The sequence below is a fragment of the Nicotiana tabacum genome, chromosome 20 (assembly GCF_000715075.1).
Source record: "Nicotiana tabacum cultivar K326 chromosome 20, ASM71507v2, whole genome shotgun sequence".
Taxonomy (NCBI): Eukaryota; Viridiplantae; Streptophyta; class Magnoliopsida; order Solanales; family Solanaceae; genus Nicotiana; species Nicotiana tabacum.
Window position 1 is genome coordinate 140,119,594 of NC_134099.1, and position 72,089 is coordinate 140,191,682.

At 38.9% G+C, this 72,089-nt stretch overlaps 3 protein-coding genes across 6 annotated transcripts; 2 read left to right on the forward strand and 1 right to left on the reverse strand.

The window, feature by feature from the left end:
- Positions 1–6,164: 6,164 nt before the first annotated feature.
- Positions 6,165–14,998, forward strand: LOC107776791 (serine/threonine protein phosphatase 2A 55 kDa regulatory subunit B beta isoform). 3 transcript variants are annotated; one of them, XM_075241050.1, is made up of 14 exons: positions 6,165–6,836; positions 9,969–10,072; positions 10,164–10,262; positions 10,583–10,702; positions 11,217–11,429; positions 12,074–12,165; positions 12,264–12,382; positions 12,511–12,634; positions 12,865–12,988; positions 13,575–13,643; positions 13,735–13,826; positions 13,909–13,986; positions 14,076–14,146; positions 14,274–14,998. In XM_075241050.1, exons 1-14 carry the CDS (start codon positions 6,713–6,715, stop codon positions 14,408–14,410), a joined length of 1,566 nt encoding a protein of 521 aa, XP_075097151.1. In that variant the 5' UTR covers positions 6,165–6,712; the 3' UTR covers positions 14,411–14,998. The 3 variants fall into 3 exon arrangements, with proteins under 3 accessions (XP_075097151.1, XP_075097152.1, XP_075097153.1); XM_075241051.1 differs by having other exon boundaries at positions 11,217–11,423; XM_075241052.1 differs by having other exon boundaries at positions 11,217–11,420.
- A 1,923-nt stretch (positions 14,999–16,921) lies between these two features.
- LOC107776790 (putative pectate lyase 2) lies at positions 16,922–19,856 on the forward strand. Its single transcript, XM_016596715.2, has 4 exons — positions 16,922–17,299; positions 17,865–18,220; positions 18,901–19,036; positions 19,554–19,856. The coding sequence occupies exons 1-4, from the start codon at positions 17,060–17,062 to the stop codon at positions 19,779–19,781; spliced, it is 960 nt and encodes a 319-aa protein (XP_016452201.1). The 5' UTR covers positions 16,922–17,059; the 3' UTR covers positions 19,782–19,856.
- Positions 19,857–21,212: 1,356 nt separating this feature from the next.
- Positions 21,213–36,819, reverse strand: LOC107776789 (ubiquitin carboxyl-terminal hydrolase 6). 2 transcript variants are annotated; one of them, XM_016596714.2, is made up of 18 exons: positions 36,681–36,819; positions 35,516–35,661; positions 35,320–35,355; positions 35,126–35,233; positions 34,453–34,553; positions 33,679–33,805; positions 33,141–33,200; positions 32,959–33,026; positions 32,702–32,752; positions 31,819–31,927; positions 31,174–31,262; positions 30,792–30,861; positions 23,369–23,449; positions 23,156–23,251; positions 22,948–22,993; positions 21,825–21,944; positions 21,656–21,730; positions 21,213–21,486 (listed from the first exon to the last, which is right to left on the reverse strand). In XM_016596714.2, exons 1-18 carry the CDS (start codon positions 36,688–36,690, stop codon positions 21,431–21,433), a joined length of 1,449 nt encoding a protein of 482 aa, XP_016452200.2. In that variant the 5' UTR covers positions 36,691–36,819; the 3' UTR covers positions 21,213–21,430. The 2 variants fall into 2 exon arrangements, with proteins under 2 accessions (XP_016452200.2, XP_016452199.2); XM_016596713.2 differs by having other exon boundaries at positions 21,825–21,959.
- Positions 36,820–72,089: the final 35,270 nt, after the last annotated feature.

Consider the following 72,089-nt stretch of genomic DNA (forward strand, 5'->3'; position numbering starts at 1 on the left):
CCCTAAATAAGACTTCCCGTACTTGCTTTTACTAATTTATGACTTGCGGGGATGGTTGTTTCGGGATTTGGAAGAGTTTGAGTTGAAATCGGGACACTTGGTTCCTTAAGGTTGGCTTAAAAGGCCAAGTTTGACTTTGGTCAACATTTTGAGTAAACGACCTCAGAATCGGGATTTGGAGGTTCCAACAGGTCCATATGATTATTTCGGACTTGGACATATGTCTTGATCGGGTTTTGAATGACCCGGGAGCATTTTGGCGCCTAATAGTGAAAGTTGATTCCTTAAGGATTTTTGAAGTTCTTTAAATTTGGTTTGGAGTGAGTTTTTGTGATATCGAGATCCAAATGGAATTCCGAGACCTTGAATAGTTCCATAATATTATTTAAGACTTGCACGCAAAATTTGGTATCATTCCGAGTAGTATAAGTACGTTTCGACACATTGGAAGTAGAATGAAGAACTTGAAGTTCATAAGTTTGATTCAATTGGTTTTAGGGTGTGATTTTTAGTTTTAATGTTGCTTCGGGCATTCCGAGGGTTCGAGCGAGTCCTTTTTATGATTCCAAACTTGTTATTATTATGTTGGATCGGGCCGTACGACCTCGGCATTATTTGCGCATGTTATTCGTTTGGTGTACTCTGTGACTTGAAGTGCTTTAAATGCCTTGAAATATAAATTGCTAACTGAAATGTCGGAAACCGAAATACTATTTATGAAAGAATCTGTCACTTTCTATTATTCACTGTTATGTATTCATGACACCCATGCTCAACATACACTTAGATTATATTATTATTGACCCTAGTAAGCGTCAAGTCGACCCCTCATCACTACTTCTTCGAGGTTAGACTGGATACTTACTGGGTACATATTGTTTATGTACTCATACTACGCTTCTGTACTTAAATGTACATAATCTGAGGCAGGTGCATCTAGCTACCAGCCCGGTGCTTGTTCCTGATACTTTACCGAGATTCCACGGTGATTTGCCCCTTCTGAGCCGTTCAGCAGCATGTCGGAGTCTCTCATTTTGTTATTACTGTCTATTCTGTTTCAGGCAGTAGGATAGTTATATTCTTTCGTATATTTTACTAGTTGCCCTCGTACTTGTGACACTAATTCCTGGCACACACATTGGTAGACTATTACTTTTGGGTTGTACTTCTATTATTATGAATTTATTAATTATCGACTGTTTTAAATTTAAGCTAAGTAAATGTCGGGATTGTTTAATAAAATAATTGGGAACTCACTAGTTGATTAGGGTTGGCTTGCCTAACAACGGTGTTGGGCGCCATCACGACCTATAATAGAATTTGGGTCGTGAGGCTTTCCTTTTGACTTCAAGCATTATTTTTGCACTGAAGTCGGCGACAAAATTGACGAACACCTGCGACTTTATTGTCGTTCACAGTTGGTATGTGATATCACGCTTTCTTAGCTCGATGGCCCACTTGGCTAGCCTCCGCGATAGCTCGGGTTTATGCAAAATGATCCTTAGAGAAAAGGTTGTGACGACCGAGAAAGGGTGGCACTGGAAATATGGTCTAAGCTTTCGTGACGCTACGACCAAGGCCAGAGTCAATTTTTTGAGGTGCGGGTACCTCATCTCTGCGTCGACGAGTGTTTTGCTAATTTGATAGATAGGAGATTATGTACCTTTGTTTTCACGGATCAAGACTGCTCTTATCACTACTTCGGAGATGGTTAGATGACGAGGAGCTGCTCTTTAGGTTCGGGTTTTGAAAGTAGAGGTGGTGATGATAGGTATAACTTCAGTTCTCACAGAGCCTGGATGCAATCGGGAGTCCATTCGAGGCCATTGTCCTTTTTGAGTACGCCAAAAAATTTGTGGCATCTATCAGACAACCGCGATATGAATCTTGATAGGGAGATGATTCGTCCAGTCATCCTTTGGACTTGCTTTTTGGTGGTCAAGAGCTCAAGTATCCCTTCGATAGCTTTGATTTGGTCTGGGTTGACCTCGATCCCTCGTTGTGAAACCAAAAAACCCAAGAACCTTCCCGAGGCTACACCAAACGCACATTTTTCCGGGTTCAGCTTCATTCTGTACCCCTTAGTATGTCGAAAGTTTCTTTCAAATGATAGATGTGATTCTCTGCCTTTTCGGACTTGACCACCATGTCATCTATATATACCTTCATGGTCTTGCCGAGCTGGTCTTTAACCATCTTTGTCATCTTTTATATGTAGTCCCCGCGTTCTTCAGCCCAAATAGCATGGCCCTATAATAATGCATTCCTTGGTGGGTGATGAACGTGGTCTTCTCCTGGTCTTCTTCCTCCACAAGCATTTGGCTATAGCCTAAGTAAGCGTCCAAGAAACTCAATAGTTCATGCCCGGCGGTTGCATCGATGAGTTGATCGATATAGGGTAATGGGAACGAATCCTTCAAACATGCTTTGTTCAAGTCTGTGAAATCCACAGACATCCGCCATTTCCTGTTTTTCATTTTGACCATCACACCGTTGGCGATCCACTTAGGTACTTCGACTCCTTGATAAAGCCATTCTCTAACAGTTTTTCCACCTCTTCGCGGACTACAGCGTTAATGGCGGAGTTGAATTTACGCCTGACCTGTCTTACTGGGGATGAAACTGGTCAATGTTTAATTTGAGCGTGGCGATTTCCCTTGGGATGCCCGACATATCTGCATGGCTGAAGGCAAACAAATCTGCATTAATTATTAAGAATTGGCTGAATTTACCTGGTTCCCAGAGTTTACGGCCGATATAGGCCTTTTTTCTACGATCATTGAGGTCCAACTGAACATAGTCGAGGTCTTCTATGTTCAAATATGCAGCCTCGACCATTTCGGGATCCATGATGGTGTTCCTGGTTTCTCCTTGTGTCGACCTCGGCCCGGTTGATTGCTTTGCCTTTTGTCCTTGTCTTTTTTCTATTGGGTTTTCGTGATGTCTAAGGCAATGCGGTAGCATTCCCGAGACGTGCGATGTTCTTCATGAATGATGAATATTCCCCATGGTGTTGGGAATTTAATTACTTGGTATAGGCTGGAGGGGATGTCTCTCATGGGATGTATCCGTGGTCGTCCCACTATGGTGTAGTATGCAATGACCTGGTCCATGATGTGGAATGCGGTCTCCAGAGTCACTCCACCGGCAAAGACGAGGAGTGTAATTTCCCCCGAACGTCCACTCAACTGCATTATTAAAATCGGTTAGCGTGATGCAGCGCGACACTATCTTATCCTCGAGTTTCATTTGGGTGAGGACTCGGGGATAAATAATGCATGCTCCACTTCCATCGTCCATCATGATGCATTTGACATCAGTATCTAAAATGCGTAAAGTAATAACGAGGGCATCATTACGAGAAAAAGTCAAACCGTCGGCATCTGAATCATCGAAGATGATACTTTCTTCGAGTCTGTTGTGCCATTCGCGGGGTGATAAACCGCTTGAGCTTGTGTGGTAGTGAACTTCAAGGCATTGATAGAAGCATCGTCGTTGCCACCGATGATCATGTTTATAGTACGAGCTGATGATGGCAGCTTCGGCGGGCCTTGGTGTTCACGTCCTCTAGCGAAGTTGTTTATCCCCTTGTCGATTAACAGCTCTTTAAGGTGTCCCTGGCGTAACATGTTTACGACTTCTTGTCTGAAGGAGATGCAATCTTCTATTTTGTGTCCACGTTCCTTGTGGAACCCACAAACGGCGTCAGATTTTCTGGTATTCGGGTCTGATCTCATCTTAGGCGGCCACTTCACCTTTTGTTTCGAGTTTCTCAAGAGTGTAGACTATTTCTGTAGGTGACACACAAAAGTTGTGAGCAGATAATAAAAGGGGGCATATCTCCTTCATTCTGGTGAATGCCTGTCCTTGTCCTAGATGGGCCTTCTTCATGGGGGGGGGGGTGCGGCTACCCTGACATATGGTTGGTGTCGTTCCCTCTTGGATCACGAAATCCATAACTCTTTGTTCCTTTCTGGATTCGATTTGCATCGATGTTAGCCGGTGAGTTGGTCCATTGAGGTCGACTTCGTCTATTCAGACCTCAACGCAATAAGCATTATGGATTTCGTCCCAAGTGGTTGGAGGATATTTCATCAATCGGCTCAAGCGTTTTCTAGTCTCTCTTGAGCCATCTCTACTCAATTCGTTTTGGAAAGCTGCGACCGCTATCCCTTCAAATATGTTCGGCAGAGTCATCCTTACTTTGTTGAACCGGGCGAGGAAGTCTCTTTCTCCCTCCCAAGGACTGTTTGATAGCGAATATGTCGTTTACTCTTGCTTCTTGGCTCCGGCATGGGCAGTTACGAACTTATCTGCCATTTCCTCGAAAGTTTCTATAGAGCGGGCTGGTAGCTGTGAATACCATGTTAACGCCCTTCCCGTAAGGGTTACGCCAAATTTCTTAAGCAAAATAGAGGACACTTGCTCCTTGGCGAGGTCGTTGCCTTTCACGGCGGTGACATAATGAATCACATGATCCTCGGGATCGGTTGTTTCGTCGTATATCCTGAGGTAGGGCGGCATTTTGAAGGTCTTTGGTATAACATGCAGGGCTGCGCCATTGCTATACGACTGCTTTACGAACCTGCCGGCGTCCCTTTTTGGCAACAACTTAGGAGCGCCCAGTAGCTTGTTGACTCGTTCTTGGTGTTCTTTCATCTAGTCTCGGAGTGCTTTGTTTTTATTCTCCATTTCTTCCATCCTCTTTAAAACATCAAAGGCATTGTCACCTGCACTTTTAGTAATATTGTGAGTTATATTTGTCGTCGGAGGGCTTGATCAGTTGCACTGCTCGCCTGTTTGTTGTATCATGCAAGCTCTTGCAATTTCTGCATTTATGCCTGGAGCAGATTTATTGAGAATTACTAGTGTGTCGGTCAGCCAAGCTTCGAGGAGTTTTTTCACAGCTGGGGGTGTCCCTTCTTTTGCAGACGTGGAGGCCCCTTTTCCAATAGGTTTTATTATGTTGTAGTGGGGGGGAGGGGAGGTGACCTCTCGCGCCTAGGGAAAGCGTTAGGCGTCACAACCTTGCCTACTGTTTCACAGCTCTCATTGATAGCGTTCATGAGGTTGCTAGGGAAATCACTTGTTATTTTTATCCTTTCTCCTTGGTTAACTGCAATGTAGGTTTTTGTACGCACAAAGAAAGAAGATCTCGGGGTTTGTGAGATTAGTGACTTGCGTTAGTTGTTGATCTAGGGGAAACTAAAAATTTAACTAAGAAATTCCCACAGACGGAGCCAAATTGTTTGACCAAAAATATAGCTCTTGGTTCAATTAATTAAATTTATACAAATGATGGTTAATCTTAGTTCACGATAATATTCCCAAGATGAAGTTCTCGGGATTGCAATAAATAACATGCAGATCTACTTTCAATAGCAACGGCGATACACAATCAATATTTAAGAAGTCAAAGGAAGTAATGTAGCATTAAATAGTGATGAACAACAATAAATGACATTTATATAAATAGAACGAATGAGTCACCCAAAGAGAGGATGAAATCAGTGAATGTTCCTTCTGACAATGATGAGTGATGGATAAGCCTTTAAATATCCGAGTTATTCTCGGAGCCAACATAAAAGTGTGGACAAGAATCTTAGTGTAAATGTTGTTTTTGTATGCTTGTAATAAGATCTGATTCTCCCTTTTCAAGTCAAAGTGTGTTTTATAAATGAATCTCACACGTCCCCTATCATTATGTATCTTTCTATTTATATGGAGCATGTTCTTAAAAATCTTAACAGTACAAGTGCAGAGAATATCCACTAGAATATTTTCTTTTATGTCATATCTTGAAACTAGCCTTTATAACTCTGTCAAGGGTGCTCGACCTCGGCCTTGATCCTTGATGACTCCTCGGCTTCAGCCCTTGTTGACTCTTCGACCACGGACTTCACCGTTTCTTAGATTACTTCGATAAGCGACAACTGGGAACGTTCCACCAATACTATTTCAACTTACGTATTGTAAAGATAGATTTTGACCCATATAGTTTCATCTCTCACGTTCAACTCATATTAGTAGTAATAAAGAATTGCATAGTAATACAAAAATATATTTATATATAGATAAAATTAAATAATCTAGAGAATTAAAGATCTAAAGAAGAGATCAAAGACAAGAACATAAACGTACATACAACCTTACCTTCGTGTCCTCCCGCAACAACGCCCGGTCGTGTACTGAAACTTCAATAACATAATTTCCCCCGATTACCTTTTTCACTATTCTCACCCTCCATTCACCGTCACACATTCGATCGATAAACTTTCAACCAATCAAACTTACTGTTTCATAAAATAATATAACCAACATGTAAGCGTAACAAGCCTTGTACAAAAAATATAAAAATGAAGAGAGAGAAACAGAAGAATGTATTATAGTATAGATAGAACTTAGAAAAAATTAAAATAAAATAACAGTGCCTTTGTTTTTCCGATGGCAAAAACGGTTCACTACTCCATTAGAGAGAGAATCTGAATCTGTATTGAAAGGTTATACGTCGTCGTTTTTGATTTGGAACTTCGTAATGATTGAATCTGAATCCAAAATGTTTTTCTGCTATGAAGTTTTTACGATCTTCTTCTGACGATCGCTTTTTGATGAAGTGACTGTTTTGTCCTTCCGATTCTAGAACCTTTCATTTGATTCAGAGATATTTGATTGTTTTTATTTCTGGCTGTTGATTTTTTTGGGGGAAAATATAATGAAAGGTGGTGTTGGTGGAGATGTCGCGGCAGCTCCGGCGGGTCCACCACCGTCGCCGTCCCTGGAATGGAAATTTTCTCAGGTTTTCGGTGAACGTACGGCTGGAGAAGAAGTGCAGGAAGGTAATTCTGTTATTGCCGCCCTTGAGTTTTTACTCTTGCTGGATCCGTGCTCATTTTTGGTATCAGTATACATTTTAGGGTTTGCTTATAGGATTTTGATCTGTTATTTGGTCGTCAATTGCGTGAAATATAGTCTGTTAAATGTGTGAGTAGAGCGAATCTGATAGATTCTGATCGTGGATCTGATTGATTGATTTGAATGTTGATTTTGATCAATCGAATTTATGAACAGTATTGTAGTGAACTCAACCAAATTTATGGAACTGTAGTGTGCTGGTAATTTTTTTCTTTTTTATTTTTTGAACTTTGCTTGCAAGCATCAGCAGTAAATTTGTAGTGTGAGCTTCTTAATTGTTAATTTGGGTCATGTATTGCCATAGAGTGTACGTGTTGAAGAATGTATACTTGAATGTAAATCATAAGGGTGCAAATCCCTATGGAAGATTAGATTTGCAATGTGCATATGTATGTGGTGCTTCTACTTCTGTCTTGGAAAAGGTTATTATTGTCATAAACTGGACGTTCTATTTACCAATTTGTATTGACTGAGGTGGGAGTTGGAGTCAGGCGAATAATGGTGAAGGTAGGACTAGCACTTTCTGTAAATTGTGGAAAGGCTCGAGATCTCCATGGGGATTTAGGCTTGGATTAGGCCAAGTGATTCATCAGAAGCTTACTGAGTTCTGTAATGTGTTATATAGGCTCTCACATAGGTACTTCATATCGCGCTAGAGTGCTAAAGTCAAGGTTGTCCAACTGTTAAATTGGTTGAAGAAGGGTCCCAGGCTAAGTAGGTAAAGGCCAAATACGTGTTACTCTCTACAGATACTAGATTATGCTTTGATACCCTTGTGTAGAAATTTTCTGATTTTATTGCCTAAGGATGAGTATCAATGTGAGAGTATGACCTGAAGTATACGGCTAAAATAGGGCGCAGGGTAAATATAATTCGAATACGTATTAGCATTAAAACCATATGAATTACATCTCTTTGGAAGCTGGTTTTAATTGATGCGTTTTTCTAAGAGACGAGAATTGAATTATAGTCTGTCATAGCATGAAATTGACTTTAGGAGTTTACTTGTGAACTAATTGATTCTCTTCATAGGGTATGGAGTGTCATCAGTCCATCTAAAATTAAACCACACTTAAAGATGTTTAATTGGCTTGCATTTTTTGCTTCTCTTTTGCCACATGGTTTAGTGGTTACAAGCATGGAGATTGTGGGCACTGGAACTAAAGAAGGTATGAATTCTAGACAGATAGTTGAAGTTTTTCAAAGAGGGTTAAATATCAACAGCGCTAATCAGAGAAGTCCTTGTACATGAAATTAGTTTTCTTGACTCACGGTTGTCTTCTTATTGCGTCGGCACCATGTTCATCTACAATGGCTGCTCATAGTATCTCTAGCTCTCTGGATAGCCCTGTCTATGGAAACACCAAAGTCAGATTAGCTTTATTTTTTACTAGCATTTATGCCCTAAATTAAATTCATGAGTCACATCCCATCAGTAGCAACCTTATTTATATATAGAGTTTCGGGAGAGATTTTTGTATATGTTTGAAATAAAATCTGTTCAATATTACCTCAGGCAACTCAAGATTTTATTTTACGCATTATTCCAGAGCTATTTCTGAATGCTACCATGTTATGATGGTTGAAGATACTTAAAGGACACGAGATAGCAATCATATTATCCATATGGCAGTGTTGTTTCAAACGACCTACAATCTCCACGTGGAAGCTAAAAGTAGAATCCAGTGGGAGAATCCATATAGGTATTACCAACTAGTTGGGATTAAAGCTTAGTTGTTTTTGCACGTACATAAAGCTTTCGGTTGGTGTTTGTCAAGGACAGAATCTTCTTAGTCTTGTTAGATACTTGCATATCAATATAGGGGTAAGTGAGATTTTATATGTTGGTGTTTGACTAGGCATGGAGTTTAAGAAAGAAAGAAGACTTTTGGACTAAAATAGTACCCTTGGAACTTGTGTTCTTAAACATGACACAGCACATGACACACTGTAAAGAAGACTTGTGTTCCTTTACATGACACATTGTAAAGGAAATGCTATATAGCTGGGCCGGTTTCCGTAGAAGAAGAAAGCAAAAGGCGTGGAAGTTCGCCTCGTTAGCTCTCATGTGGATAGTTTGGGGGAAGAGAAATAGGAGAGCTTTTGAGGGGATTGAGTCTCCTTTTTCACATCTTAAGAATAGTCTTTTATCTTTGATCGTTTTTTGGTGCACTCATATAGCCCCTATTTGTATAGAAGATTTGGCGTCTTTTATAGAGATTCATGTTCTGATGTAAATTCTCTACTTTTTGGTATACTTCTTGTATACGGGATTTTCTCTCCCTTTTGATTAATACAATTTACCTTATCAAGAAAAACATGACACATCACTTCTATGCCTATAAGAACATCTAAACATGTCATTAAAGATAAAATGGGAAGTCTATAGTTGAAGAGTGTACAAAAATAGAAAGATACTATCTTTTAGAAGAAACTAAAAAGAAAAGATATTTAAAATGGAACAGAGCGCGTAACAGAAAGGAATGGGTTCAAGTAGAAGCGGAATGGATATAGAGCATTCATATAGGATGCCAATTAGCTTGAATCGTTGTTTGAATGATTGACTCTATAGCTATTTTTATGGGTGCCAATATTCATTTTCTCAGGCATTTAATCATGAAGGCTTTTAGTGAGTTCATTTAATAGACTTTATATTTTCCGGGTAATTAGTAATTTATGCTGATATAGAGAAATCCAGAATGAAAAAGCAAGGAAATGAGAATGTGTTACTCAAAACTGTGCAATGATTCATCTTCATAATTTGGTGCCCTGCATTGTATAACATAGTTTGACTACTAATAATAGGTACTTCATGTTATCAGAAAGTACTTGTTGAGCCTTTTGTTTCAAGCTATAATATAGTGATATGTAGATGGGCCTAATATTATAAAATAGCATCCTTAGATTAAAATGCATTAGAAATGCAGCTAATGTGCCTGAACTTATGCAAGTTCCACAAATAGTGGAGAACTTCTATTAGGCTCACTATGTTTGATTGTTTAATGAACGCCTTTCTTTGACTCTTATGATGTATGTATTTGTCTTTGTGATTGCAGTTGATATCATTTCAGCAATTGAGTTTGATAAAACTGGTGACCATCTTGCCACCGGGGATCGTGGGGGTAGGGTGGTATTATTTGAAAGGACCGATACCAAGGAGGTGGGTTTCTTCTCTTTAGTTTTAGAATGTTTAGTTACTGTAGAATTGATTGTTTTGATGATCATTCTTCTGCGTGCATTGTTTTCTTTAGCATGTTGGAAGTCGACGAGAGTTAGAGAGAGTGGATTATCCAGTCAGTCGGCATCCTGAGTTTCGATACAAGACAGAATTTCAAAGCCATGAGCCTGAGGTACACCCCTCTTCTCTGTTCTTTGCCGTTCCTTTTTTCGCCGTATTTGTTGGTGTAATTTCTCTATAGGAAACTCATGAATGCTGAACTTTCCTGGAAACAATCATACAAAAGAACTTCAGGATGATGTTATTATTCTATTTCATGACTTTGGTAAGAAGGGGTCCTTCGAGCTGCCTGATTCCTCTGTCAAGATGCAACTGTAGACTTGGCTGAATGCCTCCTCTATGCTATGTCGCATTCCTCCATCTGCTGTGTTTTCTTTCTTTTTTATTGCTCCAGTAGAATTATAATTTCTTCTGCCGCATCTTTCCATTCAGTTTGATTATCTGAAGAGTTTGGAGATTGAGGAGAAAATCAACAAGATCCGATGGTGCCAAACAGCAAATGGTGCCCTCTTTCTTCTTTCTACTAATGACAAAACTATTAAGTATTGGAAGGTAAAATTATTTTATTGACTCGCTTCTCTCTGATTATTGGGTATTAATGCATTGTAGAGTTTTGGTTGCTTGCTCAGTTTATCTAGTTAAATGAAAATGAGTTCTTAATATTTTGTAAATTATTTTCTAGCTTAAGATACATAATTGGGGAATGATATTAATAGTTAATTTTAAGGTTGTAGTTTGACATTATCTCTTTCAACTCCGTTGTTGTACTAAAACATTGTTGTGGTAAATGGAATGTTGATACATGATATGAATTTGTTTGTTGGTGTAATGCCTTTGAACGGTGAGATTTGGCTGAACAGTTTGCTCGAATTGTTTGTAAAATATCTTTCTGCTCATAGTTTTGTATCAGCGATGAAACAACTCCTTCGTTCGTGATATAAATGTAAAATAATCAAGATATGATGTATTTCTTAAACCATCTACTTCTGAATGTGGCTATCTTATGTCACGGCTGTGTATCACTTTGCTAATTTCCTTTCAAATTGCTTTTTCCTGAATATTTCAGATCCAAGAGAAGAAAGTTAAGAAAATATCTGAAATGAATATTGACTCTTCCAAAGCTGCTGGAAATGGCAGTGTAGCCAGTTCGAGCGTATGTTCCAGCCCAAAACAGTGTCTTGCAAATGGGGGCTATGGAGATAAAGTGTACAGTTCTTTGGGCAATGATTTGTCCTTCCCACCTGGGGGCATCCCCTCACTACGTTTGCCGGTGGTTGTTGTACTTGCTTAACCTTACCTTTTATATTATGTTTTTTTTATGATGCTGATGACATGTCAAGTTTGTTAATATTTAGCCTATCAATTATGTGCATTTTTCTTTGGTGTCCTTAGACTTTGTCTAATCATAATGTTCAGTTTTATAAAATATATGTTCGAACTAAGGTATTTTAGATTAAAAAAAATTCCATGGAGCTGTAGTTTTACTGGATTGATGTATATGATCGTTTTACACTCTAGGTTATTTGAAGGATGCTTTATACTATGTCTGCAACTTCTTTTAACTATGATGGAGAGTATAACAGAAAGATTAGGGTATTTATGTATGTCTATTTATTAAAGTTGGAATCAAATATACAAGCTAGCCTTTATATGCATAGGCCCTTTACATCACTTTTAATTGTCCGTATGTGCTTGCACGAATATTGGCCCACACACAAGTGCTATTGTCCTTGAAATGCCAGGCATGGATTATCTTAACATTCACCTCCCTTGTGCCTTGAATCTCTTCTTGTGGGTATTAGGAATTTCCAATGAATGTAGCCTACCTCCTCCCTAGGATAGGCGTTGTTTTTTATGAAATTGTCTTGAATATCTTTTTAACTCTTGCATCTGCATCTAAAAACTTTGTATGTGAACTTGTAGGTTACAAGCAACGAGGCCAGCCTTGTTGCGAGGTGTAGAAGAGTGTATGCACATGCTCATGACTATCATATCAATTCTATATCAAATAACAGGTGAAGATCCTGTTTACAATAGTAAATCTGCTTCACCTTCTTCTGAGTCTAGTCTATCAGAGCTTATGAAAATTTCTGTCCTTTTCCTCTCCATTTAGTGATGGCGAAACATTCATATCAGCCGATGATCTCCGAATAAACCTTTGGAACTTGGAAATAAGTAATCAAAGTTTCAATATTGTCGATGTCAAGCCAACAAATATGGAAGATCTTACTGGTACATTTTTCATGTGTTGATTTCGACTTAGGTCATCCCCCCCCGCGCGAGACTTTCACTACAATAGAATATGCTTGTTTTTTTCGGCAGGTACTTAGGCTTTAATTAAATGTTTTTTGCTATTGCAGAGGTGATAACTTCAGCAGAATTCCATCCTACACATTGTAACATGTTAGCTTATAGTAGTTCAAAAGGATCAGTTCGTCTAATAGATTTGCGGCAGTCAGCATTATGTGACTCACATTCTAAATTGTGAGTATCACAGTAATTGTTTTGTCTTTCTGTTCTGCTGAGCGTACTTCTCTTATGCTGTCTCTACATTGAAACGAACTTTTAACTGTACATGATAGTATCCTGGAAGATCTAGGTGTTGTCAACGTGGGAGTACTGGAAAATGTATTTTTCAAGTTCAGAGTTTGTATTTTGAATTAGTTTTTCATAGCTTTTGATAAATTGGGAATTCTGGTGTTCCCTCTATGCAGGTTTGAGGAACAGGAAGCGCCTGGTTCAAGATCTTTTTTCACTGAGATAATTGCTTCAATTTCAGATATTAAATTTGCAAAGAATGGACGATACATACTTAGTCGTGACTACATGACCCTTAAGGTTTGTTTCTGTTTGTTTTTTCTGGATCTCCATATTCCAGTCAGTGAATGGAGAGGTGCACAGCTTAATTGCTTATGTACTTCGCGTTCATATTTTTAAATCAGTAGAAGGCATGTCTTGATCTGTAAAAGAGTGCCTATGTAAAGCAGAGTTTGAGAAGGTGATGTTAGAATGGCCATGTCTTTCCTTGGACACATTACCAGCAGTTGTTTTGGGCTTTCATGTTTATTAATAATATGGCTCATCGTAAACTCCATACAGCGTCAATTGCTTTTTAAAATGCAAAAGTACTCTTTACATTTGGAGTTTTTCTTGAGGTACTAATTTTAAAAAATGTCTTTATGGTTTCTAGAGACTGATCTACGTGGTTGTGTATGGTACTTTCTGTTCCTTCCGTCCCATTGGCAAACTTAACATATCCGAAAAGTAGTTTCTCTGTGTGTGAGACACGCCTACACGGAGTAGGTCTAGTTTTTTCCAGCTATGGTCTAGGAAATTTATGTTCTTTCCATCCTTGTCAGTGAAATTTCATTTTTTATCAATAAAAATTGTTCCTTTTGTTACTGAGCAAGCTTTATTTTGTCAGCTATGGGACATAAACATGGACTCTGGTCCAGTTTCAACATTCCAGGTTCATGAATATTTAAGACCAAAGGTGAATTACCCTCCCCATCAAAGTGTTATGTGAACTTGGTTATCCTTTTACAGGTCGAGCTGATAAGTAATGCATTTTCTATTTTGTGCAGCTTTGTGACTTATACGAGAATGATTCCATCTTTGATAAATTCGAGTGTTGCCTTAGTGGTGATGGTATGCGAGTAGCAACTGGATCTTACAGGTCTGTGGAATTTTTCAGCTTTGTTTTACATATCAATTCTCCACCTCTTCATTTTTTAAACAAATGATTACTATCATATCAGCAATCTTTTCCGCGTGTTTGGTTGTCCTCCGGGGAGCACTGAAGCAATTACCCTGGAAGCAAGCAAAAACCCTATGAGGTACCTAAGTCAAAATATTTTTGGCAACACATTTGATTTTGTGTGGTAACATGCCTTGGTTTCTGATGGCGTTGATTGTGCTCCTCCAGAAGGCAAGTCCAGACTCCTTCAAGGCCTTCCAGGTCCCTGAGCAGCAGTATAACACGTGTTGTCCGGAGAGGTCTGCATTTTCACACACATATATTATACGCATGTATTTTAGTTTGTGTTATGTAAGTTATTTTTGATGCATGAATTTTTCGCCCACTGCTCTGAGTTATACGTCATATTTTATGTACACATTACAGGAGCAGATAGTGCAGGTGTTGATGCAAATGGAAACTCATTTGATTTCACAACAAAACTGCTTCATCTGGCATGGCATCCAACTGAAAATTCCATAGCCTGTGCTGCTGCAAACAGCTTGTATATGTATTACGCATAAGTCATAACAGGGGAGATGTAGTTTTCTTGGTTAGCATTTTTGGGTTGCTTTTCGAGAAAGATCTCTCTCGCAGCAACTTGAGGTTCTACCATTTCTCACTTCCAGGTGCCTTGCAAAGGTGTAGTACATGCTTTTGATGTCAAGGTCCGGATGTCGCTGAAAGGATCACCAACAGAGCGACGTAGTCTTTTTGAGTAGACGGATGGCCTGGGATTCTCGCTCCCTTATTCCCGTTTCTGCTTCACCCTTTTCTCTAAATCTCCTATTTTGTTGGGTTGAAGTTGGGAAAGAATGTTATTCTCCTACAAGCATAACTGTTGGATGTGCAAAATTGCCACTAGTTCTAAGGTAAATGTAGTTTTATCCGAATCTTGCCGAGAAGGAGCTACTGCTAACTGGCAGGATGTTACGCCTTTTTCCTTGGGTAGCATTATTTTTTGTAGGATAACATAGTGTGCTTTTTGTTAGAGATTATTAACTGAAGTAAATTTTTTCCCTACTGTAAAAGAAGTTCAAGAGCAACTGCATTTGTTTACCTGTATTTTTTAACTTTGGTAAAGTGAAGTTGGTACTGCTAAACTTCGGTCACTTCAGAATCTGTGTTTAAACAGTTTAATTGATAGATTTTCTATTTTTCACTTTACCTGGAAAGATTTTCTGAGATGGGAAGAAACCTTTGTAATATTGTTGATCTTTAGTGTGATCAGTTTCTTGGTCCCATTTGACTTTGGTGTATCAAAACCTCATCAGAAAAATTGCATATTTGGAGTAAATTATGGTCCAAACATGACTGTCAAAACTCACTTCATAATGAATTGTGTCTTGAAATAAATCTTATACCAAGATAACGTTCAACACCTTGTAGTCAAACTATGGGTTGTAAAGAACATAGATCGGTAAACATGTTTCAATACCTATAGCCAAACTATTTTGATGAAGAAAATGACAGTAGCAACTTCTACGTTGTTTTTGAATACTAATTTACAAATAAAAAAATTGATTTAATTCTATTTAGTCTAAAAGTAATCCAATTAACCGTCAATAAGTAAAACATACTCTATCTAATAAATTGGGACTATGTTAATATCCCTTGAAGATCTACAATTGCTTTATTCGAGATTTACTTACGAGGAGACACCTGTAATTCCTTGATACATATCACCTAGAAGAAAGTTATACTCCCTCCCGTCCATAATGCCTTTGATACACCCCTTAAGATACGAAGTCCTAGAGAGAAAAAAGATGTATTCACTAAATTACATTTAATTAATTGTTATTTAACATATTAGGAGATGTATATAAGGGTAAATTTTGAAAAAATAAAATCATTTTTTTCTTGATTATGTAAAAGGACACTTAGAGCTCCGTTTGAATTAGCTTATTTTAAGTGTTTTTAAGCCATTTTGTAGTGTTTGGATAAAGTAAAAAAGTGCTTTTAAGCACTTATTTTTAAGCTAAAATAACGAAAATAAACCAAAAGTCAAAAGCTAGAATTCCTAACTTATGGTTTTTGGCTTAAAAGTCACTTACAACAAGCTCATCCAAACGGGCTCTTATTTTGGACCAAATTAAATAGGCCAAAAGGTTAATTATTATGGACCTGAGGGAGTAATTTTGAGAGAGAAATTCAAAAATAGCCAGATTTACAAGTGGTCATTCAAAAATAGCCACAGTTTCAAAAGTAATCGAAATTTAGCCACTTTTCAGGTAAAGATAAATCTGAATGAAAATACTGTTCAAAATTCGAAAAATACTCCAGCATAATATATTGGAGTTCAAGTATATATACCGGTCCAACATAATATACTGGAGATTGGAGCAGTATATTATACTGGAGCCAGCAAAGTATACCGGTCCAGCATAATATGCTGGAAGTTCATACACAGGTGCACCGAACTCCAGTATATTATGCTGGACTGGTCTCCGTTGCAGCAAAATAGTGACTATTTTTTAATGACTTGGCAAACGCTGACTATTTTTAAATGATCAGTCCGAAAACTGATTAGTCTGTGCTATTTTAACTAATTTTGAATCCCTAGTTTGACCCCTTTAGATTTGAATCAAGTCGATCTTAATTATCTGAAATCGAGAGTTATTAACTTTAATATCAGGTGATTTCCTTCCGCGGGTTAAATTCATAGAAACACACACACCACACAAAAAGATTTTTTTAACGGATTATTTTTTGCAAATAGAGATGAAAGAATAACACGGAAGAGGATAAGGGTTTACTATATTTACACATGCATTAATATAGCAACGTCCCTACTATATTTACGTTAATGTATAAATATAGTAAACTCTATTCCGTTTCCATACAATTCTATCATTTTTATCAAAACCTCCTCATCTACCACAAACCAAAAAGGAAATTGCATGTATAAATACCTACAATCTCCACTCTTCCTAGTCAAAAACAGTTCCAATCTACCTTTGGAGCAAGGAAAGTTTAAAAAGCTGTTGTAAATGACGAAAACTAACAAGCCTTCATATTTCATGTTAACTATTCTATTTACTATAGTAATAACAATTTCAAGTACAAGTTTTGTGCATGGATTTAACGTGATTGATAAATGCTGGAGAACAAAACCAAATTGGAGGAGTCACAGGCAACAATTAGCTAAATGTTCTGTGGGTTATTCTGGAAAAATGACTAATAATATTGGACCCGAATATAAGGTTACAGATCCTAGTGACGATCCCCTGAACCCTAAACCCGGAACTCTCAGATATGCGATGACACATATCCAAGGAAAGGTTTGGGTAACTTTCCAAAGAGACATGACTATTAGGCTCCAAAATCCCCTCTTAGTTAGCAGTTTCGCTACCATTGATGGCCGTGGAGTTAAGGTTAACATTGCTGATGGTGCTTGTCTAATGCTCCAAAGGGTATGTACCACTAGACAATTTTATTAAACGTTTTAACTTATATGCACCGATAATATAATATTTTTTTTTACACTATCAGATCAAAATTATCTGAACCTAGTATTTTCGACGTGGAACAAAGTTTATGTGTAAAAATTTATTAAAATGAATAAATGGTAAGTTTGAACCCATAACTTTGAAAATATAATAAGTTCAATGCTAAAAATCTTAAAAGTTGAATCCACAGAATCTAAATCCTGAATCCAACTCTGACATAGATAATATATTAATAGGCACACACGAACTCACTAGTTCTAAATCTAGGATCCACCTCTGACTACTACATGCAGTGGCGGAGTCACCTTATAATGACAAAATTACATTGTATACCTAGAAAAGAAAAAAATTATACATATACATTATATGTTGAATCCCCTTAATTTCTTCGTACATACACTTCTTTATATTTTAACATCCCTCAATAAAATTTTTAGCTTCACAACTGGCTACATTTATGTAATGTACTGTCATGTTTTGTTTTGGTTTTTAGTAAATAATATGATTTTGAACATGATTTTTTTTCTAGGTAACAAATGTGATAATTCATGGTCTAAGAATCCACCATTGCAAGGCACAACCAGCATCAACAGTCTTGGGACCTGATAAGAAAATAGTAAATGTGGGTCCAGTGGATGGAGATGCAATTAGAATGTTGACTTCTTCCAAGATTTGGATTGACCACAATACCCTTTTCGATTGTGAAGATGGTTTAATTGATGTTACTCGTGGTTCTACTGATATTACAATATCCAATAATTGGTTTAGGACCCAAAATAAGGTTATGTTATTAGGTCATGATGATGGATTTCTTAGAGACAAGAATATGAAGGTTACTGTTGCATTCAATTATTTTGGTCCTAATTGCAACCAGAGAATGCCGAGGTACCCTATAAATTAAATAATTGTTACATTCAAGCTGAAGTTACTGGTAAAGTTGCTGCCATGTGACCACGACGTCACGAGTTTAAGCCGTGAAAATAGTCTCTTGCAGAAATGCAGGGTAAGACTGCGTACAATAGACCTTTGTGGTTCAGCCCTTTCCCGGACCCCGCGCATAACAAGAGTTAGTGCACCGGGTTACATTCAAGCTGAAGTTTAAGATTTTTTAGTTTTTCGAAACTACAAGATTAATGACTTTGCCATTGACATGAAGTGCTCCCCATATATATGAGTAACATAGGAGACATTTTTATTTTTCCTCCGAAAAAAGTGGAAAATTTTCGCTGCTTATCTTTCAATTCATCTCTGACCATCAAATGAGACGTGAATAACTCGTCCTCCTCTCTTTGAAAGAAGGAAAGTTGACTAGTGTAGGAATGTATGCATTTATAATTTCCCCTATTTATTCCAATTTGTCTGATACTATTTTCTTATTAGTTGTTCTGAAACGATTCATACATTCATATTTGAAAATAATTAACTATGAACTTCTCATTCACGTCTTAAATCTGTAACTTATTTGTGACCAAACAGGAACTATGCCATTTTAATACCTAGTCTACATGAACTTTTTTATTTTTACTTAATTTTATTTTTGGAATTTCCAATGCTTAATTTTGCAGGGTTCGTCATGGATATGCACATGTGGTAAACAATCTATACGAAGGATGGGGAAACTACGCAATAGGGGGGAGCATGAACCCTAGCATTAAGAGCCAAGCCAATTATTTTATTGCATCTAAAGGAGGAAAGAAAGAGGTAAACCTTTTAACATGGAGTTTTCTTCATTCTTGTTAATATTGTCTCGAATTTCTGAGGGATTTGTTATTTAGTGATTCTCTCAAACAATATTGACGATTATATATCTATATGAAAATTTAGCAACATAAATACAATAAAATGCTCATTCTCAAATAACTTAAATTTTTAGATGAAACGATCATATCTATTTACTTATCTTGCAACAGAATAAACTAATGAGTGAATAGATCAAAACAAAGAGGAGCCTTTGGCGTAACTGGTAAAGTTGTTGCTGTGTGACCAGGAGGTCACAGGTTCAAGTCGTGAAAACAGCCTCTTGCAGAAATGCAAGATAAGGCTGTGTACAATAGACCCTTGTGGTCCGACCCTTCCCCGGACCCCGCGCACAGCGGGAACTTAATGCACTGGGCTGGCCTTTAGTCTAAATAGAACGAAATGAATATAAAGGAGATTCATACAATTGACTCCGACTAGTTTAGAAGTTGATTGATTGATGAAAATGATGGTGTTATAGATCACATGGAGAAAGGAGGGTGGAGTTGGTGAAGTGTCATGGAATTTCCAATCAGTTGAAGATGTATTTGAGAATGGAGCATCTTTCAGAGAATCGGGTTCGGGTCGTGAGTCCGTGAAGCCAAACTATCTGCCAGATCAAGCTTTTCCAGTGGAAGATGGAAAAAATGTCAAGGCCTTGACTAGAAATGCTGGTGCTCTAAAATGTTCCACTACTTCTACCTGCTGAGTACATAGCTAATGTTCAGATCTTTGGCTAGCTGGTATTGTGTTTCTGTAGTATTCTTTACTTGGAAAATGGATATGTTCATCTCTTCTGAGAATTGAGAAGGGAATAACGTTGTTGTAGTTATATGTATATATATGTAGGGAATTAACCTCAAAATAGTAATTATATGCAGGTGATGAGCTATGTTTGATGGATTTTATTTAATTACCTTGATCTGTAGTTAGTTCGTGCAGATTTTTCAAAATACATTAAAGTTAGCAAAAGCTGCACATACACACATGTACTATATGTGTGCCAACATCAGATGAAACCTTAATCGGCCGGGTTTTTACTTGAGCTTATTCCTCATATATTGCAAGATCCCAATAATGCAATTCTGTTATTCCTTTTGTTATTCCTTTCCTTCCACTTTGTTTTGAGCTATCCCCTTATTAGTTCGTTTAATAAAGAATAAGACATCTTTATATTTCTTTAATGACAAACTTCTATAATCACACAAATGTTAACAAGTTATGTTGCATGGACTCTCCAAAATGCTATCCCACCCCGTGTCGGATCTTCTAAAAATACACTACTTTTGGAGGATCCGACACGCACCAGATGACATTTTCTAAGAGTTCTGAGCAATATAAATAACAAGTTTAAAACCACAAGTTTCAAAAGCCTTATAGTTGCACAAATATTGTGACATATTTATGACCATAAATTTCAAAAGTCTACCTTTCTTAAATTCCGATCCAAGTCAAACTATACCAATCGCTCTTCGCTTTCCATAAAAGGACCTCTCTGCAGCATCAGTTTTGAGTAAGCTATGGCCTTATGAACTAACTGGATAATTGCCAGGCAAAATATTCAACGTAAAATTGCGCAGGCTTATGTCCGTCATGATGTTATGAGATTGTAAACCGTAAAACAACGAAAGAATCTAACAAAGTCGGGAGGCCTAGTCGATCATCCCATATGTTGATACATAAAGACCTAAATATGTAAAGGAAACATCCAAGCTTCACGATTCTGATATAACACATGGAAAGAACAAGTTTATATAGGAAAGAACAAACCGAGGAAAATAGGTTAGAATAACAAAAGTAGTAACTAATTCACCTGACAGAAATTCTAAACCTCATATCTAAAGAAAAGGTTTGTCTATTATAATATAAGTTCAGTAAATTGGTAAAAGTTTTACCTACATGTATGATACATTTGGATTTAACGGTTAGTATTTCATGCATACATACATATACCTTACAGTATATAGACGAACACCTAACAGTTTCCCAAATATGTGATCATGAACTTGAGCTCCTTTTGGATTTGGTTCATAATAAGCTGCTGGAAAGCAATTTTGGTGGAAAACAAGAACCAGATGCCAATAATGAACATATAGCTAGTACCAAAGGACAAAAGCCCTTAGGTCAAGAAAATAGCCAGTTGTAATAATAGTCTATATTTGCCTAAATAAACCATTCAAGTACGTCCGAAAAAGTATTCCCGTTGAATTTCCAAGGAGGCACAAGTGCAATTCAATGCAAAATGTAATAAATTACACTCAAGTCGAAGTAAAAGTAAGAGAATAATCATGTGCGACGTGACTCACTCTAATACATGAATGTCCAATATGTGAAACAAACCCAAACGGACGACTTAAATCACATGGGAACAACACGGGCCTTGTACATGCAAATATAAGCCATATGCCAATCACCTGAAACCAAAAATAAAGCACTTCTATAAACTGACAGAACGAAAAACACATTCAGGCACACAAGCAACAAAATATTCCATCTGCTTTACATCTTGTTGTTATAAGAAAGGATATGCTTGCCAGACTTTGAAAATTTGCCGAAGACGTAATACACAAGTGATTCACTTACCACCTCCTGAAAGTTTAGGGATGTCCTCTTCTCTCTGCGGAATTGGATTGTCATCATCAAATTGAACCCACTTTCCTGTGGTTTACAAAGAGATTTTCAATATATTGTATCAGATGGTAGTCCAAGAGCAACGATTACTAGAACAAAATCTCTTCCCAGTTAAACTGACCGTTTTCTTGCTTGACCCAGGCAACATAATGCCCAGAGTCAGCACTTCTTCCCTTGTGAGTCAGCACGGCCACCAAATCATATATTCCAGTCAAGTGGTGTTCCTTCTCAGGCAGAACACCTGAAATGGAGTTTACTAATCGGGCATCATTAAAAAAAAAAAAGCACTAATCATTGCGACTCCTCATTCATAACAGAATTCCAAAATTGAGCTCTTAGACTAACTTCCCCTTATATATCAGAAACACTAAACTGTTGATAAAATTGATCATTCACAACTACTGCTCCCAATCCAGAACCAGTTAGAGTCCCTTATTTAATCCCCGACATTCATTCTGCTCCATCTGGGCCCTAGTTCATTCCAATACTCAGAAAATTTTCTTTTAAGACAATTTATGGGGTTATCCAATGCTAGAGGTTCTCTACATTTTCCACATACAAATAAATGTCTAAACAAATTAAAGGACTCCGAGAAAACACCAACTTAATGTAAGTGTATCAGCAGAGCTAAACCTTTAGAATCTTTCGTAGTTATATAAATTCAAAGGCAAGTACGGGGTTATCTATGCTAGAGGTTCTCTACATTTTCTACATACAAACAAATGTCCAAACAAATTAAAATGTACTTGTATCAGCAGAGCTAAACCTTAAGGATCTTCCATAGTTCTAAAAATTAAAAGGCGCCCCCTTCAAAAGAAACTTGGCAAACGTCCGCCGGTGTCTAGGGACATATAGTAATTTAAAAAGGAATAAATCTGATCCAAGTTAATAATCTTTATGGGATCCCAAAATTGTTAATAGAAGGTCAATCGCTTGTAATCAAAGATACTAACAGTGACTTTGTGAAAAGAAGTTTGAATACCCAGGGCAGAACATTGTTGTCATAAGAACTGTAAAACCTCATGGAACCGCAATATTACTGCAGAATTATATCTGACAATTAACTAACAGAGTTTCATTTAAAGCATTGAAAAGGATATGTGAGTTGGAAGGTAATTTCATGACAATAACTTCTCTCCCAAATATTACAATTTTAATGCCAGACATTGTTACCAATTAAAATACAGCAGCAGCATATGTTTATCAAGTCATCAAGTTATCAAGAAAAGGAGGTGTTTCTCTACCTTCTTGGGTTGTTTTAGACGCTTCTCCACTTCCACTAGATGATTCCTGCATAAACAATAGGAAAAAAAAGGAGAAAAGGCAGAAGTTACTTATAGACATTCTTAATTTCCCACTTTAAACCACCTTGTACAATCCGCCATAGGTGGGCCCGAAAGGTCCCTCTTTATCCCCTTAAGTCACTCCTACATTACAAAGATTAATTCATACCTCAGCCTCAGTCATTTTAACGTCGCCGTCAGTTGAGCTTGAAGTTTTCCCACTGGTTTTTAAACCGGCCTTCTTACCTTCAGCATCCCTCAAAACCTAGCAGCAAATTTAGAGTCACGTAATAATAGAACAAGAAAGAGAAAGAGGGGCCAAAGGGGGTCTGGTTTTTCCTCATTTCTTAAAGACATTGATCAATGGGGAAAAGGACATTACCTGGCGAGGACCTTCCAGTTTCTTGCGGAGGTCTTCCGAACAAAAATCATATACATCCAACGACAGCGGGTAATCCACTTTCTGATGGCATAGACATAGTTTAAGATTACCATTTCTTATATCTTAAAGCAATGAGAGATCCAATACATGCAGAAAATATAAAATAGGATTTTGAAATATTAGCAAACCTATATTACTAAAAAAGCAAGACTTGCTGAGTTTTAATACGAGATATGACTGTTGTTTGAAGCATAGCAAAATTGTAGCTTCCTAGATTATCATTTAAGTTCCTGCTATAACTAAAATCCATCACATCACATTTACAACTCCTTGTTGTCACGTCGCAACTAGCGGTGGGTGGAAAAGGAAGTGACCATTCTATTTTTGTCCACAATAAGTTTTATACGTGACAGATGGGTGGCTAGGTTGGATATGGGTGATATTTAAAATGAACCTTAGTTAATTCGCCAGAACCGATCCTCTGTTACCTTTCAAGAAAAAATTAGCCAGAACACATCGCAGCCAATATCGGCTAAAAATGGTTGTGATCTCTAATCCAATGCATTCTTTTTCTTTTTTTTTTTTTATTATTCCCATATTCAATGGATTCTTAACCACAAAGATTATCTTACCCCCGAAATCACTACTAGAGCAAGTTCTTTAGCTATTTAAAAGTTATAAACAATTGAACCTACAGCTTGATGCATCCCCTACCCAAAAAAGGAGAGACGAGAAGAGAAAAACTACCAAGTATGATACCATTCTTAAATATAGTACTCCCTCTATTTCATTTTATTGCGACCTTGTTTAACTACACAGGAAGTTTAATAAGGAAAAAAGAATGACTTTTGAAACTTGTAGTCTTAAACATGCTATGGTTAAATAAGACTTTTGAAACTTCAGGTTTTAAATATGCAGAACGAATGTGTGGCTATAAATGCTTGCCATTAAGCGTAAAATGAGAACATTTAGTTCTCCAAACTTAGAAAGGGTTAATTCTTTTATAAGCAAACTAAAAAGGAAATAATGTCACATAAGCTTAAATAAAAGAAGACAATTTATTTTCGTAATTAAGTTAAAAAAGAACTTACTATTTCCCTGTCAACCATCTAAACAGTAAAGATATGGAACTACATCACAACATATGCATACATAACCATGAGATCTCAATCACAAATCCCAATGGAAACAAAAAATACTACTCCCTCTGTTCCAGTTTATGTGAACCTATTTCCTTTTTGGTCCGTTTCAAAAAGAATGACCCATTTCTAAATTTGGTAACAATTTAGCTTAAACTTACAATTCTACTATTAATGAGAAGCTTTTATAACCACACAAATAATCTAGGCCCCTTTTTGACTTGTTTAGGACCACAAATTCTAAAAGTCTTCATTTTTTCTTAAACTCTGTGCCCAGTCAAACAGGATCACATAAATTGGAACGGAGAGAGTAGGTGATTTCTTCTATTTTCCTAAGCCTTGATGGACAGAGTTACCTTGTGCATGTTCTGATGGGAGGTAGCATGTACTAAATAGAATAATCGAGGTGCGCATAAGCTAGCCGGGAAGCATCATTTAAAAGAATATATATATATAGAAAGGTCATATCAGATGGAGAGGAACGCGGAACCTCACAAGCCTGCTTTCTTTTTCCTCTTTTCACTTCAGTTTTGGAATTAGGTGAAGACCCCCCTGGGTTACCCATGTTCAACACTGTTAAGTAGTTAGTCATGTTTAGTGTCCCACATCGGGAAGTAGATACCTATTATTATGTAATTACTGTATATAAATAGGGTTGTACAACACTTTAATCAATAGAATAGATTTTTCTCCCGTGCATTCTCACATGGTATCAGAGCGGCAGTGAGAAAACATCCGGGAATGAAAACCCAGTCGTCGACGTGCTTCATCCCGGTGACCTTTTAGGGCTATTTTTTCGTCAAAACCAATTCCATCGGTGTTGTGCAAAAACCAACACCACCATAAGGTCCCCAACCTCCGGCGACCAAACCCCAGCAAACAACTCCGTCAGACTCCGCCTCACGCGCCGCCCGAAGACAATTTTCGCCGGCAAGATCTACTCCACGCGCCGGCGCGTGGAGCCCGTTCCGTCCATTTTTTCAGAAAACTTCTTTAGAACAGTCTGATCGCCCTGCAATTCCGAGCCTTCCCATATTTTTATTTTTTGATTCCGAGCACTTTGAAAATTTTCCTGCAACTACAGTATTTTTTCCGGCAGTTTTTCGGCAACCACAGTTGATTCTTTGTTTTATTTGGTGCTAATTTGCTAGATCTCTTTTCAATCCAATAATGTCTTTGGGAGTGGATGTATTTGGGTCTAAAAACACGGGTTCTGGAAGTTATGGTATTATGATTGCCTCAGAACCTTTAATGGGAAGTTCAAACTACTTAGCTTGGGCTTCGTCTGTCGAGTTGTGGTGTAAAGGTCAAGGAGTTCAAGATCATTTAACAAAAAGGGCTAGCGACGGTGATGAAAAGGCCAAAACACTTTGGGAGAAGGTCGATGCTCAGTTATGTAGTATCTTGTGGCGATCTATTGATTCCAAGTTGATGCCTTTGTTCCATCCATTCCAGACATGTTATTTAGTTTGGGAGAAGGCTCGTACTTTATACACTAATGACTATCTCGTTTCTATGATGTAATATCGCGAATGACAAGCTTGAAGAAACAGGAATTGGATATGTCTACACACTTAGGACAAGTACAGGCAGTCATGGAAGAATTTGAGCAATTGATGTCAGTTTCTGCTAGTATTGAAAAGCAACAAGAGCAACGACAGAAGATGTTTCTAGTTCTTACACTCGCTGAACTCCCTAATGACCTTGATTCAGTATGTGACCAGATTTTGGCTAGTCCGACTGTCCCCAATGTTGATGAATTATTCTCTCAATTACTTCGCCTTGCTGCAATACCAAGTCACCTAGTAAGCTCATCACAGACACTTGACTCATCTGTTCTCGTATCCCAGTCAGTGGACAATCAGGTATCTCAAACTATGGAGAATAGACGAGGAGGTGGTCGTTTTGGAAGATCTAGGCCCAATTGCTCTTATTGTCATAAACTTGGACACACTCGTGACGTGTGCTATTCTTTACAAGGTCGTCCACTCAAAAATGCTTATGTTGCTCAGACCGAGACTACAGGTAACCAGGGATTTTCTTTATTTGAAGGGGAATATAATGAGTTCCCTCCGTATCGAGCAAGCAGACATCTCCACAAGTAGCCTCTATTGCTCAGACTGATACTTCTGTTGTTGATAATTCTTTTGCTTGTGTTTCCCAGTCTAGTACTCTTGGATAATGGGTTGTGGACTCAGCAGCTTCTGATCATATCTCTGGTAATAAATCACTTTTGTCAAATATTGCATATTCACAGTCTCTTCCCACTATTATTTTAGCCAATGGGTCTCAAACTAAAGCAAAAGGAGTTGGACAAGCAAATCCCCCACCCTCTGTCACTCTAGATTCTGTTCTTTATGTCCCTGGCTGTCCTTTGCATCTGCTAGTCATTTGACTCGTGCCCTCCATTGTGGTATATATTTTATTGATGATTCTTTTATTATGCAGGACCGTAGTACGGGACAGACGATTGGAACATGACTTGAATCAGAAGGCCTTTACTACCTTAACTCACTCAATTCCTCCAAGACATGTCTAGCTACAGATCCTCCGGACCTAATTCACATAAGTTTAGGACATCCAAGCTTATCCAAGCTTCAGAGGATGGTGCCTAGTTTGTCTAGTTTATCTAGATTATAGTGTGAGTCATGTCAGCTCGGAAAACATTCCCAAACCTTTTCTCGTAGTATTGAGAGTCATGCAGAGTCTGTTTTTTCTTTAGTTCATTCTGATATATGGGGTCCTAGTAGAGCCAGTTCAACCTTGGGATTTCGTTATTTTGTTAGTCTCATTGATGATCATTCAAGATTACTTGGATTTTCTTAATGAAAGATCGTTCTGAGTTGTTTTCTATATTCCAGAATTTTTGTGCTGAAATTAAAAATCAATTTGGTGTTTCCATTCGCACTTTTCGCAGTGATAATGCCTTAGAATATTTATCCTCTCAATTTCAGCAGTTTATGACTTCTCAAGGAATTATTCATCAGACCTCTTGTTCTTATACCCCTCAGTAAAATAGGGTTGCAGAGAGAAAGAATAGGCACATCATTGAGATTGCTCGCACACTTCTCATTGAATCTCATGTTCTGTTGCGTTTTTGGGGCGATGCAGTTCTCACAGATTGTTATTTGGTTAATCGGATGCCTTCATCTCCCATCCAGAATCACATTCCGTATGCAGTACTATTTCCCAGTCACCCTTCTACTCTGTTCCTCTCGTGTTTTTGGTAGCACTTGCTTCGTTCATAACTTAGCCCTTGGAAAAGATAAATTAGCTCCTCGTGCTCTCAAGTGTGTCTTCCTTGGTTATTCTCGTGTTCAGAAGGGATATCGTTGTTACTCACCTGATCTTCATAAGTACTTTATGCCATCTGACATCACATTTTTTTAGTCTAAACCTTTCTTTACCTCTTCTGACCACCTGATGCAGTTCTCACAGCTTGTTATTTGGTTAAACGGATGCCTTCATCTCCCATCCAGAATCAGATTCCGTATGCAGTATTGTTCCCCAATCACCCTTATACTCTGTTCCTCCTCGTGTTTTAGGGAGCATTTGCTTCGTTCATAACTTAGCCCCTGGGAAAGATAAGTTAGCTCCTCGTGCTCTCAAGTGTGTCTTCCTTGGTTATTCTCGTGTTCAGAAGGAATATCGTTGTTACTCACCTGATCTTCATAAGTACTTTATATCATCTGACGTCATATTTTTTGAGTCTAAACCTTTCTTTACCTCTTCTGACCACCTTGATATATCTGAGGTCTTACCTGTATCGACCTTTAAGGAGCTTACTATAGCTCCTCCTTCACCTTTCGCCACAGACTCCTCCTAGATTCCCCGCCACAGGAACACCACTCTTGACATATCATCGTCGTCCGCAGCCAGCATCAGGCCCAGCTGATTCACGTTTTGCACCTAATCCTGCTCCTACTGCGGACTTGCCTCTTCCTAGTAAACCGATTGCACTTTGGAAAGGTGCGCGATCCACTCTTAATCCTAATCCTCATTATGTCGGTTTAAGTTATCATCGTCTGTCATCACCTCATTATGCTTTTATATCATCTTTGTCAACTGTCTCTATCCCAAGTCTACAGGTGAGGCACTATCTCATCCAGGATGGCGACATGCTATGATTGAGGAGATGTCTGCTTTACATGCGAGTGGCACTTGGGAGCTTGTTCCTCTTCCTTCAGGTAAGTCTATTGTTGGTTGTCGTTGAGTTTATGCAGTCAAAGTCGGCCCGGATGGCCAAGTTGATCGTCTTAAGGCTCGTCTTGTTGCAAAAGGATACACTCAGATTTTTGGGCTTGATTATAGTGACACTTTCTCTCCCGCGGCTAAAGTCTGCTCGTCTCTTCTTGTCCATGGTTGTTGTACGTCATTGGCCTCTTTATCAGTTAGACATTAAGAATGCTTTCCTCCATGGTGATCTTGAGGAAGAAGTTTATATGGAGCAACCACCTGGTTTTATTGCTAGGGGGAGTCTAGTGATCTTGTATGCCGATTGCGCAGGTCACTATATGGTTTGAAACAATCACCTCGAACTTGGTTTGGTAAGTTCAGCACAATTATTCAGGAGTTCGGCATGACTCGTAGTGAACCTGATCACTTTGTGTTTTATCGGCATTCTGCTCCTAATCTGTGTATTATCTGGTGGTTTATGTTGATGATATTGTTATTACTGGCAATGATCAGGATGGTATTACTAATCTGAAGCAGCAACTCTTTCAGCACTTCGAGACTGTCGCTCAGTCTAGCTCAGGTATTGTTATTTCACAACGAAAGTATGCCTTAAGACATTCTTGAGGAGACGGGAATGATGGGCTGTAGACCGGTTGACACTCCTATGGATCCGAATGCTAAGCTTCTGCCTGGACAGGGGGAGCCTCTTAGAGATCCTACAAGATATAGGAGGTTGGTTGGCAAATTGAATTACCTCACTGTGAGTAGACCTGACATTTCTTTTCCGGTGAGTGTTGTAAGTCAGTTATGGATTGCAGCTGTTCGCATTCTTCGGTATATAAAGTCAGCTCTAGGCAAAGGGTTACTATTCGAGGATCAAGGCCACGAGCAGATTGTTGGGTACACAGATGCTGATTGGGCAGGATCACCTTCTGATAGACGTTCTACGTCTGGATATTGCGTTCTAGTAGGAAGTAATTTGGTGTCTTGGAAGAGCAAGAAACAAAATGTAGTTGCTTGATCTAGCGCCGAAGCCGAATATCGGGCCATGGCTGTGGCAACGTGTGAGCTAGTTTGGATCAAGCGGTTGCTTAAGGAGTTGAAGTTCGGAGAAATCAGCACGATGGAACTGGCGTGTGATAATCAAGTTGCTCTTCATATTGCGTCATATCTGGTGTTCCATGAGAGGACTAAACACATTGAGATCAACTGTCACTTTGGCAGAGAAAAGATACTCTCAGGAGATATTGTTACAAAGTTTGTAAAGTAGAATGATTAGCTAGCATAGGGGAATGTTAAGTAGTTAGTCATGTTTAGTGTCCCACATCGGGAAGTAGATACCTATTATTATGTAATTACTGTATATAAATAGGGTTGTACAACACTTTAATCAATAGAATAGATTTCTCCTGTGCATTCTCACAAACACAAAGATATCTGAAACACCCAGTACAACTACTTTATAGATCCCAGAACTTATGGCAATGGGTGGGTTATTATCCCGAATGGCCGAATCCAGGAAAAAGCTTTTCAGATATTTTTGATTGTTAAGAAGATCTTGTATCAACACAAAGGAAAAAAGAAAAAAAAACATATCAGCTTCTCACCAGAACTCTCTTTCAAAAAAATATTATGTACATACTATCTCACTAGAATAGCAAAGTATTAATATCACATCCTTCTCTTACTTCTTACTTCTAGTAGCTGAAATCTAGTCATTGGTGCATAAGAACTCCTCTTTGTAATTGTGCCCAAGTTACACCTACTCCAAGATCAATTAGAAACTTAAGAGAAGTTTCAGTTAATTTTTTATTGGGAAGGGATTATAGACCAAGACTCCTACACCGACACCATCACAAACCAGCCTAAAGTTAAAATATACAGTTCAGAATTTGACAATCGAGAGAATAGGCGAGACTTTAGAGCACCTAAACATGACAGAACCGCTCATCCTCACAAAACAAAGTAAAACAGTGAACTCCCTTTCTCCATCCCCCTTTCTCGGTTCAGGACATGGTAACCTGATCCTTTTTCCCTCTTCCGACACATTTTCAAGGAGGACCAACTATTTGATCAATGTGAAAAGGAAGATGAGTAAGTCAACATACCCGCAAAATCTTTGCCTTTTGATTTGATTCCCTCTTCCAGAAAAACCGGACGAACTGAATGGTCAAGTATCTATTCATCAAATGAAAAAGAAATAGTAAAAATAGAAGAAGATTTTGACATAGACCAGTCAATAATCAGCACAGAATAGTAAAGAAACGATCCAGAAAAGTGTGAGAATTAAAAGCCCCCCCCCCCCCCCAAAAAAAAAAAAGAAAGGAGAATGAGAAAGAAGTGATGCCAAAAATGAGGTGAACTACTTCAACACATCAAAAGGCATTTTTGTTATGTGAAAGGCGTGGATTAAGATAGTCTATATGCAGAAGCTACGGATCATACATATGTCGCTACATCGCCATGGAATTTAATCGAGCCAGTTAATACCTTGGCAAGCCATTGATTCGGGAGTCTTTCACATAAACTGCACTCCGTCCAAGTGACGGAGACGCCTTCTCCAGTTCTGATTTCAGACCCTGTCAGAAAAAGCAATGGCCATATGAGTGCATTTAAATTATTTTGAGGGGATAAATACCAGATTTCCAGTATAAACATCATCAACGATTTTGCACCAAGTTAAACAAAATCTCCAAAGCATCTTTTCCCACCAAAAGCATTATGAGTCGGCTCCAATGGCTCAGCCTACCTCTGATGTGAAACTATTGCATGAACCTCAACATGCAGGCCCCACATTTGGTCCAATCATGGCATGAAAAAATTCTAAAGCAAAAGACCCCCCCCCCCCAATGTGCCGCCCGTGAGGCATCTTATATAATAGTTTCTCCATCCAACCAACCATTTCAGGACTAACTGTTAGTTATCCTTAAAGGTTACAGCTACCAAAGGAATTTCTATGAATTAGATACGTCATTTTTCACTTTGGGACTGTCCTCTTAATCAAATTGGATGATTACTGGATTGGCACAACAGAAAAAATTGAGACAGAACTTAGCAGTAATATGAAACATTTGGGAGGAAACAAGACTAAAGTTAGAAGTTGGGACATACAAGGAGGAAAAGAACCGAACTTACACGTTTCAAACCCTCATGCAAATGGTTCACTTCCTGTGAAATGTGGCATTTAAGGGAATATACAGTTTCTGTTTCTGTGCTTTCTTCACCACTTTCAGCACAATGAATCCTGGTCCATATCAGTACCATGAGAATAAGGGGCAGAGTTAAGTCATTTTTCTTCAGTATCTAGCAGTTAATATCAGATATGGAACATAGTCACAGAGTGGACTCTAGCACAACCACCATAATCCAGTCAGAACAGTATAGATCAAGTCAGACATGAATGATAAACAGCTTCCCACACTATCGAAAATTAAATTTTGTATATCAGTAGATGAATTTGAGCACATGAGAACTCTGGGATGGGCATTGGGATCTTCCCAACCTCATTGCAGTAGGTCAGGTCCTAGACAAGAAATATTAGCCCAGAGGTCTAGGCTACAGCAGAAAAGCACAGCCTGTTGAAAATACCCTAGAACGGCATAAACCAGCCAGACCTTTCATTAGCAGTAATACAAATACACACTAGTAGCACTATAGTTCAATAGTAGACTAACAGTAGGAGAAACTAAAAGAAGTTAACATAAACATGATTTTTAGTTTCACCTTTCAAAGCAACTTCAGTAATTCATCTCTTATTGTCAACTACATGATTCACAATATGACAGAGTAAAAGTTGAGGATGTTGATTCTCATCAAGTTGCTCAGAAGATACTCAAAGTCAGAACAGGGAACATCCTAGGACCACTAGGACCACTAGCTGCATTCCTTCCTATCTCAATACATATACAGCAGTAAGTTCACATGCCTCTTATAATATTTAGGTGCAGAACAACTCTATGCAAAGGGGATAAGGTAACAGAATAACTGGAAGGTAAACAACATTTGACTGCAGAAATACCTGTTGTCAAACTCAATACCGAAGAGAGCCTTCACAATATCCGGACTTCCACTGCAAGTACCGAGATAAAGAGCAGTCACAATCATGACATAAAGAAGCACAATGTATATATAGGAGAGTTTTCCTTCACATTTTTACAAAATAGGGACCATATGTCCAAACTGAAACAAAGAAAACAACTAGCGAAACAAAACATGGAAATTATTTAGAAAAGGGACTTTCATCTGCAAGAAATATCCCGAGAGGAGATGTAGTACCTAGAGTTCGGTGATTTAAGAGACTGAGAAAGGGTGTAAAGTAGTTGCGTCCAACATTCTTCAGCATCCTGTTATTATCCAGGACATGTCAGTAGGACCTCTATATAGCAATTGCAATAGTGGTACACTTTTTTTTTTTTAATAACAAGGAAGCATTGTGGTAGCTTAGGTAAGCTTGGAACCTGTTGCATGAAAGCTCCATTGCTCTGCTGGCCAAATTGAGGATATTTCTTCCGCAAAACCTGTGAACATAAACCTAATCAAATGTTGATGCCCGAGTAGCTCATGTGACGAAAACACTAAAAAGACAAACATATCAACATAGGCTACATTTATAGTTCTCATATAAATCCAAGTAACCTTGTGCAAGAATGATAATGCACAAAGTTTTGACCATGTAGACAACAGGCCCAAGCTTAAGTCATTCTATTCGCATCCTATACAAAGTACTTCATCCTTGCTCTCTAAGAGCAAATCCATTTGCACACAAAAGTCATGACAAAATATATCGAGTTCAGTGTTCAACGCTAAACGAGTATATTTTGAAGTCTGCCAATAGGAAATTATTGGCAAACACTATCTCCTACTCAGCATACGTATTCTCCTTCAAAGGTATGGTAACTTTGTTCGAAATCCAAACACATTTTCTAAGAATACAAAGTCAGGAATACTAAGTCGTAACCAAAAATATTAGGAGTAGAATAAAGACAAATAAAGTACCGTCCAGAATTGCATTGGTGCCACTGGTTTGACATTTTTATCCAGGTCATTAAACAGATCTCTTGTTGCAACTGTCAAGAGATGAGATGAGTGATCCAAATCATTGCTTCTACCAAGCTGGTTATACCTAACAGGAAGAATAAATAAACTCAGAATCTCAGGAACACAAAAAGAAATGTACCTAACGGAGTTGTTTTTGGAACTCCTACACTTGGTATTTAACAGGAGCCATTTTGATCTTTTTTCTGATAATGTTCGGGAAAGATCCACAGTTTCGGAGTCCAAATTGATTCAAAGTGGATTACATTTTGGATTGATTTCATCCAAAGGAGAACATGCCGAGAAACGAGTCCATATTTATATAAGGGAGGATATATAGGAATTAAAACAGGATAATTTATGTCTCCTCTACTAATTACTGTTTTCTCCGCTTTGTCTCCGTAAATACATACTATCTAGGTGTATACAACGCGACACATTATATAAGTTAAATTATGATTAATAGATTTGACAAATATAAACAGTAAAATCAGAATTATCAATTTTAGCAAAAACAGGAATTACGGATTAGGTGCAAATAGATCGAATTGCCTAACCAAAAAAGTGCAACGCAATCAAAATAGACCTAAATATTTTCAGAACTAGACTTAAAAGCAACCATATTGAATTTGATCAAGTTTTGGGAAATCAAGGCTAAAGCAAAAGGACCAAAAAAAAGCCTAAACCAAAAGACTCCCAAAAATGAAGGAAAGGATGAAAGAAGCAAATGCTCACTCTGTTAGAGCAGACTTCAGTTCTGGAACTGAATGCAAGCACTGTACTGTGGAGTTCATGTAGCATGTATTTCCGAGATTAAATAATCCAGCAGAATGACCCTGGAGGAAACAAAATTATAAAAATTCTCATCACCCATTTACTGATTAAAAGTACAAAACTAAGCCTTGCCATTATAAAAGTTAGCAGTTCTTTTAGACAGGACTCTAAAACAACATAGTAATCTGATTCACAATGTGTAAAAAGGCAGCCCAGTGCACTAAGCTCCTGCTATGTGCGGGGTCTTGGGAAGGGCCGATTCATAATGTGTAAATGAAGAAATTACGCATTCAACAAGCGCTTGGAATCCACAAAATCACTTGTGCCAGCGGAACAAGAAACGCATTCGACAAGCGCTTGGCATCCACAAAATCACTTGTGCCAGCGGAAAAAGAATAGAGAATTATATATTAAAGCTTATTTGCATGTAGAAGTTGGAAAAGGCAACTGCTTTTGAAAAAAAATGAACAAAGCAATTGCGGTAAAGTTATACCAATAAATCTACTAGGGATCCAGTGCTGGTATAAGTACAGCATATGAGACAAGACTAACTATGTAAGCAGTTAAACATAAGGAATCACACATCTCCGGATCATTCGATTTGATGCAACAACATCAGTGTCAAAAAACTTACTACATTAACCACTTGCTCTTCTTCAGGTAAATCTTCAGCAAAAACAGGACCCTTCTCGGGGGCCTTCACAATCTCATCTGCAGTTCCCATCATCATCAGCCTTTGACCCTGGAAATAATAAATAACAGATGCTTCTAGATAATTGGCACTTCATTGCATAAAAATAGAGAGTAATTCAATGAGTAGCCGTGTACCTCTTTTACTCCTACTTTCGACCAGTCGGCATCGTCCTAAACAACCATAGAAATAACCGAAGAGTTAACAACAAAATTAACAAGCAAAGCATCAGATGCTGAGAATTTCAGCGTTCCTCAAAACACAAATGAGTTTTGTGCTTTATTTGCAAAGTGAAAAATGGCATAACAAGCTAAGAGAAACGAAATTTTATACCTTAAGCAAACCACCTTTGACCATTATCTTTTGCCTTTCAGGTGGTACCCCTGTTAGATCATACAGCTGGGCTTTGAAAACATATGGAGGCTGGCTAGTGTCAATTTCCACAGCAGGATAGACTTCTTTTTGCCACTTTACACTTACTGCAACCAATCACCAGATTTGCAAGGAGAGAATTGTAGCCCGTAATTGTCCAAGTGCAAAAATAAACAGGAGGTACAATCAAATGAAAATGATAAAAGGGGTATCCTAGAAAACTGTTTCCACCAATGAGTTGCTTGTGTAACCAAATCAACATCAACATCATAGCCGAATGATGCTGTCTGAATGAACCACCATGATGAATTAACAAAACATTAACCAAACTATTACAGTGATGATGCCTAAATGAAACACCAATGGTATTTCTCAAACATACATCAAGCAATGTATCTATAATGATTTAAAAATCTGCTCCTAGAGAAAAAGATAAATGATGTTTGAACTTAATACACCATCAACCACTCCCCCCCCCCCAAATTTAATCCAGTTGTCACCTATTTCGTGGAAGTTGAAGATGTTCGGATATTTGAAAAGAGAGTTTGTTTGAAAAGATTATTTGACAAACACTCTCAAACCACAACTTCAAAATATAGTTCTTGCCAAAAACGTTTTTACCAAAGGAAAAAACAATCGAAAAAACTTAAACAATCACCAACTTGAAAAAAATTCTAGCAAGTTTATTTATTTATTTTGATAAGTAAAAAATTTTAGCAGGTTTATTCTAACCTTAACAAAAAAGATATTGTGAAAACCAAGTCCAGCTGCTCCTGTATAAGCTTCACCATAATCTCCAATAGGTCTTTTTCTTACTTAAGACTATCAATCAATCAATCAACTATACCACAATAATTCCTCTGTATCGTCCACAATATTCAGGTTCATTTCATTCCAATACAAAATAATTCGAGCTTCTAAGAAAAATTAGGATCTGTTAAACCAGAAGCTTATAGAGAACGATTACGAGGTTCTCCAATACTTGAAACCAAAGCATGAACACAAAATAAATCTCTGTGTTAAAAAATCGATACCTAAGTGTGAATTTTCACATCAATGTGGTATTATAGTTCAAATTTAGAGTATAGTAAAGCTGACACGAGAAAGTTATGGCGGAAGTTCAGACCTGTGACCATGGTTATAGGAGCTTCGGCGTTTGCAGGATCGGGACTGGGGAATAGGTTTCTCTCTCGTTACTCCTCTGTTTGGAATTTGGGTCCTTGATGTTTGCTTGAAGAGAAGGGCAAATGCCACCGATGAGTTATTTATACTCGTCTATTCCGAGATATTATCTAACTACGGTTAAAAAATGTGATGTAAATACGTACAAGTGTATACTGTAGTCTGTATAGTATAACTCCAGTTACTGTTTCGTTCTAATTTTGTTATATACATAACTTATAAGTACCTGTCTAATCTTTTCCGGTAAATTAAAGGGGTAATTGAAAGTAATATTGATTTTTTCAAGTACTACAAGTTACAAAAACAACAAAAATATATGTGTTAATAATGAGTTAGTTGGATTCATTAAATGAATCCTACTATTCATTTGAACCAATTTCACTCTCAAATAGGTATCTAATACGTCCTTATGTGATGAGCTATTTTAATAACTAGTGAATTTGGTAAAAATAGCACGGTATAGCCAGTTTTCGGATTGGTCATTCAAAAATAGCCAGCGTTTACCAAGTCAATGAAAAATAGTCACTATTTTGCTGCAACAGAGACCGGTCCAGCATAATATACTGGAGTTCGGTGCACCTGTGTATGAACTCCAGCATATTATGCTGGACCGGTATACTTTGCTGGCTCCAGTATAATATACTGGAGACTGGAGCACCGGTGCTCCAAACTCCAGTATATTATGTTGAACCGGTATACTTGCTAGAATTCCAGTATATTATGCTGGAGTTTTAGTGTACTTATGCTGGAACTCCATCAACTCCAGCATACTTATCCTGGAACTCCAGTATTTGAACAGTGTTTTCGCTCAGATTTATCTTTACATGAAAAATGGCTAAAATTCGATCGCTTTTGAAATTGGACTATTTTTTAACGACCAGTTGTAAATCAGGCTATTTTTAAATTTCTCCCGTGAATTTGTCCGCGCTTTGTGCGGTTATAAAAAAATAATAGTAAATTTAATATATGCATATTTGAGTTTTAGTTTATAAAATACTTTTCGAATGTTTCTCAATATTTGAAAAAAAGAAGAAAACATGTGAAATAATAGAAAAGACCAAAGAAATAAAAAAAAAACGAATAAATATTCATCCATCAGCAGTACACATGAAACTTGGCCATTCCTCTTTACTTACATTTTTCTATTTTGTTTTTTCCTATTTATTTTCTAATATTCCCTCTTTAATACTAATATTTATTTGTACTACATTATGCATATGTAGTTAAGGGCTTTAGCAGGTCTATTGATAGAGATTAATCGTTTTTTCCCGGATGCGTTGACATTCCCCTTTTTTTCATTCTAGTTATTGTCATGGGAAGGAATGAAGAAGATTAGAGATCCAATCAAATATTGGTGATGAATCCCTCTCCCCCTCTTTTCTCTTTTTTCCCTTTTTAGAATAAGGGAGGAAAGAGAAAGAATAAAAAAGTGGATTCAACATTCGGGCTCAAGTTCGAATTAACTGAATATTAATAATAGAGGAATGGGGGTAGAATAGAAGATCTAGGGCAAGAGTATTATACAAGATACTTAAATGATTACTTCAATTTGAAATATACTATAGTAAAATAGAGAGAGAGAGAGAGAGAGAGAGAGAGAGAGAGAGAGATCATCTCCTCCCATAAATAAAAGAAGGCAATAAGAAAGTGAGGTGGCACCTCTCTTGGGCCAAGAAACATATTTATCTTTTTTCTCATTTTGTTGAGTTTTTCATCAATTTTTTCATTTATCTTATATTAAAAATCCTATCTTCATAACTCACACCTCTTTATTTTCATAACCTATACTTTTAAATAATCATAATAACTCTCATGCCTTTCATATCCGTACCCCCTCAAATGTTTAATGTATAAGTTTATGATAATTTATTGTTGTATTCCTCCATATGTACCTATATAAGGACTTCTATACAAGGACAAATATCATGCTTTGAACAAAGATATTTAGGCTCATCCGTGCTTCTTTTTTTGAATGATAATAATGTGATTTTTCTGTTACTAAAATTTTTTGGATGAATCAAACTTACTATGACACCTCACTCATGCCTATAAAAGTTCTCACCTTAACATTGCTGAGTATCACGGTTTGACTGGGGATATAGTTGAAAACTTCAAAGACATTTTTTAACTATGAATCATCCAAAGGTAACAGTTTACTCCCTTCTATATAATAAGCTGGGTATTAGATGCGTTTAACATTTATTTGAGGAACCCTTATATGTTTTCTGCATATCATAAAGGATGATATTGGATAGTTTGAAAAAAATTATAGAAGATTCGAGTCAAAGAGAAAAGATTTGATTGATTTATACAAGAAGTTTAAGAGTGAAATAAAGAGGTAAGAGCACAAGGACACTTCAAATTATCTCTTTCTTTTTAAATTCTTTGATTTCTAGGTTGCCGCCTAATTAATATTCTTCCTACGTACTCTTTTACTCCATAATTTACTTTAAGCTCAAGTTAGATTCACACAACCACAAAGTTATTCTAGATGAGGTTATAGTTGCAAGTAGAGTTTAGCTGGTGACGTTTCTTATTCAAAGTCTTTGTTCTTGACGTTGCCAATCATCAAGTTGAGGTCCATGTCGTGGCTCTCGGGTCGAGGTTTTGTTCGCAATTCTGGTGTTGTCGCCGAATTCCGTTTCTGCTAGCTGAACAACTATTTTTGTTGAATAAGATCTTGCTCAAATAAAGGTCCATCCTCTACTCTACTGTTTCTATTAGGCTACGTACTTGCTCTTATTTGTCATTGTGACAACCCGACCAGTCGTCTCATGAGTTACTACTCCATTTTCCCCATTTCTGCTTTTTTATACTTCGTTATCCGTATTTTGTGGTATCTGATTGGTCGGATCGAATCCGGAATGATTTTGGTAAGATTTGAGACACTTAGTCTCTTTTATGGAAGTTTAAGTTGGAAAAGTCAACCGGATATTGACTTATATGTTAGAGGGCTCGGATGTGAGTTTCGATGGTTCGGTTAGCTTTGGGAGGTGATTTATGACTTAAAAGTGTGATCGAAAGGGGTTTTGAAGGTTTGGAGTAGTTTTAGGCTTGAATTGGCGAAGTTGATATTTTGGCGATTTCTGGTTGATAGGTGAGATTTTGATATAGGGGTCGGAATGGAATTCCAAGAGTTGCAGTAGCTCCATTGTGTCATTTGAAATGTGTGTGCAAAATTTCAGGTCAATCGGACGTGGTTTGGTTGGGTTTTTGATCAAAAGCAGAATTCGAAAGATTTTTGAAACTTAGGCTTGAATCCGATGTGTTTTGGGTGATTTGATGTTATTTGAGGTGTTTTGACGATTGGAACAAGTTTGAATAAGGTTTTAGATTATGTTGGTGCCTTTGGTTGAGGTCTCGGGGGCCTCAGGTGAGTTTCGGGTGGTCAATCGAATCATTTTGGAGTTTAGAAAAATTGCAGAAGTTGCAGGTCAGCTGTTGCAGGTTTTTACTCTTCGCATTCGCGAAGAGTCGGAGGAAGTCAGTGGAATTTTGGCCTTCGCATTCGCGAGAAGGTATTCGCGTTCGCGAAGGGCTAAGGATTTGGAGCATCGCGTTCGCGAGATGGCAGTCGAGTTCGCGTAGAGTCTTTTGGTCAGCTGGTCTGAGGTCGAGGTTGCTCATCGCGTTCGCGATGGACGGAGCATGTTCACGAAGGTTCATCTGGGTAAAGCCTCGCGTTCGCGAGGGCTTGGTCACGATCACGTAGGAGAAAATTGGTCAAAGTAAATTTTTGTTTCGCGAACGTGAGGGTTTGACCGCATTCGCGAAGAAGGAATAAATGTCTGGGCACAATGTTTCTAAGCTCGTCTTGTTCGCGATTTGGGGCTTATTTCCTCCATAGTTGGTCGTTTTTGGAGAATTTTGAAGGAGATTGAAGAGGGATTCAAGGGGAAACGTTTGGAGGTAAGAATTTTGGACTAAAAACTCGATTATTATGTGAATTCCACCTATAAAATCATGGAACTCAAGCTAAAAATTGAAGAACTAGGGCTTGGAAATTTGGACTTTTGATTGGGGATTTGGAGGACCATTTTGGGTTGGATTTGAGAACTTTTGATATGTATGAACTCGTGGGGAGATAAGGAATCTATAGATGTAAAAATTATTGAATTGCGAGACGTGGACCCGGGGGTCGGGTTTTGGTAATTTTGGGATTTGTGCCCTTTATTGATTGTTTTCGCTTGGGCTTCGTTCCCTTAGTATATTTTGACGTCCTCATTCTGATTTTGGATAGATTCGCCGCGAGTGGAGGCCGATTCGAGGGGCAAAGGCGTCGCGAGCTAGAGATTTAGGCGGTTCGAGGTGAATAATGATTGTAAATGATGTTCTGAGGATTTGAAACCCCGGATTGCACATCGTAGTGCTATATTGAGGTGATACACACGCTTGATGACGAGCATGTGGTCGTGCACTATTGGAAATTGTGACTTGGTTCGTCCCGATTGATGATTTTGCCGCGTATTTGACTGAAATCTATTCGCTATCATCATTATTTGGGTTGGATGTCGTATTTGGGCTTCGTGCCAACTATTTGAACCTTTCGGGGATTTTTATTAATATTTCCTCATTGTTTTGACTTTATACTTGAACTCAGTCATGTTATTTCCCATTCTTTTCATACTCAGCCATGTTTACTCGGTTTTTGATACTTAAATGATATTTTAAATGATGTTTGGGCTGAGAAACACTGTTTTATTATTGCCCGAGTGGCTTGTGAGGATTTTTGACTGAGTAAGGCCGAAGGCCTATGTTGTGAGGAAACACTGATACTGATATGAGGCCGAGGGCCTGAGATATGTACGTCACGAGGTGGTTTGTGAGGATTTTTGACTGAGTAAGGCCGAAGGTCCTATGTCGTGAGGAAACATTTGATACTGATTATGAGGCCGAGGGCCTGAGATATGTACGCCACGAGGTGGCTTGATTGATATGAGGCCGAGGGCCTAGTGATGATGCCACGAGGTGGCTTGATATTGCGCTTGGGCCGTAAGGGGCCCCTCCAGGAGTCTGTACACCCCCAGTGAGTGCGGTTACCCATTCTGATGTGAGATTGAGCCCAAGGGACTGGTATTGTTCTATGTGATTGCCCGAGGGGCTGGTGCTGTTTTGAGATGTTGCCCGAGGGGTGGATTTGTTGATACTGTGCCCGAGGGGAGAGCCTTTATGTGTTTACTGTTCATAATTTACCTGCTTAAGTATTGAAAAAGGCTTTTCATGAAACTACATTGAGTTAAAGGATAGGTAATTTCACTGATTTACTGATTTTAAATGGTTTTACTGCTTCATTATAGAATGTTTTATGCCTTACGTGATTTCTTGCTTTCAGTCTTTATTTATATTTGTTACTCACTGAGTTGGAGTATTCACATTACTCCCTGCATCCATGTGTGCAGATTCAGGTGTAGCTGGTTCCGCTCCCGAGTGCTGATCCCTCCAGCTTCAGGCGGACATTCGGAGTTCATGAGGTATCTGTTAGCGTCTGCAGCCCCGTGTCTCTACTCCTTTATCACTTCTATCTCTTTTCAGACAGTTTGTAATAATGTATAGACTTCTCAGACTTGTATTAAAACTTATAGATGCTCATGACTAGTGACACCCCGGTTAGGGCTGTGTTGGGTTGTACTTCCGCATTTTTTTTATCGATATTATTTGCTACTGCGCATTATTAATCATGTCTTAGACTGTTTTACTGCTATTTTAACTATTTAACGTCGAATTGGGAGTAGTTGGCTAGCCTTGTCTTCATGAGAGGCGTCATCACGATCGGGTCCGGGTTAGGGTCGTGACAGTCATATACTATTTGAGATGTCTCTGTTAGAAGTGAGTATTTTATCATCATGCGATTGTTTGGTGATTCGATTACGTTGCTTGAATCGGTGAGATCTCGTTTCATTATTATTGTTTGAACTTAATGCGACTATGTATTGATAATATTTTAATTGTTATAGTAAGTTATTCTCGTGTTAAAAAGGTCTCATTATAGGTGTTTAAATTTTAACGGTGATATTCTAATGTTTAAGGGATTTGTGGCTAGATGGGATTCTGGCCATTTTATTTTGAATGGAGAGTCGATTTTGGACCAAAAAATTTAAAGAGTTTTGAGTTTAAAATATTTTTCCATGCTTTGTTTTTCTACATAGTCACATTAGTAAACATTAGGAATAAAACTATGGGTTGTAACATTAACTCTAATTTTTAGCATCTTTTTTTCAATAAATTCTTGTCAACTAAATCACATCGCCTCCATAATATGGATCGTGTTACACGTTCGCGTGACACGAGTACAATTTAAAAATAAATACTCTTAGAAATGCTTTTAGGCGTGGCTTAACTTATTGTTGTGATTGTGTACACGTTCGCGTGACTCATTTACTACATGTACACTTTGAAGAACGAATACATGAAACATGGTATCCGAACTTTAGGATTCGTGTGAAGAAGGGATCCTTCACTTTTGATCCTTGTTGATTGTACAGATGCTAACACTAAGTCTAATTTTTAGTTTCTCCTTTTGTGAGCTCAAATTGTCACCAAGTCGAATTGTAAGAGTAAAACTTATTTCACTCTAGCTGTTTTATGATGGTATTTTTCACTATATGTACTTCTTGATCTTTTAATATATGCCCTTGAGCAAACCCTTGAACCAAAAAAATATATATATACATGGACGTTACACACCATGGAACATTCTCTCTCTCTTTCTCTTGTTTCTTTAATTACTCGAAAGACTAAAAGTTGTAAGTTACAAAATTTTATGTTGGGAATCAAATGATCCTGTCCATTTAATATTTCTATGAGAAGACTAAGCACAAATAGTAAAACAATCTTGGCCAATATAAAATTTCAGTGCACTTATTTCAAAATTATATACTACAAAATTAAATTATAAAAAGTAAACCAATTTTTGGCGAAGAAGGATCTAACTTGATGAGATGGAAGGACTTTGTCCGAGACTCAGCAAATACTTGTAACGAACCGGCCGGTCGTTTCAAGAGTTACCGTTCCATTTCCCCCATTTCTGCTTCTTATTGTCTTGTTTAGCTGTATTATGTGAAATCAGGTTGGTTGGTTCGGGTTCGGAGAGGTTTTGGAAAGGAATGAGACACTTAGTCTCTTTTGAGTAAGCTTAGGTTGGAAAAGTTAACCGGATATTGACATATGTGAATGAAGGCTCGGATGTGAATTCCGATGGTTCGGATAGCTTCAGGAGGTAATTTGGGACTTAGGACGCGATTGGAATATGTTTTGGAGCTCCAGAGTAGATTTAGGCTTGAATTGGCGAAATTGAAATTTTGGCGGTTTCCGGTTGATAGGTGAGATTTTGATATAGGGGTCGGAATGGAATTCCGGAAGTTGGAGTAGGTCCATTGTACCATTTGTGATGTGTGTGCAAAATTTCAGGTCATTCGGACGAGGTTTGATAGACTTTTTGATCGAAAGCGGAATTTGGAAGTTTTTGGACTTTTTAGGCTTGAATCCGATGTTAATTTGGTGTTTTGATGTTGTTTTAAGCATTCCGAGGGTTGAAACAAGTTTGAATGATGTTATGGGGTATGTTGGCATGTTTGGTTGAGGTCCCGAGGGCCTCGGGTGAGTTTCGGTGGTTGAACGGATCAAATTTATGTAGGAAAAGTTGCAGAAAATCTATTGTTGGTATTGCAGACATTTGGCCTTCGCGTTCGCGAGTGGGCTCTCGCGTTTGCAAAGGGTTAAGGTGTGAGGCAGGAAGTTTGGACTTCGCGAGCTAGGTGTCATGTTCCTGATGGGTTGAGGAGCTGAAGCTTCGCGTTCGCGTACAGAGTGTCGCATTCATGATGAAGGATTAAGTGATCAACGGAATTTTGTGCTTCGCGAACGCGAGGCGTTGACCGCGTTCGCGAAGAAGGGATTTCAAGTGCTTGGCAGAATGTTAAAAAGACCCCTTTCGCGATTTTAGGTCTAAATTTCACCATTGTTGAGCGATTTTGGAGCTTTTTGAGAAGGATTGAAGAGGGAATCAAAGGGAAACACTTGGAGGTAAGATTTATGGACTTAATACTCAATCCTATTTTGATTTCTACCTAATTAAACATGAAATTTGGGGGATTTAAAGCGTAAAATTGGGGAGTTGGGGCTTGGAAATTGGAGACCTTAATATAGGGATTCGAGGGGCCATTTGTGATCGTATTTTGGTATTCTTGGTATGTATGAACTCGTGGGAGGATAAGGATTCCATTGATGTGACTTTTATCAAATTTTGAGACGTGGGCTCGGGGGTCGGGTTGGACCAATTTCGGGATTTTTGATATAATTTGATTATTTTCGCATGGGTTACGTTCCCTTAGCATATATTGATGTTGTGATTCTGATTTTGGATAGATTCGACGCGAGTTGAGGTCGAGTCGAGAGGCAAGGGCATCGCGGAGTATTATTTCATCCGGTTTGAGGTAAGTAACTATTGTAAATCTGGACCTGAGGGTATGAAACCCCGGTATTTCATATTGTTTTGATAAATAAGGTGACACACATGCTAGGTAATGAGCGTGTGGGCGTGCACCGGTAGGTATTGTAACTTGGTCCATCCCATAGCGACTATTAAGCCGCATATGTGATTTGAAATCTTATGATATTCCGTATTTTTTAGATTGATACTATACTTTGGGTTGTACACCATGTTTAGGGCCTTGTGCCGACCTCTTTAGACCCTATGGGTAATTTTTACTACTTTCCTCACTCTATCTGTTTTAAAAACATATCCCCAGTCATGTTTTACCTGTTTATTATTTAAATCTGGTTTTATCACTCTACCTCTTAATATGTGAAATCTGTTTGGGCTGAGTTTCCCTGATTTTCATTGTTATGCCCGAGTGGCTGTGAGGTTAATGACTGAGAGAGGTTGAGGACCTAATGGTGAGGATTATATATATATATATATATATATATATATATATATATATATTAATTATGGATCAGAATGCACGCCACAATAATATTATATATTATGGATCGGGCTGCACGTCGCAGCGATATATATTGGATCGGGCTACGCGCCGCAGCGATATGATGTTTGGGCTGTAGGAGCCCCTCCGGAGTCTGTACACCCCCAGTGAGCGTAGTCGACTATAAACTATAGATCGGGTTGCACGCCGCACCGGTTATTATGATTATTATTATTATGAGATATTATTGAGCCGGAGTGCTGAGTGTAAATACTATTGACGAGAGCTGGGACACAAGTGACTGAGAGGCTTGCCCGAGAGGCTATGCTGTGAGTGATACCTTGCCCGAGGGGTCCATTTATGACATTTGAATGTTTTCACTCTTCTTTTATACTGAGCCTCCATTGAAAGATGTTGAATAAATGATTTCAAAGTATTTTAATTGAAACTGAAGTTTTTACGAAGTAACTGCTATTAAACTGTTGAGTTTGACTTGAGATTCTGTTGAACACTCTTATATGATTTTTAACTGCTCGTCGCTGCACTCAGACCTTATTTTCTTTAGTTACTTACTGAGTTGGCATACTCACGTTACTCCCTGCACCTTGTGTGCAGATCCAGGTACCCGGACATCAGAGTGGGAGCTTCCAGCACTCTTAGATCTTTACCGGAGATTGCAAGGTAGCTGCACGGCGTTTGCAGTCATGTTTTCCTCCTTTCTATCTTAGTTTTCTGTTATTTCATACTTATGATGTATTATTCAGTCAGTTTGGGTTGTATTTAGAGGCTCTTGACTTGTGACACCTGATTGTTGGGTTGTGTTGGTATATTTTGTACAAATTTCTGTATTTTTCGTTGATTTATATATTTCATATGAGAAATTGAGACTTAATTGGTTTTAGAAAATGGTTTTATAAAAAGAATTCACTATGGTTAAATGTTGGGTTGGCTTGCCTAGTACTGTGATAGGCACCATCACAACCGGGGTATTTGGGGTCGTGACAATACTATTACTAAAATAAATTAATTATAAATTTTTGATGCAGTAAACAAATAGCTAAATAGTATGTCGATAGTCATATAATTAGATAAATAGACACATATATTCCCCCCACTTGTATTTGTAATGACATCATAGAGGAACTGTATTTTTTCAAGTTGTCCTAAAATCTGATAATGTATCTGCATAAGTTGGATCTCCATAAAATATTTTATATGATTGGCAACGTCAAAAATAAAGAATTTGAATAAGAAACGTCATCAGCTAAACTCTACTTGCAACTATAACCTCATCAAGAATAACTGTGTGGTTGTGTGAACCTAACTTGGGCTTAAAGTAGGGGTGAACATTCGGTATTTCGGTTCGGTATTTAAGAACTTCGGTTTGGTATTCGGTTTATCAATTCTATATACCAAATGTCACACCTCCTTTTTACATACCCGCGAGGGTACAAGGGAGTTTTTTCCAATTAAAGGACAATCGAAACGGGATTTGTTTGTTTATTTCAGAGTCGCCACTTGGGAGATTTTAGGGTGTCCCAAGTCACCGGTTGAATCCCGAATCGAGGAAAAGAATGACTCTATTTAACAGTCTACGCACCAGAAATCCGGATAAGGAATTCTGTTAACCCGGGAGAAGGTGTTAGGCATTCCCGAGTTCTGTGGTTCTAGCACGGTCGCTCAACTGTCATATTCGGCTTGCTTATCTGATTTTATACATATTGAACCCGTGTGCGAATTTTAACTTTAACCGCTTTTGTCGTTATTATTATTTTACGATAAATGCAACGTCGTGAAAATATATCTCGAACCACGTTACATCAATGCACCCGTGGTTGTTGACATATCTCGACTCGGTTGAGATTTGGATTTAGGTCACATAAATGTGCACCCGAGTTAAGGAAAATAAATTATTAACGGCGCACCTAAAGCAACTAGCGTATTGTTATTTTGGGGAAGGCCGTAAAATTCGCTAAACGGCCTGTCCCGAATTCTAAGTATTTTAATATATACATTTAGAGGGCCCCGCAACTTGTGCATTTTTATTTGTCGAGGCTCATCTCATCTTTATTTTAAAAGGATATCCTATAGTAGCTACGTTTCTTGTCGCATTTGTCTCTACTAATTGAAAGCAAAAATGATCCTACTTAATTACATGCTTGCAGGTTATTTACAGCGGGATTCCGAATGCTTTCACAAAATCAGAAACATGGCCACGCACACGGGCAACTGATCGAATATTATGGGCCCAAGCCTAGCTCATGCAGGATTGGCCAGGCCTGGGCCACTGTTTTTCCGATGAAAGCCTGCTTAGTTCGTTTCGACTTGGGCTCGACCTTCGTGAGGTTGAGACCGTAAACTTGTGTTCTTTATTCTAAAGGCGTGGTTTGCCAGTTATAACGAGGCAGTTTATCAAAAGGGAAGGAAATTAACTAATAATGGATAGTTTTCATACTTAACATGCATTAAAGGACATGCTAATCACAAACATAGCTAATTTCTAAGATATAGCCTACTACACTGTCAATCCTTTTATCTATTAGCCTACATACACAATAGGATATCAAGTTACCATACGTTGACATTTACTATGTATGAGGGCTACCTCCAGTATCCAAGCAAAAATGTAAACTATTATCCATCACATGATATTTAATATACAGGCTATGTATGAAAATAAACATCTTCAACTCTTCTCTTTTGTATTCATGCTCAACTTTCAAGCTACATTGACAGTATTAGTCGTGTATCTGGTATAGAAAAGCAAAAGAAGAAGGAGAATGATCAGCCGAGTAGTATGCAACGAACACAGCAACAACAGCAAACAGAAGCACACTCAGTCGAACAACAACAAAATCCCAGACACAGATCTTTATAACCCAGGTAAGAAAATCCAGTTGCAACCAATGATACCAAACAATTGCAGGCTAAGCAATGAGGGGAAAGATGCAAGAAAATGGTATCCTCTGGTTGCTATGATGCAAAACCAGCACAATCCTAACTTTATCTTACTTTGAAAACTAGACTGCCTTCCTAAGATTGAAAGACCAGCCCCTTTTCTTTTTCTCTGAAGACTAGAAAATGTCCAGCCCTTTCTTAGCTAAAAATAGCTCTATTTATAATCTGAAAGAGAACCCCTAAGGTCTGCCTAGAATTTCACAGCCCCCAAGTCTGCCCATCCCCTTCATTTCCCATGCCTAGGCATCTTCTTGATGCAAGTCATTTGGTTCCCCATGCCTGGCCCATTGCTCTAATCAAGAGTCATGGGTTCATTTAAGTATTCATTTTAAACTCCCATGCTCTTATGTTTTGTCCCCACTAATACTAGATTAATAGTATTTTGATTAAACAATTGATAGCCCCCTTAATCCTGAACACTTAATTAGTCTTTCCCCAACCAAAGTTACCCAACAGACCCTTGATCATTGCTGCTTTGCCCCACCCTTTAATTCTATTGGATCTACCAGTTATGACCCTTTGAAAACTAGTTCGAACCCCCCACAGCTAACAAACAGACCTATAATTAACCCAATACAACCATTCAACAAAATCAGCCAGTAAGAGTTAGGTCGTTTGTTTTTTAATACTGTGAAATAAACGACAACATGTGCCGAGTCGACTTTGCGAGTTACAGCGTATACTAATTAGTCGCTAATCAACTAAACTCAAAAACAGGACAATTGAGTGATTCAGGCATTTTTCGGACAACAATGGAACTTACGAAACTTAATTATTTGACGATGTCACTCAAATCGACTATGCGAACTATTATATGTAACAATTAATCGACAAACAACATAGATTAAACATGGCACCAATTTATTTCAAAACTCGGGGCATTTATCATAGAGTTTACAAAACTTAACTAGTCGACAACATCAATCGAAGCGAATAGACATCTTATAACACTCAATTAACACTTAAGAAAAGAAATCGACCAAACAAAAGGGTCTTTGAAGATGGGGGGAATTGACATAAAATAAAATAAAAAATTCAAAACAAATCTACGAACATATGCACAACACAAAAGGAAAGAAAAGAAGATTACACCGGGAACTTACCTCAACATGAACCAGGTTTGGTTTTTAGGGTTCTTGAACTCAGATTTGGGGTTCGAAGAGTTCTGCTTATATTCGACCGGAACCAAAGCTGATTAGGGTATGAGGGATGTCAGGGGAGTGACTAGGGTGAATTTGGGACTCATCCGGTGACTTAGGGTTTCGGCTCAAACCTTCGAATGATTATTCGAGACGTTCCAGGAAGATTCGAGCCAAACCATTACTAGATCGGGGTTGAGGGTGGTCTTGTGTCTTAAGGGTATTAGTCTGGTGGTCATTGGCGTTGTTGCCGTCGGGTTCAGATGAAAGGGAAGCTATGGCGGCTACTAGGGTTTGGGGGTATTTTGAGGTTCCGTTCTGAGAGACGGAGGAACAGGGTGGGGGCTTGGATAGGGGGCGTGGGGTGTGATGGATGGTTTATATACGAAAGGGGAAAATAGATCAGGGCCGTCAGATCAAGTGAAATCGAGGGCTAAGATCCCTTCACTTAAGGGGAACGGTGTCGTTCCATCTAAAGGAGGTCGGGCTGGTCCGGGGTTAAATGGGTCAGGTTTGGAAACGGGTCGCGAAAAGGGGTCTAGGGCCGTTGGATTGGATTGGTTGGAACGGCTGAGATGAACCGTCCCTGAAACAACGTAGTTTTGGTGTTGAACTACGTCGTTTTGATGGCCTGGGGACGGGTTGCTTGGGCTGGCTGATGTGGGTTGCTTTTGGGCCTATTTTTTGTTTCATTTCTTGGCCCAAACCGATTTTCATCACTCTTTTCTTTTGTTTTCTAATTTTAAAACTAAATAAAAATGAAATTAAAACAACCATTAATTTAACACTTAACACAATTATCACACTGGTATTAAAATATTTAAATAGGTTAAATCACACCCTAGAATAAAAGATGCATATTTTTTGTGAATTTTCTTTTAATGACCGAATTATGGTTTAATTACACATGACATACATATTTTGTATTTTGTTTGATAAGATTAAATGAAAAATGGACAGAACCACAAATGACTACCAGCACATGTCACGTAAAATCGAAAAATTGTACAGCGAGGCCATTTGTCATTATTTTTGCTTTCTTTTGGAGTGATTGTCCGTGAAGCAAAAATCACGTGCTTACAGCTGCCCCTCTTTTCCCGAAGACACGAAGGGTTTTCGCGCAAAGATAAAGCGGGCGATTTTTGCTCGTCCGAGTACTCCGTGTGAAGCATTTTTTTTTGAAAAAGATTTGACCGAACCTTTGCTTCAAAAGTTTCATACATATCCTGGGCTGAACAGGAATCAGGTCAATGTAGTTCTGGAAGTTTTGGTAGCTGGGACTACCGTGTGACTGTAACGTTTGCTGTTATTGCGTGCTGTTACATGCTGCTGTATGCTGTTATCGCTTACCGATCTCCTTGTTACATTGTGCCAAAAGAAAAAAACAAGAAGCTAGGCTAGACTATGGATCATAAGATCTCATCTATCTTCAACTTGTTCTTGTCGCCTTGCTTTCTTGTCGGCTTGCATTTTCCTCCGATGCTTTTATTTTGTGAACTTGGGGGATGACACTGGTCCTTTGCCTTTCTGAATGCCAGTTTTCATCATTTTGCTTTGTCCGCTGGGGATATGGCTTTCTTCATTAAGCTTTTCAGTGGTTCCTCTGGTGGTACGGCTCTCTTCATTAGATTTGCTATGCTGGGCATGATTTAATGTTCACAAACCGCTTCTTTCAAGACGCGTCCTTTCTTCCTTTTGACTCGTGCGCCTGAACTTATGCCGGGACTTCTTGTTGCAACCTCCTGCTTCCCGGTGCTGGGGATTTTTTATTGTTTCCTGCTGGGTATTCCTGTTGTAACCTTCTGCCTTCCGGTGGGGTTACTGCTCTCAAAATCTGAAATATTTAAACTAAAACATGAAAAGTATTCCTCTCATTATACAGGTGGGCGCCTATTTAAACTAAGACTGAAAAGTATTCCTCTCGTTATACAGGTGGGCGCCTATTTAAACTAAGACTGAAAAGTATTCCTCTCGTTATACAGGTGGGCGCCTATTTAAACTAAAACTGAAAAGTATTCCTCTCGTTATACAGGTGGGCGCCTATTTAAACTAAGACATGAAAAATATTCCTCTCGTTATACAGGTGGGCGCCTATTTAAACTAAGACTGAAAATTATTCCTCTCGTTATACAGGTGGGCGCCTATTTAAACTAAGACTGAAAATTCCTCTAATTATACAGGTGGGCGCCTATTTAAACTAAGACATGAAAAGTATTCCTCTCGTTATACAGGTGGGCGCCTATTTAAACTAAGATATAAAAAGTATTCCTCTCGTTATACATGTGGGCGCCTATTTAAACTAAGACATGAAAAGTATTCCTCTCATTATACAGGTGGGTGCCTATTTAAACTAAGACATGAAAAGTATTCCTCTCGTTATACAGGTGGGCGCCTATTTAAACTAAGACATGAAAAGTATTCCTCTCGTTATACAGGTGGGCGCCTATTTAAACTAAAACTGAAAAGTATTCCTCTCGTTATATAGGTGGGCGCCTATTTAAACTAAGACATGAAAAGTATTCCTCTCGTTATACAGGTGGGCGCCTATTTAAACTAAGACATGAAAAGTATTCCTCTCGTTATACAGGTGGGCGCCTATTTAAACTAAAACTAAAAAGTATTCCTCTCGTTATAAAGGTGGGCGCCTATTTAAACTAAGACATGAAAAGTATTCCTCTCGTTATACAGGTGGGCGCCTATTTAAACTAAGACTGAAAATATTCCTCTCGTTATACAGGTGGGCGCCTATTTAAACTAAGACTGAAAAAGTATTTCTCTCGTTATACAGGTGGACGCCTATTTAAACTAAGACTGAAAATATTCCTCACAGTATACAGGTGGACGCCTATTTAAACTAAGACATGAAAAGTATTCCTCTCGTTATACAGGTGGGCGCCTATTTAAACTAAGACATGAAAAGTATTCCTCTCGTTATACAGATGTGCGCCTATTTAAACTAAGACTGAAAATTATTCCTCTCGTTATACAGGTGGGCGCCTATTTAAACTAAGACTGAAAATTATTCCTCTCGTTATATAGGTGGGCGCCTATTTAAACTAAGACTGAAAAGTATTCCTCTCGTTATATAGGTGGGCGCCTATTTAAACTAAGACTGAAAATTATTCCTCTCGTTATACAGGTGAGCGCCTATTTAAACTAAGACATGAAAAGTATTCCTCTCGTTATACAGGTGGGCTCCTATTTAAACTAAGACTGAAAATTATTCCTCTCGTTATACAGGTGGGCGCCTATTTAAACTAAGACTGAAAATTATTCCTCTCGTTATACAGGTGGGCGCCTATTTAAACTAAGACTGAAAAGTATTCCTCTCGTTATACAGGTGGGCGCCTATTTAAACTAAGACTGAAAATTATTCCTCTCGTTATACAGGTGGGCGCCTATTTAAACTAAGACTGAAAATTATTCCTCTCGTTATACAGGTGGGCGCCTATTTAAACTAAGACTGAAAATTATTCCTCTCGTTATACAGGTGGGCGCCTATTTAAACTAAGACTGAAAATTATTCCTCTCGTTATACAGGTGGGCGCCTATTTAAACTAAGACTGAAAATTATTCCTCTCGTTATACAGGTGGGCGCCTATTTAAACTAAGACTGAAAATATTCCTCTCGTTATACAGGTGGGCTCCTATTTAAACTAAGACTGAAAATTATTCCTTTCGTTATACAGGTGGGCGCCTATTTAAACTAAGACTGAAAAAGTATTTCTCTCGTTATACAGGTGGACGCCTATTTCAACTAAGACTGAAAATATTCCTCTCATTATACAGGTGGGCGCCTATTTAAACTAAGACATGAAAAGTATTCCTCTCGTTATACAGATGTGCGCCTATTTAAACTAAGACTGAAAATTATTCCTCTCGTTATACAGGTGGGCGCCTATTTAAACTAAGACTGAAAATTATTCCTCTCGTTATACAGGTGGGCGCCTATTTAAACTAAGACATGAAAATATTCCTCTCGTTATATAGGTGGGCGCCTATTTAAACTAAGACTGAAAAGTATTCCTCTCGTTATATAGGTGGGCGCCTATTTAAACTAAGACTGAAAATTATTCCTCTCGTTATACAGGTGAGCGCCTATTTAAACTAAGACATGAAAAGTATTCCTCTCGTTATACAGGTGGGCTCCTATTTAAACTAAGACTGAAAATTATTCCTCTCGTTATACAGGTGGGCGCCTATTTAAACTAAGACTGAAAATTATTCCTCTCGTTATACAGGTGGGCGCCTATTTAAACTAAGACTGAAAAGTATTCCTCTCGTTATACAGGTGGGCGCCTATTTAAACTAAGACTGAAAATTATTCCTCTCGTTATACAGGTGGGGGCCTATTTAAACTAAGACATGAAAATATTCCTCTTGTTATACAGGTGGGCGCTTATTTAAACTAAGACTGAAAATTATTTCTCTCGTTATACAGGTGGGCGTCTATTTAAACTAAGTCTGAAAATTATTCCTCTCGTTATACAGGTGGGCGCCTATTTAAACTAAGACATGAAAATATTCCTCTCGTTATACAGGTGGGCGCCTATTTAAACTAAGACTGATAATTATTCCTCTCGTTATACAGGTGGGCACCTATTTAAACTAAGACTAAAAATTATTCCTCTCTTTATACAGGTGGGCGCCTATTTAAACTAAGACTGAAACTTATTCCTCTCGTTATACAGGTGGGCGCCTATTTAAACTTAGACTGAAAATTATTCCTCTCGTTATACAGGTGGGCGCCTATATAAACTAAGACATGAAAAGTATTCCTCTCGTTATACAGGTGGGCGTTTATTTAAACTAAAACTGAAAAGTATTCCTCTCGTTATACAGGTGGGCGCCTATTTAAACTAAGACATGAAAAGTATTCCTCTCATTATACAGGTGGGCGCCTATTTAAACTAAGACATGAAAAGTATTCCTCTCGTTATACAGGTGGGAGCCTATTTAAACTAAGACATGAAAAGTATTCCTCTCGTTATCAAGGTGGGCGCCTATTTAAACTAAAACTAAAAAGTATTCCTCTCGTTATAAAGGTGGGCGCCTATTTAAACTAAGACATGAAAAGTATTCCTCTCGTTATACAGGTGGGCGCCTATTTAAACTAAGACTGAAAATATTCCTCTCGTTATACAGGTGGGCGCCTATTTAAACTAAGACTGAAAAAGTATTTCTCTCGTTATACAGGTGGACGCCTATTTCAACTAAGACTGAAAATATTCCTCTCATTATACAGGTGGGCGCCTATTTAAACTAAGACATGAAAAGTATTCCTCTCGTTATACAGGTGGGCGCCTATTTAAACTAAGACATGAAAAGTATTTCTCTCGTTATACAGATGGGCGCCTATTTAAACTAAGACTGAAAATTATTCCTCTCGTTATACAGGTGGACGCCTATTTAAACTAAGACTGAAAATTATTCCTCTCGTTATACAGGTGGGTGCCTATTTAAACTAAGACTGAAAATTATTCCTCTCGTTATACAGGTGGGCGCCTATTTAAACTAAGACTGAAAATTATTCCTCTCGTTATATAGGTGGGCGCCTATTTAAACTAAGACATGAAAATATTCCTCTCGTTATATAGGTGGGCGCCTATTTAAACTAAGACTGAAAAGTATTCCTCTTGTTATACAGGTGGGCGCCTATTTAAACTAAGACTGAAAATTATTCCTCTCGTTATACAGGTGGGCGCCTATTTAAACTAAGACATGAAAAGTATTCCTCTCGTTATACAGGTGGGCTCCTATTTAAACTAAGACTGAAAATTATTCCTTTCGTTATACAGGTGGGCGCCTATTTAAACTAAGACTGAAAATTATTCCTCTCGTTATACAGGTGTGCGCCTATTTAAACTAAGACTGAAAAGTATTCCTCTCGTTATACAGGTAGGCGCCTATTTAAACTAAGACTGAAAATTATTCCTCTCGTTATACAGGTGGGTGCCTATTTAAACTAAGACATGAAAATATTCCTCTCGTTATACAGGTGGGCGCTTATTTAAACTAAGACTGAAAATTATTCCTCTCGTTATACAGGTGGGCGCCTATTTAAACTTAAACTAAAAAGTATTCTTCTCGTTATAAAGGTGGGCGCCTATTTAAACTAAGACATAAAAAGTATTCCTCTCGTTATACAGGTGGGCGCCTATTTAAACTAAGACTGAAAATATTCCTCTCGTTATACAGGTGGGCGCCTATTTAAACTAAGACTGAAAAAGTATTTCTCTCGTTATACAGGTGGACGCCTATTTAAACTAAGACTGAAAATATTCCTCTCATTATATAGGTGAGCGCCTATTTAAACTAAGACATGAAAAGTATTCCTCTCGTTATACAGGTGGGCGCCTATTTAAACTAAGACTGAAAATTATTCCTCTCGTTATACAGGTGGGCTCCTATTTAAACTAAGACTGAAAATTATTCCTCTTGTTATACAGGTGGGCGCCTATTTAAACTAAGACTGAAAATTATTCCTCTCGTTATACAGGTGGGCGCCTATTTAAACTAAGACATGAAAAGTATTCCTCTCGTTATACAGGTGGGCTCCTATTTAAACTAAGACTGAAAATTATTCCTTTCGTTATACAGGTGGGCGCCTATTTAAACTAAGACTGAAAATTATTCCTCTCGTTATACAGGTGTGCGCCTATTTAAACTAAGACTGAAAAGTATTCCTCTCGTTATACAGGTGGGCGCCTATTTAAACTAAGACATGAAAAGTATTCCTCTCGTTATACAGGTGGGCGCCTATTTAAACTAAGACATGAAAATATTCCTCTCGTTATACAGGTGGGCGCCTATTTAAACTAAGACATGAAAAGTATTCCTCTCGTTATACAGGTGGGCGCCTATTTAAACTTAAACTAAAAAGTATTCTTCTCGTTATAAAGGTGGGCGCCTATTTAAACTAAGACATAAAAAGTATTCCTCTCGTTATACAGGTGGGCGCCTATTTAAACTAAGACTGAAAATATTCCTCTTGTTATACAGGTGGGAGCCTATTTAAACTAAGACTGAAAATTATTCCTCTCGTTATACAGGTGGGCGCCTATTTAAACTAAGACTGAAAATTATTCCTCTCGTTATACAGGTGGGGGCCTATTTAAACTAAGACATGAAAATATTCCTCTTGTTATACAGGTGGGCGCTTATTTAAACTAAGACTGAAAATTATTTCTCTCGTTATACAGGTGGGCGTCTATTTAAACTAAGTCTGAAAATTATTCCTCTCGTTATACAGGTGGGCGCCTATTTAAACTAAGACATGAAAATATTCCTCTCGTTATACAGGTGGGCGCCTATTTAAACTAAGACTGATAATTATTCCTCTCGTTATACAGGTGGGCACCTATTTAAACTAAGACTAAAAATTATTCCTCTCTTTATACAGGTGGGCGCCTATTTAAACTAAGACTGAAACTTATTCCTCTCGTTATACAGGTGGGCGCCTATTTAAACTTAGACTGAAAATTATTCCTCTCGTTATACAGGTGGGCGCCTATATAAACTAAGACATGAAAAGTATTCCTCTCGTTATACAGGTGGGCGTTTATTTAAACTAAAACTGAAAAGTATTCCTCTCGTTATACAGGTGGGCGCCTATTTAAACTAAGACATGAAAAGTATTCCTCTCATTATACAGGTGGGCGCCTATTTAAACTAAGACATGAAAAGTATTCCTCTCGTTATACAGGTGGGAGCCTATTTAAACTAAGACATGAAAAGTATTCCTCTCGTTATACAGGTGGGCGCCTATTTAAACTAAAACTAAAAAGTATTCCTCTCGTTATAAAGGTGGGCGCCTATTTAAACTAAGACATGAAAAGTATTCCTCTCGTTATACAGGTGGGCGCCTATTTAAACTAAGACTGAAAATATTCCTCTCGTTATACAGGTGGGCGCCTATTTAAACTAAGACTGAAAAAGTATTTCTCTCGTTATACAGGTGGACGCCTATTTCAACTAAGACTGAAAATATTCCTCTCATTATACAGGTGGGCGCCTATTTAAACTAAGACATGAAAATTATTCCTCTCGTTATACAGGTGGGCGCCTATTTAAACTAAGACATGAAAATTATTCCTCTCGTTATACAGATGGGCGCCTATTTAAACTAAGACTGAAAATTATTCCTCTCGTTATACAGGTGGGCGCCTATTTAAACTAAGACTGAAAATTATTCCTCTCGTTATACAGGTGGGTGCCTATTTAAACTAAGACTGAAAATTATTCCTCTCGTTATACAGGTGGGCGCCTATTTAAACTAAGACTGAAAATTATTCCTCTCGTTATATAGGTGGGCGCCTATTTAAACTAAGACATGAAAATATTCCTCTCGTTATATAGGTGGGCGCCTATTTAAACTAAGACTGAAAAGTATTCCTCTTGTTATACAGGTGGGCGCCTATTTAAACTAAGACTGAAAATTATTCCTCTCGTTATACAGGTGGGCGCCTATTTAAACTAAGACATGAAAAGTATTCCTCTCGTTATACAGGTGGGCTCCTATTTAAACTAAGACTGAAAATTATTCCTTTCGTTATACAGGTGGGCGCCTATTTAAACTAAGACTGAAAATTATTCCTCTCGTTATACAGGTGTGCGCCTATTTAAACTAAGACTGAAAAGTATTCCTCTCGTTATACAGGTAGGCGCCTATTTAAACTAAGACTGAAAATTATTCCTCTCGTTATACAGGTGGGTGCCTATTTAAACTAAGACATGAAAATATTCCTCTCGTTATACAGGTGGGCGCTTATTTAAACTAAGACTGAAAATTATTCCTCTCGTTATACAGGTGGGCGCCTATTTAAACTTAAACTAAAAAGTATTCTTCTCGTTATAAAGGTGGGCGCCTATTTAAACTAAGACATAAAAAGTATTCCTCTCGTTATACAGGTGGGCGCCTATTTAAACTAAGACTGAAAATATTCCTCTCGTTATACAGGTGGGCGCCTATTTAAACTAAGACTGAAAAAGTATTTCTCTCGTTATACAGGTGGACGCCTATTTAAACTAAGACTGAAAATATTCCTCTCATTATATAGGTGAGCGCCTATTTAAACTAAGACATGAAAAGTATTCCTCTCGTTATACAGGTGGGCGCCTATTTAAACTAAGACTGAAAATTATTCCTCTCGTTATACAGGTGGGCTCCTATTTAAACTAAGACTGAAAATTATTCCTCTTGTTATACAGGTGGGCGCCTATTTAAACTAAGACTGAAAATTATTCCTCTCGTTATACAGGTGGGCGCCTATTTAAACTAAGACATGAAAAGTATTCCTCTCGTTATACAGGTGGGCTCCTATTTAAACTAAGACTGAAAATTATTCCTTTCGTTATACAGGTGGGCGCCTATTTAAACTAAGACTGAAAATTATTCCTCTCGTTATACAGGTGTGCGCCTATTTAAACTAAGACTGAAAAGTATTCCTCTCGTTATACAGGTGGGCGCCTATTTAAACTAAGACATGAAAAGTATTCCTCTCGTTATACAGGTGGGCGCCTATTTAAACTAAGACATGAAAATATTCCTCTCGTTATACAGGTGGGCGCCTATTTAAACTAAGACATGAAAAGTATTCCTCTCGTTATACAGGTGGGCGCCTATTTAAACTTAAACTAAAAAGTATTCTTCTCGTTATAAAGGTGGGCGCCTATTTAAACTAAGACATAAAAAGTATTCCTCTCGTTATACAGGTGGGCGCCTATTTAAACTAAGACTGAAAATATTCCTCTCGTTATACAGGTGGGCGCCTATTTAAACTAAGACTGAAAAAGTATTTCTCTCGTTATACAGGTGGACGCCTATTTAAACTAAGACTGAAAATATTCCTCTCATTATATAGGTGATCGCCTATTTAAACTAAGACATGAAAAGTATTCCTCTCGTTATACATGTGGGCGCCTATTTAAACTAAGACTGAAAATTATTCCTCTCGTTATACAGGTGGGCTCCTATTTAAACTAAGACTGAAAATTATTCCTCTCGTTATACAGGTGGGTGCCTATTTAAACTAAGACTGAAAATTATTCCTCTCGTTATACAGGTGGGTGCCTATTTAAACTAAGACTGAAAATTATTCCTCTCGTTATACAGGTGGGCGCCTATTTAAACTAAGACATGAAAAGTATTTCTCTCGTTATACAGGTGGGCTCCTATTTAAACTAAGACTGAAAATTATTCCTCTCGTTATACAGGTGGGGGCCTATTTAAACTAAGACTGAAAATTATTCCTCTCGTTATACAGGTGGACGCCTATTTAAACTAAGACTGAAAAGTATTCCTCTCGTTATACAGGTGGGCGCCTATTTAAACTAAGACTGAAAATTATTCCTCTCATTATACAGGTGGGGGCCTATTTAAACTAAGACATGAAAATATTCCTCTCGTTATAAAGGTGGGCGCTTATTTAAACTAAGACTGAAAATTATTTCTCTCGTTATACAGGTGGGCGCCTATTTAAACTAAGACTAAAAAGTATTCCTCTCGTTATAAAGTTGGGCGCCTATTTAAACTAAGACATAAAAAGTATTCATCTCGTTATACATGTGGGCGCCTATTTAAACTAAGACATGAAAAGTATTCCTCTCGTTATACAGGTGGGCGCCTATTTAAACTAAAACTGAAAAGTATTCCTCTCGTTATACAGGAGGGCGCCTATTTAAACTAAAACATGAAAAGTATTCCTCTCATTATACAGGTGGGCGCCTATTTAAACTAAGACTGAAAAGTATTCCTCTCGTTATACAGGTGGGCGCCTATTTAAACTAAGACTGAAAATATTCCTCTCGTTATACAGGTGGGCGCCTATTTAATTTAAGACTGAAAATTAATCCTCTCGTTATACAGGTGGGCGCCTATTTAAACTAAGACATATTTGAATTTGTTTCCTCGTTCCTCCGAGAAAATTTTGACAACGACAGAAAATTTTCTGCCCCGGTTTTGGTGACCTTTCTGGCATCGTGTCCTGCTGCCATCATCAACCTTTATTTTCCTGTAGCAGACAAAAGGATTTAGTTAGTTTTAATTATGGTGGACAGCGGTGTCCTTGCTGGAGGATGAATTTTCCTTTTCTGTTCCTTGCTCTGTGCTCCAACAATTGGTTGGTAGATAAAGTTGCTTGCTGGGGGTGCCCTGCCTGCTGGGGATGGTTTTCCATTTATCCCCTTTCCTGCTTTCTCTTTGCAGAACACGTTGTGGGGAGTCCGCTTCGATCCCGACATCACTCCCTTAGGAGTTTATTTCCTCTCAGAACTACAAGGCACAAAATTGCGTCGCCTGGGGATAACTTTTAGGACTGTTAGGGTTATCTTGCATCGGATTAATTTCCCTTTCCTGTGGCGTCTGACCACTACGGACTTGGGTCCGTAATTTATCGATATTCTGCGGGGAAACTTTCTCGGAACTTGGTCCACAAGTCCTTCACCCGTCATTTTCCGCTCTCTTTACGTCACCCTTAACTTTCTACACAATTCGTCCTTTGGTTTTGCAACCGACGCCTTTTGCCTTATTGCCTCGGCTTTTGGCCTATCCCTTTCGTATTTTGCTTTTGTACCCCTTCGGCCTCTGGTAGTAAACTTTGAAAAATCCTTTTCAAAACGAATTTTTAGAAAGAAATGAAAAAGATAGAAAAGGAGAAAAATCTTTCTGAACCAATACTTAGTGGAAAAAGGAAAAGAGAAGAATTTATCTGGATGACATGACTGGTCCTTGTGATCATGACGTGCACCATAGATTCCCGACCTAGTCTATTTGTATCAATCAACTTGCCTGATGGCCTTACTTGCTGGGGATAAATGAGTGTCCATTTCTTTGCGAACGTGGACCCTTTTGTCGATCTGTTTTGTCGCCTCATAGTGCCCTTCGAGGGGTTTTCACTAATGAGACTCTCTCTTTTCTCTTAGCTCCCGGCGCCTTATGGTGCCTGTGAAGGTTTTCACCGATAAGACTCTCTCGTTTCATATCTCTCATCTTTCGTCGCCTTATGGTGCCTGCGAAGGTTTTCCCCGATAAGACTCTCTCATTTTATTTCTTCAACGGGGAATTGGAGTGCTGTCGATATGACCCTCTCTTCTGGAGATTCCTTTTGACTATCCATTCATTCCCAGTTTTATGATCCTCTTCTTTGCTGGGGATCAGTGTATTATTCTCGGTTTTATTTGCCTGACTTGGCACCTCTTGGATATTGATCGGGAGGTCTTTTTGGACATCGATGTTGGTTTTGGTGCGGGGCTAAAAGAAAGGTTATCAAAAATTTGAAATAACTTTGACGGGTAAGCCACTACAACTCTTGGAACCGAACCTTTGTTGAAACTTTTTAAAGCATAACCTCTGCCCCAGTTTTCTTGCTTGGGGGATTTTATTTTTACACTATGTTGAGCTACGTGCGTTACGCACACTTTGCATACTATGCACACTATGCACACTAATGACCGAGCTGTGAGGCGCCTACGTATCCTCTTCGAGGAATCAGGTCAAACGTAGTTCCTAACGGTTTTGTTTTTCTTGTGATTTTTATCTTCTTTTTTTTCATCTTAAAGATTTTTTTTCTTTTTTCTTTTTTTTTCATATCTTTTCCATTAGTGATTCAAAAAGAGGGGTATGAAAGAATAACTTAAAGCTCAAAAGGGGGAAACAAGGGTTAAAAGTGTTTGGATAGAAGAAAGAATTGCCTCCGTCATTTCATTATCCAATAAGTACCAAATACAAACAAACGCACCAATAACTACCATAATCAAAGAAATCACGCATAATATCTTTTGACTGTATCAGAATTGATAGCCATGTCGACACATCTTCCTTCGATATCCGTCAAACATAAAGCACCGTTGGACAACACTCTGGTCACAATATAAGGCCCTTGCCAATTTGGGGCGAATTTGACTTTTGCCTCGACCTGATGCGGGAGGATCCGCTTCAATACCTGCTGCCCTACTTCGAACTTCCTGGGGCGCACCTTCTTATTATATGCCCTTGCCATTCTCTTCTGATACAGCTGACCATAGCACACCGCTGCCAATCTTTTCTCGTCTATCAAGCTCAACTGTTCTAGTCGAGCTTTGACCCATTCATCATCATCAATTTCGGCTTCAGCGACAATCCAGAGGGACGGAATTTCGACCTCCGCTGGTATTACGACCTCAGTTCCGTACACCAACAAATAAGGAGTTGCACCTATGGAGGTCCGGACGGTAGTGCGATAACCCAACAAAGCAAAGGGTAATCTCTCGTGCCATTGTCTGGATCCTTCCACCATCTTTCGTAGTATCTTCTTGATGTTCTTATTGGCTGCTTCGACTGCTCCATTCGCCTTGGGACGATATGGGGTGGAATTGCGGTGTGTAATCTTGAATTGTTGGCATACCTCTCTCATCAGGCTGCTGTTAAGATTTGCACCGTTGTCCGTAATGATCACTTTTGGGATCCCAAATCTGCAGATGATATGGGAATGAACAAAATCCACCACTGACTTTTTAATTACCACCTTGAAGGTTTTAACCTCGACCCATTTGGTGAAGTAGTCAATGGTCACCAGAATGAACCTATGGCCGTTAGATGCTGCCGGCTCGATAGGCCCAATGACATCCATGCCCCATGCAACAAACGGCCAGGGTGCTGACATCGTATGTAACTCTGTTGGCGGAGAATGAATCAGATCTCCATGTATCTGACACTGATGGCATTTCCTCACGAAAGTGATACAGTCATGCTCCATGGTGAGCCAATAATACCCTGCTCGAAGGATCTTCCTTGCCAATACATATCCGCTCATATGTGGGCCACAAACTCCCGCATGTACTTCTGCCATAACCGTCGTGGCTTGACCAGCGTCTATACATCTCAACAATCCCAAGTCCGGGGTTCTTCTATACAAAACTCCTCCGCTGAGGAAGAAACCATTCGACAAACGCCGAAGGGTTCTTTTTTGGTCTCCAGTGGCCTGTTCCGGATATATCCCCATTCTGAGGTATTCCTTGATATCATGACACCAGGGCTTGCCATCTACTTCCTCTTCCACCGCGTTGCAATAAGTGTGCTGATCACGAACCTGGATGTGCAAAAAGGTCAACATACATTTTGTCAGGGTGGTGTAACATTGATGCTAAGTTGGCAAATGCATCCGCAACCTCGTTATGAACTCTCGAGATATGTTTGAATTTCACTGATCGAAATCGCTTGCTCAGATTGTGCAAACATTGTCGATATGGTATGAGTTTCAAATCTCATGTTTCCCATTCACCCTGAATCTGATGTACCAAGAGTTCCGAGTCTCCCAAGACCAAAACGTCTTGGACATCCATGTCCGCAGCTAATCGCAGACCCAAAATGCAAGCTTCATACTCGGCCATATTATTGGTGCAATAGAAGCGTAGTTGAGCCGTAACATGATAATGGCGTCCTGTTTCAGAAATGAGTACTGCTCCTATTCCAACCCTTTTCGTGTTCGCGGCTCCATCGAAGAAAAACGCCTAACCCGGTTCCTCGGGTAACTCCAGCTCACTTGTATGCATCACTTCTTCATCGGGAAAATACGTTCTTAAAGGCTCGTATTTTTCATCAACGGGATTCTCTGTCAAATGGTCGGCCAACGCTTGGGCTTTCATGGCTGTCCTTGTCACATAGACGATATCGAACTCTTTGAGCAGAATTTGCCATTTTGCCAACCTTCCTGTGGGCATAGGCTTCTGAAAGATATACTTCAATGGGTCCAAACGAGATATGAGATAAGTAGTATACGAGGACAGGTAGTGCTTCAACTTCTGAGCCACCCAAGTTAGGGCGCAGCATGTTTTCTCGAGTTGAGTGTACTTGACCTCTTATGCTGTGAATTTCTTGCTAAGATAATAAATGGCCTGCTCCTTCCTTCCTGTGTCATCATGTTGCCCCAGTACACAACCAAATGAATTTTCCAGGACCGTCAGATAAAGAATTAAGGGCTTCCCTGGCTTAGGCGGAACCAACACGGGTGGATTAGACAGATACCCTTTGATTTGGTCGAAAGCCTCTTGACATTCTGCCGTCCAGCTTACCGCAGCATCTTTTTTCAGCAACGGAAATATGGGTTCACAAGTTGCCGTGAGTTGAGCGATGAACCTGCTGATGTAATTGAGTCTCCCCAACAGGCTCATTACCTCTGTTTTGTTCTTTGGCGGTGGCAAATCTCGGATGGATTTGATCTTGGATGGGTCTAACTCAATAACCCGTCGACTGACGATGAATCCTAACAGCTTTCCCGATGGAACCCCGAATGTGCATTTGGCCGGGTTGAGCTTGATATCATACCTTCGGAGTCTTTGGAAAAATCTCCTTAGGTCCGCTACATGGTCTTCCTGATGCCAGGACTTTATGATCACATCATCTACGTATACCTCAATTTCTTTGTGTATCATGTCGTGAAACACAGTAGTCATTGCTCGTATGTACGTTGCCCCGGCGTTCTTCAATCCGAACGGCATTACCCGATAACAGTAAGTTCCCCATGGCGTAATAAATGCTGTCCTTTCCGCATCTTCCTCGTCCATTAGGATCTGATGATAACCCGCATAGCAATCCACAAAGGATCCGATCTCGCGTCCAGCGCAATTATCGATCAGGATATGGATGTTGGGCAATGGAAAATTGTCCTTGGGACTTGCTTTGTTGAGATTGCGGTAGTCGACGCACACCCTGATTTTCCCGTCCTTCTTCGGAACTGGTACCACATTGGCCAACCACTCAGGATATCGAGTGACCCGAATGACCTTCGCCTGCAGCTGCTTAATCACCTCTTCTTTGATCTTTACACTCATTTCTGTTTTAAATTTCCTTAGCTTTTGCTTGACCAGAGGGTATGCCGGGTCAGTGGGCAATTTGTGAACCACTAAATTGGTGCTTAATCCCGGCATATCATCATAGGACCATGCAAAAATATCTTTGAATTCTACGAGGATTTTGATTAGTTCTTCCCTGACGTTTGGCTCAATGTGGATGTTGATTTTGGTTTCTCTGACATTATCCGCATCTCCTAGGTTTACAGCCTCAGTGTCATTTAGGTTAGGCTTGGGTTTCTCTTCAAATTGGCACAGTTCTTGGTTTATCTCTTCGAAGGCTTCATCTTCGTCGTATTCAGACTCATTGTCACAAACGACCTCTTATAGCATTAAGTCGGGCTCAGATTGATTTATTAGACTAGGTCGAAGATCCGTTGTGCATGCCATGTCATTAGAACCAGTAAAAAGAGAACTGTTCAGAAAGAAAAAGAACAAAAACAAAATTAAAACGAGACAAAAGAAGAGAACTTTATTAAACTTGCGGGATAACAGGGTTCACACTTTTACAAAACAAAATTGGGATTACACCCTGGAATAATCTGAACAAGAAAAGCATAAATCAAAGCCTACTACCAAGACTCCCCCCGGATAGGAAGAGGAGTAACCGTCCAATTGTTGGTCTGGGCCTCAGGCTCCACAAACTGTATCTCCGCTCTGCTGGAACTCTCTCCAGCTTCTACCATACTGACATCAGCGAATAGCCTCTCGAAACTCTGATTTAGGTCCCCGTCCATCCCAATCAATGGTCCGAGAATCTTTGGGATCGATGGCCCCTTGGCACTTGCTCTGACAAAAGATCTTGAGAGACGTGGCACAGGCTTGGGCAGAAACCAAACTTTCTTCTTCATTTTTCGCGCTTGCTTCCTATCTGCCGCGGTTGGTTTGAACCCCAAACCGAAGTTTTCCAAGTTCTTGGGCAGAGAGACAGGTTGGACAATCCCCTGAAGCTCAACTCCCAGGCCTTTTCCCGGTACAAACCCGTTGCCCAGCATTTCCGAGACCATCATGATTGTTGTGGAAGCTACCCTAGGGTACTGGAGGATCTCACCCTCAGAAATCTTGTTTGCCGACATTGTATCGAAAATCTGGTAGACCCAAGGACCTTTGTCATCATCGGTCTCTATGAAGGGCACAATGGAGCCACCCGTGTTTGCTTGAAGATCCGCTCTTGAAGAGTGGAGTTCGTTTCCCTTAAGGTCCTGATGCTCAGTTCATAATCCCTTATGACTTGTTGCAGGCGCTGCCTCCGGGCCATTGTACCTTTTGCCCACTTGGTCCATAATCTCGCTGTGCTAGCCTTGGATCTTTCCAAATCTTCCTGGCATTCCGCAACCTGATTCCTTAACCCTGCTATCAACCTTTTATCCGCCCGGCTTCTTAGTTGGTTGTCGGCCTCCCTTTTCATCTTCCGGATCTGAGCTTTGAGGATCTCGCCTTCTCTGATTAATCTGTTCTTTTCTCCCTTGTGGGCAGCGAACTGTAATTGGCTTTCAAACTTCATATCCTGGATTTGTTGTTTCAGTTTGCCTGTTTCGGCAAGATATTCCCGCTCTTTGGCCAACCAGCCCCACTGCTCTTGTGAAGACCTGGCAAATTCTTGCAGGTGAGGTCTTTTAGCCGGCCTTCCAGACGACGTTTCCCCTTTGTACCAAACCTGATATCCGGGCGAAACTTCCCCTTTTGCCCGATTCAATACACAAGTATTTGCCTCTAAGTATTGACATTGGCTCCAAATTTGGCGAACCCTTGCTTCAGGAAACTGGCCATCGGGACTGATCTCAATCACCTGGGTGCTTAGATCCTCGTCTTTTGGCACTATTTGACACCTCCCAAGCTGCCTTAAAACCCGATGCAGCGCATAAGGTTGAATGCTCTTAAGTCCCATTAAGAGAAAATGGGGCCTGGCTGCTGGCATGTATATAACTTCGTCGATCGGTAACCACCCCAGCGTCCACTGTATTTGACTGGCGTTGAGGGTACGGAAATATGAGGTCCATGCCGAGACTCCTTTAGGTAGGTGGGCCTCATTAACTCTGGTATAGAACTCCTCTATGCAGGTCTTTTCAGAGGATCCATGGCTCAGATACTGGGCTCGGTGACATAGGTGTTCAGCCATCCACATTTGCAACAACAAGTTGCAACCTTCGAAAACGTTTCCTCCGGCCTTGCAGGACGTGAGAGCCCGGAACATATCAGATACAATCATGGGCGCCAGCGTGCTATCTTTCTATGTGAGCAAAGTACTGACGACCCCTGCTATCTTTATGTCGATATTCTCGTCTTTTCCTGGGAATACTATGAGCCCTAAGAAAGTTATCATGAAAGCAACCTGTCTATGTTCATCCCACTTTCGACGGTTACTTTTGCTACACAACTGGTTTTCTGGCTTGTCGAATCCTCCTATGTGACCATATCTTTGGTATATGAAACTCATAGTGCAAAAACCTTTTGCCAAGTCAGGGTTATGAATTGTTCTGACTATCTTTAAGGAGTCCAGAAACCGATGTATTGCCACGGCTCTTGGAGCAACCAGGTATTTGTGCCTCAGTGGAGCCTCAGCACTACCGATATACCCTGCTATTTCCTCTAACGTTGGGGTGAGTTCAAAGTCCGAGAAGTGGAAGACATTGTGCGCAGGATCCCAGTGAGGGACTAGTGCCCTTATGATATCTCCCCGAGGCCTGATATCCAATAAACTCGTGAGGCCTTTCAGATGTTTCTTGATTTCGTCATGCCCTTCTTTGCCCAAATCATTCCACCAGAGCCGCAATTGGAGGGGAATTTTATTCATGATTGAAAAGGGTTCGTTTGGAGTCGTGCTCATTCTGCACATTTATTAATAAGATTTGAACAAACGAAACTTTATTTGATAAAAACAACAAAACACATGATCACTTTTCTCAAAAGGATTTCTGAACACGACCTCTCAGCACTTCAGGGATGAAGATTTTTAAGGTTGTGTGATTAAAAAAACAAGAGGTGGCCGTTTGTACAAAGGCAGCCTTCCGGAGTTCCTTTTGGAACATTTGGCTATTTTTGATATAAACGGCGTCACCCGACCCTATGACAGAAAAACACACATTGACGTTTTTGCCACTTTATTAATTTTCAAAAAAATGGGAGGTTGGACCCGACGGGGGTTGCCTACGTATCTCACACCCTGTGACAATCAAACCGGCGTAGTTCGCCCAATGCAAACTAAACTTGTAGACAAGGTTTTTTCTTAAAAGAGACTACAACTGATTCATTTTTTTTCCAGATTTCGGCAGAGTTTGGATACTACTCGGACATTGGTTTTATTCAAAAGTAGTTATCTCCCTACACTGCTATTTTTCCTCTTTTTATTTTTAGGAATTCTTGATTCCAAAAACCGGTCAGCATGCAGGTTTAAAACAGACAAATGCGTACAACGTATGGGATGTAGCAGGATGGTTTTTTTCCATTTCAGGTTGCTAGTCCTAGACGAACTCAACCCCTGTGTTGAGCCCCCTAAGTCAAATGCAACATGATGCAAATAAGCGTTCCTACTAGGGATCCGGCATGAAGTTACGTTATTCTATGTTCAAATAACCTGGGTATTTGTTCTAGACAGTGTACCCGAGCGGACAACTCGAGCTGAGGAAGGAGCTCCTTTCCGGGAACCAAAAGGCCAGCCGGCTTAGAAACTTTCCGAGCCTCTTTTATTTAGGGTATGACACTAACAGAATAGGGAGTCTCAACCAGTAAGCACATCCCCGGAGGTAAGAAGAGAAGGGTTTCGGCACAGTTTATATACAGTTCAAATAATATCAAAGCGGTAAAAGCACATAATTTTGCACATTAGGCTCAAACATGTAAAAATCAGATAAAACCAAATATAACAATTTATATAAGCTCGAATTTCTAAGCCTGAACCAGTGGTTCTGGGTATAACTATCCCCAGCAGAGTCGCCAGAGCTGTCACACCTCCTTTTTACATACCCGCGAGGGTAAAGGGAGTTTTTTCCAATTAAAGGAAAATCGAAACGGGATTTGTTTGTTTATTTCAGAGTCGCCACTTGGGAGATTTTGGGGAGTCCCAAGTCACCGGTTGAATCCCGAATCGAGGAAACGAATGATTCTATTTAACAGTCTGCGCACCAGAAATCCGGATAAGGAATTTTGTTAACCCGGGAAAAGGTGTTAGGCATTCCTGAGTTCCGTGGTTCTAGCACGGTCGCTCAACTGTCATATTCGGCTTGATTATCTGATTTTATACATATTGAACCTGTGTGCGAATTTTAACTTTAACCGCTTTTGTCAATATTATTATTTTACGAGAATTGCAACGTCGTGAAAACATATCTCGAACCACGTTACATCAATGCACCCGTGGTTGTTGACATATCTCGACTCGGTTGAGATTTGGATTTAGGTCACATAAATGTGCACCCGAGTTAAGGAAAATAAATTATTAAAGGCGCGCCTAAAGCAACTAGCGTATTGTTATTTTGGGGAAGGCCGTAAAATTCGCTAAACGGCCTGTCCTGAATTCTAAGTATTTTAAGATATACATTTAGAGGGCCCCGCAACTTGTGCATTTTTATTTGTCGAGGCTCATCTCATCTTTATTTTAAAAGGATATCCTATAGTAGCTACGTTTCTTGTCGCATTTGTCTCTACTAATTGAAAGCAAAAATGATCCTACTTAATTACATGCTTGCAGGTTATTTACAGCGGGATTCCGAATGCTTTCACAAAATCAGAAACATGGCCACGCACACGGGCAGCTGATCGAATATTATGGGCCCAAGCCCAGCTCATGCAGGATTGGCCATGCCTGGACCACTGTTTTTCCGATGAAAGCCTGCTTAGTTCGTTTCGACTAGGGCTCGACCTTCGAGAGGTTGAGACCGTAAACTTGTGTTCTTTGTTCTAAAGGCGTGGTTTGCCAGTTATAACGAGGCAGTTTATCAAAAGGGAAGGAAATTAACTAATAATGGATAGTTTTCATACTTAACATGCATTAAAGGACATGCTAATCACAAACATAGCTAATTTCTAAGATATAGCCTACTACACTGTCAATCCTTTTATCTATTAGCCTACATACACAATAGGATATCAAGTTACCATACGTTGACATTTACTATGTATGAGGGCTACCTCCAGTATCCAAGCAAAAATGTAAACTATTATCCATCACATGATATTCAATATACAGGCTATGTATGAAAATAAACATCTTCAACTCTTCTCTTTTGTATTCATGCTCAACTTTCAAGTTACATTGACAGTATTAGTCGTGTACCTGGTATAGAAAAGCAAAAGAAGAAGGAGAATGATCAGCCGAGTAGTATGCAACGAACACAACAGAAGCACACTCAGTCGAACAACAACAAAATCCCAGACACAGATCTTTATAACCCAGGTAAGAAAATCCAGTTGCAACCAATGATACCAAACAATTGCAGGCTAAGCAATGAGGGGAAAGATGCAAGAAAATGGTATCCTCTGGTTGCTATGATGCAAAACCAGCACAATCCTAACACTATCTTACTCTGAAAACTAGACTGCCTTCCTAAGATTGAAAGACCAGCCCTTTTTCTTTTTCTCTGAAGACTAGAAAATGTCCAGCCCTTTCTTAGCTAAAAATAGCTCTATTTATAATCTGAAAGAGAACCCCTAAGGTCTGCCTAGAATTTCACAGCCCCCAGGTCTGCCCATCCCCTTCATTTCCCATGCCTAAGCATCTTCTTGATGCAAGTCATTTGGTTCCCCATGCCTGGCCCATTGCTCTAATCAAGAGTCATGGGTTCATTTAAGTATTCATTTTAAACTCCCATGCTCTTATGTTTTTTCCCCACTAATACTAGATTAATATTATTTTGATTAAACAATTGATAGCCCCCTTAATCCTGAACACTTAATTAGTCTTTCCCCAACCAAAGTTACCCAACAGACCTTTGATCATTGCTGCTTTGCCCCACCCTTTCATTCTATTGGATCTACCAGTTATGACCCTTTGAGAACTAGTTCGAACCCCCCACAGCTAACAAACAGACCTATAATCAGCCCAATACAACCATTCAACAAAATCAACCAGTAAGAGTTAGGTCGTTTGTTTTTTAATACTGCGAAACAAACGACAACATGTGCCGAGTCGACTTTGCGAGTTATAGCGTATACTAATTAGTCGCTAATCAACTAAACTCAAAAACAGGACAATTGAGTGATTCAGGCATTTTTCAGACAACAATGGAACTTACGAAACTTAATTATTTGACGATGTCACTCAAATCGACTACACGAACTATTATACGTAACAATTAATCGACAAACAACATAGATTAAACAGGGCACCAATTTATCTCAAAACTCGGGGCATTTATCATAGAGTTTACAAAACTTAACTAGTCGACAATATAAATCGAAGCGAATAGACATCTTATAACACTCAATTAACACTTAAGAAAAGAAATCGACCAAACAAAAGGGTCTTTGAAGATGGGGGGAATTGACATAAAATAATCAAAAAAAAAATTC

Excerpts from the sequence above, each read along its gene's own strand:
- LOC107776790 (XM_016596715.2), top strand. The coding sequence starts at position 17,060 with ATGACTAATAATATTGGACCCGAATATAAGGTTACAGATCCTAGTGAC. Across the intron at positions 17,300-17,864 it reads CTTGTCTAATGCTCCAAAGG|GTAACAAATGTGATAATTCA; the intron begins GTATGTACCACT and ends TTTTTTTTCTAG. Across the intron at positions 18,221-18,900 it reads TGCAACCAGAGAATGCCGAG|GGTTCGTCATGGATATGCAC; the intron begins GTACCCTATAAA and ends TTAATTTTGCAG.
- LOC107776791 (XM_075241050.1), top strand. The coding sequence starts at position 6,713 with ATGAAAGGTGGTGTTGGTGGAGATGTCGCGGCAGCTCCGGCGGGTCCA. Across the intron at positions 6,837-9,968 it reads TGGAGAAGAAGTGCAGGAAG|TTGATATCATTTCAGCAATT; the intron begins GTAATTCTGTTA and ends TTGTGATTGCAG. Across the intron at positions 12,383-12,510 it reads AAATATGGAAGATCTTACTG|AGGTGATAACTTCAGCAGAA; the intron begins GTACATTTTTCA and ends TTGCTATTGCAG.
- LOC107776789 (XM_016596713.2), bottom strand. Across the intron at positions 22,994-23,155 it reads TTAAAATGACTGAGGCTGAG|GAATCATCTAGTGGAAGTGG; the intron begins GTATGAATTAAT and ends TTGTTTATGCAG. Across the intron at positions 21,731-21,824 it reads CTGGGTCAAGCAAGAAAACG|GAAAGTGGGTTCAATTTGAT; the intron begins GTCAGTTTAACT and ends TGTAAACCACAG.